At 32.7% G+C, this 72,089-nt stretch overlaps 3 protein-coding genes across 3 annotated transcripts; all 3 read left to right on the forward strand.

The window, feature by feature from the left end:
* Positions 1 to 24,820: 24,820 nt before the first annotated feature.
* On the forward strand, positions 24,821 to 26,086 carry LOC134705773 (uncharacterized protein K02A2.6-like). The gene is made up of 2 exons (XM_063564490.1): positions 24,821 to 25,512; positions 25,717 to 26,086. The coding sequence occupies exons 1-2, from the start codon at positions 24,821 to 24,823 to the stop codon at positions 26,084 to 26,086; spliced, it is 1,062 nt and encodes a 353-aa protein (XP_063420560.1).
* Positions 26,087 to 26,139: 53 nt separating this feature from the next.
* Positions 26,140 to 27,846, forward strand: LOC134705774 (uncharacterized protein K02A2.6-like). The gene has a single exon (XM_063564491.1). It carries the CDS (start codon positions 26,140 to 26,142, stop codon positions 27,844 to 27,846), a length of 1,707 nt encoding a protein of 568 aa, XP_063420561.1.
* A 902-nt stretch (positions 27,847 to 28,748) lies between these two features.
* On the forward strand, positions 28,749 to 54,282 carry LOC134705775 (uncharacterized). The gene is made up of 8 exons (XM_063564492.1): positions 28,749 to 28,880; positions 30,887 to 31,029; positions 32,616 to 32,749; positions 37,321 to 37,392; positions 40,003 to 40,050; positions 44,292 to 44,606; positions 52,619 to 53,032; positions 53,858 to 54,282. Exons 1-8 carry the CDS (start codon positions 28,749 to 28,751, stop codon positions 54,199 to 54,201), a joined length of 1,602 nt encoding a protein of 533 aa, XP_063420562.1. The 3' UTR covers positions 54,202 to 54,282.
* The last annotated feature ends 17,807 nt before the right edge of the window (positions 54,283 to 72,089 follow it).

Below are 72,089 nucleotides of genomic sequence, written 5' to 3' on the forward strand. Positions count from 1 at the left end.
AAAAAAAAAAACCAACATAATATGCATTTTAGACAACAATTTCTGTAAAGAACTTTATTAATAATTGTTAAAATTTTCATGTTTTTTGTCCATGGATCTATGATTTATGAACAGCGGTATACTACTGTTGCCTTTATTTAAGACAAGATGATTGTAAATACGTTAGCCGTTCTTTTAATTAAACAAAGCAGAAACACATATTACCTTTTTTCAATGTGTTTTCAATGTTGTCAATGCAGTAATGCTATTGCAAGCTCAAAGAGACTTAGATTGCATACTTGGAATGTTTCCGTTTCACTTTTGACAAAAGTAAAATCACAAAAATACTGAAGTCCGAGGAAAATTCAAAATGGAAAATCCCGAATCAATTGGCAAAATCGAATGACAAAACACATCATATTACTGACTTGGCACAGGAATTTTCAAATCATCACATCGTTTTTAGTTTCACCTTACTTTAATTGCTAATACAATTTATGTGAAATAATTTAACAGGGTTCAACTTCATACTTCATTTAGGTTTCAACTTTTTTGGAATCAATCGTCACTGAGGCATTTAGTGTAGACGAAACGCGCGTCTATCGTAAATACAAAATTTAATCCTGGTTTCTATGATGAGTTTATTCAGCTAAGTATTTGAAAGATGCAACAATAAGACTTCATTTTGAGGGTATTAATGTAATTACGATATCTAATACAAAGGAAAAAAACAAGCAAACATATGGTTCCTCAGTATTTTCTCCTTGGTTAGTTTTGTGGTGAAAAATTTTGTGTTTCCTAATGATTTGTCATAAACTTATTCCTCTATTAAGTAGTTTATGTAATATGATTAACACAGACAAAAAACAATGTATCGCGGTTTTTTTTGAGGGAACAATAATATATTTTTCGTGGAGGTACAAATGCAGTCTGAAAGTTTATACTTAGAGTCGTGAAAATTGAGATCCTGCAACTAATCTTGTTCAACATAATTATTTTTAAGTTTTGAATATCTCTGTTTCAGGTAAATACCCCGTCTTATTTTTATTATTAAACTTTTTGCACACACTTTTTTAGGAGCACATATTCTAACATATGTAAATCAAATTAAGATCAACTCAAAGTTATTTTTAAAAAAAAGTGGTGTTTTAATTGATTTTGTAATCGTTAAAGTCAGTATCGAATCAATGCAATTTTTAATCGAATCTAAGTGCTCATATCTACAACACTTTAAAATTACGATTCTTATAGTGATATTGGCTGTTGACAAAAACCTATAGCTTATAGTTAACATTAGAGTTAATAAGTTTTATTCAACTACCAGGAGATGTACGCATGGAAATATTTTATACATTTTGGGTAAACATCGTCTTTATAACAGTTTCTATACTACGTTGGACCATACTTTATCCGATTTACTATTCATTATCATTTTTCAAAAACTTGATAATTAGCAATCATTAATATTTCAATGAAATGAAAACTGAGGAGTTATGTAAACTGATCAATTAAAATAGAAGGTTCGTCAATATATGAAAACGGAAATGTAATATAGTAGTTAATAACTAAGCAACCTTTCAAAAAGAAACATGTCAAAATACAACGAAACCGATATTTAGATATAAGTATATGGCATTACTTGTATGACAGAAACAATGTTTTGTGCCATTCGAACATTATTTTTTTCAACTGGATTCTATGTTTTATTTGGTTTCACAGAAGGTAAGTTTCTTTTAATAATTTTTTTTTTTATCTTATAATTTTGCCTACATCTGCTATTACCCCAAAAAATCCTTTTCTTTACAAAACCTTGAACTAACCAATGATCCAAACTTTAGTATATATAAAGCTACACATATCGATCTATTAGGTCAGCTTCGTCAAAATATAGGTTCACTCTGTGGTAAAAGTATCTTTGAAGACACAAATGTCAAACCTTCATGGAATTTTATGAAACTTTGACAGAAGCTTCTTTTTGATAAAAAGACAGTATCCAAAGTAGATGTTTATAAAAATATAAATCCCCGCACCCACTTTTCCGTTCACAAATGGTTTTTTTTTTGCAGTTAATATTGAAAACAGTCTATGGATAAAAGATTGTCAACACTTTGGTCAAACCTTCATGGTATTTAATGAATTATAAAAGGAGATATTTACAGAAGTCCATGTGTCCTCTGACATCTGATATTGTATAATAAAATCAGAAACCAATCGGTAAAGACCTTAAATGCAATACCGGTATGCAGGTTACTAGAAAAGGATGTTACTGAATGCGGAAAATTTTTGTTTTCTCATATTTTTAGAATAATTGTTTTACATATTTTATTTTGTTTGATTTTATTTTTTCACCTTTAATTTGTCATATCAGGCAAAATAATTTAGATAATGTTACTTTTATACTGGATTGTGTTATCCCTGAACTTTTGAAATTCATCGTCCATTCAAAATGCGTGCGCTCATATTTCATAATTTTATGTGTTTTTGATTCAACGTGCACTCAACGTACTTTCAATCTTTATCGAATATTGTGCGGCCGAAATTAATTCATACTTAATCCTGTAAAGCACGCTCAAAGTTTATGCAGTCGTATTCTTGTAAAATACGCTAAACGTTTATTTATTCTTAATCGTGAAAAGTGCGCGCAACGTTTATTCCTTATTAATTTTGTAATGTGCACTCAACATATTTTGATTCTAAATCAGTATCTATCCAGTCTTTATTTGCAAGATATCTTTACAGAAAATATTAAATTTATTTTGGACAAGATCATATGTATAAAATACAAATTGAGTCATTTCTCCAATCTGGAACTATTTTCGATTATTCTTTGTCTATTTGGCGAGTTCATATTCTACTTGGATATTTGCATTCTTTAGGATGTATAAATGCCATTACAGATATCTTATTTATCTCAGTTCCTGGTGATCACATCAATAATATACAAAATACAAGGTTGTAAGGTAAATGTGAATTGCAAATTAAAAAGTTGGATGCCAAATTTGATTTTACAGACTTAGTCATTTTGATGTTATATTTCACATGGCCATGAAAGAGGGAGGTTTGGCATGCCACAAAACCAGGTTCAACCCACCATTTTTCCTTTACAAATGTCCTGTACCAAGTCAGGAATATGACCATTGCTATATTATTGTTCGTTTCTGTGTGTGTTTCATTTTAACGTTGCGTCGTTTGTTTTCTCTTATTTTTTAGTGTAAATTCACTTTGCGATAAGACGTGTCACGGTACTTGTCTATCCCAAATTCATGTATTTGGTTTTGATGTTATATTTGTTATTCTCGTGGGATTTTGTCTGATGCTTGGTCCGTTTCTGTGTGTGTTACATTTTAGTGTTGTGTTGTTGTTCTCCTCTTATATTTAATGCGTTTCCCTCGGATTTAGTTTGTTACCCCGATTTTGTTTTTTGTCCATGGACATGAGTTTTGAACAGAGGTATACTTCTATAGTCTTTATTTAGGCAAATTAAACACTGATATGTAATTTTTCTTCAACAATATTTGTATTCTCTTTTCTTTTTTTTTCATTTAAACTAAGCTAAATACATCTATGACAAATTAAAATCAGATGTATTTTAAGGTATTCTGTCAATAAACAAATATAAGAAGAGGCAACTGTACCAAGAATTATTTTGTTATATTCTTATTGTGTTTACGGGCTGAAATACTGTTATTTATTTTCTGACATATAAAAAAAAGTTTGAATTGAGTGTTTAATCGTACTTATTCTTTATTTCATTTAAAATATTTTTTAACATTTTCCCGAATTAATTTGCAATTTTCATCGTGATCATTATTGCAGACTCATCACACCGTTTTAACGTTTGTCTTAGGGGTATTTTTTTCTGAAGAAAATAATGTTGACTGTTGTATATTTCACATTTTTACCTATTATGTTTGTTTTTTATGTCATGCATCGTTGAAAATATAATGGAATTTGCTGCGATTGTCATAGTGAGAGGTTTAGCTAGCTTTAAAAGCAGGTTCAATCCACCGTTTCCTACATAAGAAAATGTATGTACCAAGTGTGGAATATGACAGTTGTTATCCATTCGTTTGAGCTTTTGATTTTGCCATTTGATAAAGGACTTTCCGTTTTGAATTTTCCTCGGAGCTCAGTATTTTGTTATTTTACTTTTTACTTTAGATCTTTTTTGACCCTGGAGGAAAAATATGGCGTAATTGTTTTCATCATGAGGGTTCCTGAGGATATTTGAGAACATTTTTACTTCATGATTTCATTATGAGGATAAATTTAGAAATGTGAAGTGCATTCGGAATGCTGTACAGTTCATTTTCTGAAATAATGAAATGAAATTCGACTTTGACATCCACGGTTGTTTAAAGTAAAAGTCGAAAAGATGCACGCACATGGATATGTACATCCTTGTTCATTTGTATATCGCAATGCATGTTCTCTCCCTAATATTGCATATAATAGTTGCCACTTAGCATTTAACAACCATCTATTAGTCCAATTATCTTATCATAATGTATAACAACACGAAACAAACTGCCAACTACAGATTTACACTTAAGTTAGAAAGCCGAAATTATTCCAATACATAAACCACTCATTCATATTTCTTTTATAAATTTCATGCACCCAAAAAAAATTTGGATTTTCTTTCACCAGGAACGCTTAAAAGTTTAAAATATGTGAAAGCCAAAAATGTATAGAAAAAGGAGTGAAGATCTTTATGATCAATAAAGTATCTGCTCATTCGCCACATTCTATATAAAAAAGAAGATGATTGCCAATGAGACAACTATCCACAAAAGACCAACATGACACAAACATTAACAATTATTGATCACCGTACGGTCTTCAACAATGCCCATACCGTATATAGTCAGCTATAAAAGGCCCCGATAAGACAATGTAAAACAATTCAAACGAGAAAACTAATGGCCTCATTTATGTAAAAAGATGAACGAAAAACAAATATGTAACACATAAACAAACGACAACCACTGATTTACAGGCTCCTGACTTGGGACAGGCATATACATAAATAATGTGGCGGGGTTAAACATGTTAGCGGGATCCCAACCCTCCCCTAACCTGGGTCAGTGGTATAACAGTACAACATAAGAACGAACTATAAAAATCAGTTGAAAAAGGCTTCACTCATCAGATAGACAAAAAATACAAGTGGACATGTTCTTGTCAAAAGTCAAGAAACATATAGTTCTGTTGTTGTTGATACTTCCAGTCTGTTATATATGCTTTTTAAGCAAATTGCTAAGTTATATATAAGGCCGTTAGTTTTTAAAATTGGAGTGTTTCATATTTTTCATGTCGAGATCTTTTAATCGACTTTTTGTATTTGTTTTTTCATAACCGAAGGTCGTACGGTTCACTATAATTTTATGTATAGTTGTCTCATTGGCAAACATACCAGATCTCTTTATTATTACACAAGAGCTAAATCCATATATGATCAGCTTTGCCTGAAGGAGGTTTTTTAATATTTTTTTAATTTTATAAACTGACAATTGAAGAAATGTTTGTTATAAATCACGGTTGCCGAAATCCTGACTTCTGAGCTGATGATACCCTCGGGGACTGAAAGTCCACCAGCAGTGATTTTGACCCAGTGCTATAACAACTAAAAACAGCACATTATAACGGTAATTTGTAAATAAATGCCGTACTTTCTTTATTTAAAAAAAAAATATTGTTATGAGTTCAATTTCCACTTCATTTTTCAAAAGAAGATATATTCTAGTAAATAAGCATCAATATATTTCAGCTATGAAGATTTGTAATCTCTAAAATTACTCATATTTCCCTTGGGCACTACTCGCGGGAAATAAAGTTAATACTATAGTACAATAAAAACCATTATTTGAAAATCGGTATTAAAAAGTGTCTGCAACTATTAAAATCAATTTAAAAAGTGTATATATATATATATATGTGCCACAAACATTCGGTGTCAATATTTCTTTAATACACCATATCCGGATTTCGACAATAAATGTCTCTTCAGTGATGTTAGGGATCGAAACGGTATTTGGAAGGCCATATAAAAAGCACCCTCATTTTTAGAGAAAGTACCCTCATTTTTAGATTAACTCTTGAATTTTAAGAGTCAATATATAGGATGAACGGATCATATAAACCGGAGGGAAAATATGATACATGCCCAAACAAAAATGTATGTGGCACAACATCCTGTCCACAAGTTAACAATTTTTTTTTTTCTGTGACGTATTAAATTTATTATAAGATCCATTTTGTTACAACCTGTGATCAATTTTATTTGGCAATCGCCAATGGCAGTCAGCAGGGTTAAAGAACATCAGTTGTTCGACCTGTTAGTCAAATGCGTTTTGTTTAAATATACTTTTTCACTCTTTTGGTCTTTTGGAAAATGTTGTTTGTGCTGTTTTTAGACCCTTCTACAACGAAATTTGTTTGACATGCACACGTATAAAAATTGCGGTTTTTATCCAACGCAGTCATAGGTTTGAACGTAGTTTTCAATTTAGACTCGTTTATATTTTTTGTTTGGGCATGTATCATATTTTCCCTCCGGTTTATATGATCCGTTCATCCTATATATTGACTCTTAAAATTCAAGAGTTAATCTAAAAATGAGGGTACTTTCTCTAAAAATGAGGGTGCTTTTTATATGGCCTTCCAAATACCGTTTCGATCCCTAACATCACTGAAGAGACATTTATTGTCGAAATCCGGATATGGTGTATTAAAGAAATATTGACACCGAATGTTTGTGGCACAACATCCTGTCCACAAGTTAACATTTTTTTTTTTTCTGTGACGTATTAAATTTATAATAAGATCCATTTTGTTACAACCTGTGATCAATTTTATTTGGCAATCGCCAATGGCAGTCAGCAGGGTTAAAGAACATCAGTTGTTCGACCTGTTAGTCAAATGCGTTTTGTTTAAATATACTTTTTCACTCTTTTGGTCTTTTGGAAAATGTTGTTTGTGCTGTTTTTAGACCCTTCTACAACGAAATTTGTTTGACATGCACACGTATAAAAATTGCGGTTTTTATCCAACGCAGTCATAGGTTTGAACGTAGTTTTCAATTTAGACTCGTTTATATTTTTTGTTTGGGCATGTATCATATTTTCCCTCCGGTTTATATGATCCGTTCATCCTATATATTGACTCTTAAAATTCAAGAGTTAATCTAAAAATGAGGGTACTTTCTCTAAAAATGAGGGTGCTTTTTATATGGCCTTCCAAATACCGTTTCGATCCCTAACATCACTGAAGAGACATTTATTGTCGAAATCCGGATATGGTGTATTAAAGAAATATTGACACCGAATGTTTGTGGCACAACATCCTGTCCACAAGTTAACAATTTTTTTTTTCTGTGACGTATTAAATTTATAATAAGATCCATTTTGTTACAACCTGTGATCAATTTTATTTGGCAATCGCCAATGGCAGTCAGCAGGGTTAAAGAACATCAGTTGTTCGACCTGTTAGTCAAATGCGTTTTGTTTAAATATACTTTTTCACTCTTTTGGTCTTTTGGAAAATGTTGTTTGTGCTGTTTTTAGACCCTTCTACAACGAAATTTGTTTGACATGCACACGTATAAAAATTGCGGTTTTTATCCAACGCAGTCATAGGTTTGAACGTAGTTTTCAATTTAGACTCGTTTATATTTTTTGTTTGGGCATGTATCATATTTTCCCTCCGGTTTATATGATCCGTTCATCCTATATATTGACTCTTAAAATTCAAGAGTTAATCTAAAAATGAGGGTACTTTCTCTAAAAATGAGGGTGCTTTTTATATGGCCTTCCAAATACCGTTTCGATCCCTAACATCACTGAAGAGACATTTATTGTCGAAATCCGGATATGGTGTATTAAAGAAATATTGACACCGAATGTTTGTGGCACAACATCCTGTCCACAAATTAACAATTTTTTTTTTTCTGTGACGTATTAAATTTATAATAAGATCCATTTTGTTACAACCTGTGATCAATTTTATTTGGCAATCGCCAATGGCAGTCAGCAGGGTTAAAGAACATCAGTTGTTCGACCTGTTAGTCAAATGCGTTTTGTTTAAATATACTTTTTCACTCTTTTGGTCTTTTGGAAAATGTTGTTTGTGCTGTTTTTAGACCCTTCTACAACGAAATTTGTTTGACATGCACACGTATAAAAATTGCGGTTTTTATCCAACGCAGTCATAGGTTTGAACGTAGTTTTCAATTTAGACTCGTTTATATTTTTTGTTTGGGCATGTATCATATTTTCCCTCCGGTTTATATGATCCGTTCATCCTATATATTGACTCTTTAAATTCAAGAGTTAATCTAAAAATGAGGGTACTTTCTCTAAAAATGAGGGTGCTTTTTATATGGCCTTCCAAATACCGTTTCGATCCCTAACATCACTGAAGAGACATTTATTGTCGAAATCCGGATATGGTGTATTAAAGAAATATTGACACCGAATGTTTGTGGCACAACATCCTGTCCACAAGTTAACAATTTTTTTTTTTTTCTGTGACGTATTAAATTTATAATAAGATCCATTTTGTTACAACCTGTGATCAATTTTATTTGGCAATCGCCAATGGCAGTCAGCAGGGTTAAAGAACATCAGTTGTTCGATCTGTTAGTCAAATGCGTTTTGTTTAAATATACTTTTTCACTCTTTTGGTCTTTTGGAAAATGTTGTTTGTGCTGTTTTTTAGACCCTTCTACAACGAAATTTGTTTGACATGCACACGTATAAAAATTGCGGTTTTTATCCAACGCAGTCATAGGTTTGAACGTAGTTTTCAATTTAGACTCGTTTATATATATATATATATATATATATAAACAACTCGTCTAAACATCAACCCAACAATGTTAGATCTGTAAATTTGCTTTTGCAAATTTTTGGTTCTTCCCTCGCCGGGATTCGAACCCATGCTACTGTGATATCGTGACACCAAATCGCCTACACTGCAGTCGTCCCGCTAGACCACATGACCACCTGGGCTCTCAAAAAAAGAGCTTTCGGTGGCCATATGTTACCTTTCCACGTCAGTTTTAATCTAGAGGCGTGCTACAGTACATGATATATAAGGCATGAAGATATTATTGTTACAGATCAGCTAAATTATCTGTAGTAAAGGATCCTACAAATTAATGTAAGATACAGTCACAGAAAATAATTATATTCATAAGTACGTCTGAGTCAGTGACAACCCTACAACAGATGTATCCATCGGATCGCCATCAATGATGGTGATACATGGCTGTGTACATAATGTATATACAACTCGTCTAAACATCAACCCAACGCTGTTAGATCTGTAAATTTGCTTTTGCAAACTTTTGGTTCTTCCCTCGCCGGGATTCGAACCCATGCTACTGTGATATCGTGACACCAAATCGCCTGCACTGCAGCCGTCCCGCTAGACCACACGACCACCTGGGCTCTCAAAAAAAGAGCTTACGGTGGCCATATGTTACCTTTCCACGTCAGTTTTAATCTAGCGGCGTACTACAGTACATGGTATATAAGGCATGAAGATGTTTTTGTTATATATATATACGTCTTAACAACTGACAACTTTACGACTGATCCTTCAATTTGATCAGCAGTGAAGAGTGATACGCGACTGAAACCACATGTTATATTCAAAATTACTCGAGCTCTAAATATCAGCATAACAATGTTATATCTGCAAAGTTACAAAAGCAAATGTTTGTTCTTTCCTCGCCGGTATTCGAACTCCTGCTATTGAGATGTCGAGACAACATTGCTTGTACGGAGTACAGCGCTCTAGACCACTCGGACACCTAGACTGAACCAAAAAAATCGACTTTCGGGGTCCTAATGTTATCTTTAAACGTCAGTATAATCTAGGGTTGTTGGCATTTCTGGCAGATTTCAGCAAGCTAGGAATCAAAAGAGGTAGAATAATTAAATTTTTTAAAGTTTTCTTTTGTCATTTTCTTGCTAAAAAGATTAATGGCTTCACAACAACAAATCTATTTGTTACACATTTATTTGTTAACATGAATAATTTCCTGTGTGATGTAGAGATTATTTACACTTTAATCTGAAATCTTTTATAAAAGAGCGCTATGTTTTGTGCAGGTTTGTGCTTGTGTAACCCAAGTCAAGAGAACGACCAGTTCATTTAATGTGCAGCGCTGCGACAGGGGGTAATAAACATGATCGGATACACTTGCTTGGTTTAGCATGGTGATGAGATCTGATATTTGATTTCACAAGTAAGAATTTAAATAAATATTGTGCAACACAAACATCAGTTGTGAAAATAATTGAAATTAAATAAAAAGTCATTTTGCCTTTACCCCGAAATTATCATATTGTCGTCCTATTATCGTTAATTTTGCTTGATTTAAAGTCGCAGTTGAATTTGCTGCTAACAGATTATGTTTGATTTGAAAAAAAAATTTCACACGTTTTTTTAAATTCTAAGTTAAATTATATAGATATATCTTATGATTCGAACACATTTAACTGTTTAATGATAAGAAATCTATTTACGATATGGAATGTTAAGTAAAATTACCGACCAATCAACATTGAAACAGAGGTACTTAAATTGTGTATACATGTTCCCTTATACCCTTTTATTATCAAATTTCAATTTTAATTGCAAGTGTTTAAAAAAAAAATTGGCTTTTTGAATCGTGTGTTTAGCGCTTATCGTTCTATATAATTATCGTTGTTATGGTGTAATAATTTGTTTTTTCATAAGTGTCGAGATTTCTTCTAAATTAAAACTATGTAAAACAAATAATCCTGTGCATAGGTGTTTAAACAAAAAATCATATAAATGAATTAGCTGACAAATTATCTTAACTTTTAAATATATATAGAAAATAGAATTCCAACTACAAACAATAAGACTTAACACAATATCGAATCAGACTTTAAAAAGAAACATCATAACTAAATACATGCATGCTGAATGTATAAATAACGAGTTAGTTTAGGCACACACATACATCGTACAGATCAACCAATCCAATGGTATCTATAAAGTTAACAAAGTGACATTTTTAATCTTTCCTCCTCACAACTATAAATGAGTTCGGTAAAGTGTGAACATAGCAATTATCATCATGTCTTACAAAAAGGTAATTGGCAGGGAGAGCTAAAATGAAAGCGTATTAAACGTATTGAACGATATCAGTTGTGTTTTTTTTTATCTTTCCAGATAAGGTAAAAAAAAAAAGTCAATGGTGGCGCATACATACATATGTTATTTACCTAAGAAAAAAGACTATGTTATACTATATATATAGAAATAAAGTTTAATAAAATAACAAAAAGGGGTTTATAACTAGTAAATGAGGTTGTGGGGAATACCATCCGTTTCGACAATGTTATTATACCTTACAATGCTGTAACTATCAAACTATACACTGTATGTAAAAAAAAAAGTGAAAGTTTTTCTATCTTCTTAAAGTATGTGATGACACAGTAGTGTACCCCTTAAACAATAAATATTAAAGAAACCTATTGACAGCAAAGATGTATTTTGCAAGAAGTTCGTTCGTCCTCAATGTACCCACACATTTTTATTGAACTGATGTCAACTTATGATTACTTTCAAATCTGCAAAAAAACAACAGCCTTTTAATATACATTTTTAAATTCAATTATCCAATACTGAAAAAATAGTGTTTGACAACTAATAATACAATGATTTCTAAAGTAGTATTCACTGAAGACGTGTATAAGAATAATTCTACTTAATTAAAGTTCTTGGTATTGAAATTGGGAAAAAAATAACTTTCCTGTCAAGACAATACTGAACTGATTTTCATTATGGAAAAAATACGTTAGAACTAGAGAAAAAATGTTCCTGTCACTTGTCAGTAGAGTGTTATTTGTATGTTTGATGTATAGTTCGTTGCTCTAATCTAACTTATATGCACTTGTTATTTAAACAATTTCACAGTTGATAGCTCATCTGTGTATTGCAAATGACAGCTTATGCATGTTGTGTAGAAGGAGACATTCTCTTTTTCTGATTTTATTAACTTAGCTTTAACCCAACTAAAAATAAAAAGGACGATTAATACAGATAGTTCAAATGAACTAGGCGTATCAGTAGTTAGGTTCATTTTCATTATAGATAGATCAAATAAACACAGAGAGCCGTGGTGGTGTAGTGGTTAGTGCATCAGACTACTTACACAAAGGTTCCTGGTTCGATTCCCGTTTCGGGAGGAAAATTTCAGAGACTGAATTTTCGGCTCTCCCTTGACACCATTTGCGAGTATGGTCTCGACGAAACGGTGATAGTTCGTCGGAAGGGGACGATAAATGGCTGACCCGTGTTAGGAGAGAGCCATCGCACTTGCACGTTAAAGACACCCTTGTAGATTTCGAAAAAGAGAAGGCTAATGCCGCTACAAGGCAGCACTCGAACCCGCAAAGTGTAAAGGGATTAACATAAGTTACAAAACTTCTTTCCCAATCCACTATACATAAAAATGTTTAAACTAAATAAACCAGGCGTTTCAGTAGTTAGGTTCATTTTCATAGTACTCATCAGCGGAAATTGAATAAAAGCCGTTGATTACCAATTATTAAATAAATTACATACATGTAGTTGAAAGCCACAAGACATTCCTAGCTTGGTTTCCTCCAAGTTTATTTAAAACCTGCAAAATAGATGTGAAATGAGAAAATGAAAATAGCTTTACAAAATACAAAGTTCACAAAGTCAAAGATTCAAGCATTTAATAGCTTTGCCGAAAGAGGAAGTTTACCTTATTCCCATCAATGTGCAATTTAAAAGCATGACAAAATAGCTGATTACAATCGACATTTCTCTTCCAAACTTACCAAAATTCTATTCGAAATCGGCAGAAAAAGAAAATGATAACAAATAAACATATTGTGTACCGATTACGCTTTCATTAAAAGTATTATACACCTAGTACGATACTGGACAGACTTGCAGAGTTGATTAAATACTGTATCACAACGTGTCCTATTGTTGTAACTAGTTATCTATGTCTATGTCATAATGAACATAGAATGAAATATCAAAATGGTCATATACAAATACAATAACATTGGGTTGACCTATCCTGCAATTTCACTTTACTCTCATTGAAAGTCTTTACTAGTAGCTGCTTTTTATTCAAAATTGTGAAATTTTCATTTGCTGTGTGGTATGTAAAATCAAAAACATCAAGCAACCTTGTGTAGGTTAAGACGAACAAGTAATAAGAGTGCTATCCTATTTCGGAAAACTTGAGATCACACAGTCTTTAGTTGTTTATGTTGTGTTTCGTGGTTTTGTGTACTGTTGTTCCAATTCTGTTTTGGTGATTGCGTTGTCCATTTATTTCGACCTACGAGTTTGAATGTCCGATTAATATTTCGCTTCGTTTTTGCCAAACATAACTTTCAATTGGGAGATAAATACCCCGTATGCAGGTGCTGCTGTAATGTTGCTACTCAGAAATGGAAAGTTCACAATTGGAAAGCTGAAATCATCTCTTTTGTCGTTTCAGCGATCAAGCTGATTATATGTCACGATAAATTTTGTTTTCAACCGACTCTCATTGTCAATTTCTAGATGTAATCCAGATGAATAAATGGTGATGCCAAAAACTTCAAGATAACTAGAAGCAGTAATTTTTCTATGTTTCAACAAATGTCTACTTCTTGTAAAACCTGGATAAAAATGCACAACAGACTTCAAAAGACAATTAAACACACGTTATCTGTCACATTGCGTTTTCTGGTGAATTTGATTTTTTACCCGAATAAAACGATAGATGATTAAGATGTAGTGGATTGCAAAACTCGTGATAGAATAATCATTAATATATACAAATTAAGTGCCTTTGTTATATATGTAGTCATATACACATACTTTTTAATTGTTTTTTTTAATTCAAAGCAAGGTCACCCCGTGGGAAATGCAAATATCAATCTATATCTGTAATTATGTTTTGTAAACAATAATTTATTATGAATAATACAGATAACAATATAAATTCACGTTCACAAATTGGATTCAAATTAATTATTTAATAAAAGAGGGACGGAAGATACCAAAGGGATAGTCAAACTCATAAATATAAAACTAACTGACAACGCCATGGCTAAAAATGAAAAAGACAAACAGAAAAACAATAGTACACATGACACAACATAGAAAACTAAAGAATAAACAACACGAACCCCTCCAAAAACTAGGGGTGATCTCAGGTGCTCCGGAAGGGTAAGCAGATCCTGCTCCACATGTGGCACCCGTCGTGTTGCTTATGTGATAAAAGTAGACAGAAAATATGAAAAACAATTAAAACTGCAATGCTTCAATGAAAGAGGGACGAAAGATACCAGAGGGACAGTCAAGCTCATAAATCGAAAATAAACTGACAACGCCATGGCTAAAACATTAATATTTCGTTGTGAGTTGGACCCCTGCTGATGGCAGATCTGCCCAAAATATAAGAAAAGGCACAACCTTTAAATAAAAACCCATTAATGTATACGAATACTTTATCGTTTGATAACTCTCAATATTTTCAATTTATTTAGCCTTCTTACTGTTTTGGATCAAGCGCTACTGATGATTCCGGTTTAGTCAGAACGCGCGTATAGCTTTGTTTGTGTTTGTTTTTTGCCATTGGGATATCTTTTTGCATATTCAGCCCCCTCGTTTATCGTATTCCTATTCTAGTCAGTTTAGATTTAATGAACAGCAAATTACATATACCAAAAGTGATGTAATACATGCACATTACGAAATCGTTTTCCTGACATCAGAAACTATTGAGTGATGATGAAATATATATCCAAGGTAGAAAGGCTTGGCTTTAATTGTAAGAAAATCGATATATAATTCTGACAGTCATAGTATTAAAATACATCCTTGAAGTTTTATTCTTCCAGCGCAGTTGACTAATCTTTGAAGCAATACAAACATGCAGATCTCCTGTATTCGTTTAAAGCAATGGCATAACACAACGTATAAATAATCACTGAATACCTGTAGGCGGCTTTGAAATATATTTTATTTATTGATTTCAATCAAGAAAATAGTATGAAATCTGTTATTTTATAAATTTTGAATTTGCAGGCTTATTCATAATTTGTATATTTGTTCGTATTCATTAGCATACTGAACAAGTTAGTTCTGAGTAAATCTGTGAAATCCTTTAAGATGATCAGTCAACGTATGTGTCATCGGCAAAACAAATTTTAATACAAATCTTTTTTTAATTTTTTTTATTAGTTATTCTTTATAATAAGCATTTACATAAATTGTTGTGAAGGTTATTTTGTTGGAATTTCCATTCAGTAACCCAATTTATTTAAAGTGATATGGTGAACTTACTTAGAACGGACAATGTTTTCTAAAAGAAGTTGAATAGACTTTATGCTACATACAAATGTTAAAGATTACTCGTAAAGAATTTCATTTTATCATGCCGAAAGGCTCTATTAAAAAGTTCTGAATAAAGAACAAAAGAGTTACAGAAATGCTTAAAAAAGATGGATAGAAAGCGAAGTGACAGTCGAAAAAATAAGCACCTTGAAACGATTGAATGTAAACAAGACTCTGAAAACCGATGCATGTTAACGAGAAGCTTGAAATGGATGAATGTAGACCAGACTCTCAAAACCGATGTATATAAACTTGTCTTGAAACCGATGAATTTAAACCAGAACTGCAAAACCAATGAATTCAAACCTGAATTTCAAAACCGACCAATGCAAACTAGATTTAAAAAACTGGTGTATAGATACCGGATTCTCAGATCACTTTTATGTAAACCCGATTATCAGGATCGATTTATGACAACATGCATATAAAAACTGATGACTTCAAACCAGAATCACAACCAATAATGTGAAAAAAAATCTTAAAATAAACATATTGATTTATGTAAATCAGAATCGCAGAACCTGAAAGCAATATATGAAAAACATAATCCTAAAACCGTTGCATGAAAACAAGAATCTCAAAACAGAATCTTAAAAACTAATAATTGTGAACCCGAATATCAAAACTTATGAATGTAAACTAGAATCTTTAAACTAATGATTGTAAACAAGGATATAAAAATCAATGAGTGTAAACAAGAATCTTTAAACCGATGATTGTAAAAGAGGATATCAAAATCAATGAGTGTTAACTAGAATCTTTAAACCGATGATTGTAAACAAGGATATCAAAATCAATGAGTGTTAACTAGAATCTTTAAACCGATGGTTGAAAACAAGGATATCAAAATCAATGAGTGTTAATTAGAATTTTTAATCCGATGATTGTAAACAAGGATATCAAAATCAATGAGTGTTAACTAGAATCTTTAAACCGATGATTGAAAACAAGGATATCAAAATCAATGAGTGTTAATTAGAATCTTTAAACCGATGATTGTAAACGAGGATATCAAAATCAATAAGTGTTAACTAGAATCTTTAAACCGATGATTGAAAACAAGCATATCAAATCAATGAATATAAACTTAAATATTTAAACCGATGATTGTTACCCTGAATCTTGAATCCTGATTTTAAAAACTAATGATTGTTTACTGGAATATAAAACTGATATGTATATAGAAACTTTATTTTCAAAATAGGATATCAAAATCAATGAATGTAAACCAGAATCTTACATAAAGGCAACAGTAGTATACCGCTGTTCGAAATTCATAAATCGATAGAAAAAAACAAATACGGGTTAGAAACTAAATCTGAGGGAAACGCATTAATTATAAGAGAAAAACAACAACACAACATTAAAATGTAAAACACACAGAAACGAACTAAGGATAAGACAAAATCCGACGAAAATAACAAATACAACATCAAAACTAAATACATGAATTTGTGATAGAAGTACCGTGACACGTCTTATAGCAATGCGATTTCACACTCAAATATAAGAGAAACAAGCGACACAACAGAAATACACCTTTAAAATGTAACACACACAGAAACGAACTATAATATCACAATGGCCATATTCCTGACTTTCAACAGGACATTTTTTTTAAAGAAAACAAATAGTGGGTTGAACCTGGTTGTGTGGCATGCCAAACCTCCCACTTTTATGGCAATGTTAAATGTAACACTAAAATGACAACATTACATGACAAGACTACAATACACAGAGAAGCACACGAATAATAGCTAACAAAAGGTACCAGGTTTAAAATTTGATACGCCAGACGAGCGTTTCGTCCACACAAGACTAACCAGTGACGCTCAGATTAAAAAAGTTTGAAAGCCAAATCAAGTACAAAGTTGAAGAGCACTGAGAACCAAAAGTTATAAAAAGTTGTGCCCAATACGGCTAGGATTTCTGCCTGGGATAAGAACATCCTCATTAATTAGAATAATTCATACTTTTGCAAACAGTAAATTTTATAAAATGACTATATAATAGATATATATGATAAAACCAAAGTGGTGACCAGATACAGAATATCAAGGCAATAGTAGTATACCGCTGTTCGAAACTCATAAATCGATGCATGAATTTATAATCTCATTAACTTGTGTGTTTAAATTAGAATCTTAAAACCGATGCATGCAAACTGTAATTTCAAATGGATGAATTTTAGCCAGAAACTTAAATCGATGAATGTAAATCAAAATCATGAAAAAAATTCATATAAAACTAGAATATGAAAACTTATGAATTAATACCAAAATTTTATAACTAATGAATGTTGCCCAGAAAAAGAATTTAACAAACGATGAACGCAAACAGCAAACATTAACACAATGAATGTAAACCAAAAGCTCAAAACTTATATATGTGAACCAGTTCTTAACACCGATGTATATAAACAGCTGAATGTAAACCAGACTTCTGAAACCGATGTATGTAAATTATATTCTGAAACCCGATGTAATTAAACTAGAATCTTGAAACGGATGTATGTAAACCAAACTCTTAAACCCGATGCATATAAAACAGATTCTTGAAACGGATGAATGTAAATCAGGGGACGGTTTCACGAAGCTATCCTAAGACCTGTCATAAGATATATCTTAGGACATGTCTTATGATCCTCTTATGGCTATCCTAGGACATATCTCAGACCTCGTCTCGCAGCTATCATAAGATGATCTTAGCAAAGATATCCTAGACCTGTCGCAAGTTCTTTAAATTTTCAAGTATTAACATGGATTAATAGAAAAATTCATATAAATGTAGTATGTCTTTTGCACAAATTAATAAGCGTATTGATTATTAGATTATTTGCAAAATTATTATGAAAAAAATACAATTTATATAATTTCTATATTTATAAACACTGATTAACATTTGAACTTTAAATACAAAATTGAAAAAGAGGAATACAATTTGTCACTGTATCGGTTATAATAAGGTCAAAGGATAAAATCGTGTATACCAATACATTGAATGTTCATTGTTTGCAAATCGTGAAAATCCGTCAACCAATAAAGATTTAATTGTGAGCAGGAAAGGAGAATATATAATTCGATAATAATAAGTTAATTTGCTAAATTATTATAAACAATGCGTGAAATTTATATAAATAAGCTTATGACTATCCTAAGACCATCATAAGACACCTCTCGTTATAATAATGCAACCCATATAAAGCGTTACGTCATTACTATACCGTATAGCAGGTTATTTTCGCGGATAGAACAAAATCACCAAAATAAATTCCGCCAATTTAAAAGTGTTTATGCAAAGGTATTGATTCAAGTTTTCAATCCGCCAAAGTAATAACCGCCCAATATTTCGTATACCTTTTTCAATGCGAAAATAACCCGCTATACCGCTCTTTGTGTTTTCCGTATATAAATATATAGAAAATTATGGGCAGTTTGAAAAACTTTAAATTGGAAATATATATCTATAATACTAAAATTACGAGGTTCAATTTGTCAGCCGTCATCACGTGAAAATGACGAATCAAAGAATTCAACTTTATATACAACTTATATAGTACAAAGGTGTAGATTAAACATTACACCACTCCAGGCCCTTTTGTTTTCCACGTAATTAATATTGCCAATAATTAAGAAGTTCCGGGTCGATTCCGATACCGATACCAATAGTATAATCACCTGTTACTTATTACCTTATCTGTACGTTCCGCATCTGACAGGGGCACCTACAAACAGTGTATGCAGGATTAATATGCTATATACACGGGTCATAATCACAGGGTTGACACTACTAAATTGTCAAATTGTTACCTATTGTAGTATTTTAATCAGTAAAACTTTCTAAGATAACAATACGAATACTAAAAATCTGGACTAAAAATAAGGCGTATAGGTACAGTTTTCAATTTGTTAGCGGGCAAACAGCGAATCAAAGAATTCAACTTATCTTATAACTAATATTAGCCGTATTTAGCCGTATTTGGCACAACTTTTTGGAATTTTTGGTCCTCAATGCTCTTCAACTTTGTATTTATTTGGCTTTTTAACTATTTTGATATGAGCGTCACTGATGAGTCTTATGTAGACGAAACGCGCGTCTGGCGTATAAAATTGTAATCCTGGTACTTTTGATAACTATAGGACAATGCTGTTGATTAAAAAATACTCCATTCCAGGACCTTTTGTTTTCCAAATAATTAGTATTTATCATGACCAATAATTGATAAGTTCCAGTTCGACGGGTTCAAACAGAAAGATTTGAAAGCAGAGAAAACTGTGTATCTTATAAACGGCATGATTTTATCAGATGACAATACTAATACTAAAGTAAGGCTTGCACATAGTTATATACTTTAATTCAGTCACGGACCTGCGATGTCACGGGTGTGTTCTAGTATATTTATATTTGTATGAGTTAATGTTTTGCTTTAATTCAGAAATATATTTCCTTTAGTCTGTCAACAGGTACTATGCATTGATTTTATACTCAAATTAGAAACACATCATGTTTCTTCAGCAGACAAATATAAATACAAGAACGAGGTTATGAGGCAGTTGCCCAAAAATTCGGATGACAAAAAAATATTGAAAAATAAACTTTGATATATAAAGCAATATTACAATAGGATGATGTAGCATAGCCATATATGTTATAACAAATGAGTTTGAATCAACTGAAGAAACCCCGAAGAGCAATAATGTAGATTGAAAATATTCAAATCGTTCTTAATATTTTGCTACGACACCCGTTGAATTTAAATGAAAGTAAATATGTCTTTTTTATTTTTTTTTGGTTTCTAAATATGAAAACTTCTAATAAAATAAAAAAACATTCGACAACTGTATGTATTTGTTTTCTTAAACAAATATGGACTTTATTTTTTTATCTGATATAGAAGTAGTATTATTAGCAAATTCTTGTTTAATTTGTGAAATTGCTCACGTAATATATTATCAGTTATCTATAATAATCGTCTTGAGGGGATATTTATTTACCTATTGTCGTTGGGAATTGTCAGACATTGTTGCACTTTTTCTTTAAACATATTGATCAACGACCGACATATATTTACTTGAGAAATTTTCTATGTAAGTACATGTATATATCGGTCATGACCTGCATAGCAAGTAGACCTAATGACCATAGAGAATTATCTGCAATGAAAAACTTATAAACGAAGAGCGAATGATAAAGAACAACGATTTTTATCAGTATTTGAAGAATATATAACTTTAGACAATGACTACGACTTCTTGTGGCAATATGCTAAATTTACTGTTTGAACTTTAACATTGAAATGACTTTTGACTACTCCCCCGACTAGTGGAAATTTCAAATTGTGTGGACACTGTGTTTAAGATAACTTTCACTATCAACTGACTCTGTGCACCGAAATACAAACAGGCTCTTGCTATATGATCAATAAAATGAATTGATTAGTGACAATTTATATTTAGACGGTTATCAGAATCAGACAAATGCGTTTCATATTTGTGTTTGGGAATAAAGAATATCTTTGAGACATATTAACACCCGAGCATTGTCGACGTCCTTAACAAAGGATGCTTCTTTCTGAAATTATGTACACTGTAAATTTATGTCCATTCATGAAATTTAGGGACACTTCAAATTGTTTAGAATTGTTCAAATTGAATTAGAAAATGCCTGTACCAAGTCAGGAATATGACAGTTGTTATCCATTCGTTTGAAGTGTTTGGACTTTTGATTTTGCCTTTTGATTTTGCCTTTTCCTTTTTGAATTTTCCTCGGAGTTCAGTATTTTTGTGTTTTTACTTTTTTTGTATATTTTTAAAACATTATAATTGAACACAACCAATGCATGTCAATCTCCTATCGGTGGAAATAGATTAAGACAAAGTTCAGGGAAATGGCCGGTTTTATGTGTTTGTTATATTTTAATGTTGTGGCTTCATTCTCCTCTTTTATATTTGATGCGTTTCCATCAGTTTTGGTTTGTTACCCGAATTTTTTTTCTATCGATTTATGAGCTTTGAACATCGGTATACTACTTTGCCTTTATTTATCTTATAGTTCGATTCTATCTTTTTTTGTATTGTCTTTTGTTTTCTTGCACATTGTACAATTACTCAGTGTTTCTGTTGTTTCGTTGTTTTCCTCTTATAGTTGATGTGCTTCCCTAGATTTTAGTTTGTAACAAACTCGCGTTTGTTTTCTCTTGATCGATTTATAACTTTCGAACAACGGTATCATACTGTTGCCTTTATTTGACAATCTTTTATATTATAATATCGTTTTAAGTACAAAGTTAAAACCAGACGTAGTTCTATAATTGTTATAGAACTGCCCATTAGTTAAATATATTTATTGGCCCGCTATCGATGATGAATTTGTCAAAAGGTAAAATCACTCAACTCCGAGGGAAATTCAAAACGGAAAGTCCCATAACAAATGAATAAATAAGAATATTGCAACCTTTATAATCTGTTAACATTGATGACTTTTATTATTGTTTGCGTCGTTTGGTTGTTGTATCATTGACGTATGATCCACATTTCCGCATATTCATGTTGTATATGTACTACTTTGGTTAATGATGAAACACAACGATACAAAAAATTGAAACCTCCCTGGTTTGTAGATATATAAATTGTGTCAGTTCATATAATCTTTTTGTTCGTGCATTATCACAGGAGGTATTGTCGTCAAATCAAGGAGCGTGTATTACAGTGATTCATGATTTTGATATTTTACTCTCCCAACCGATTGTTTAAATTATGTACAAATAATCATACAACAATAAAATAGGTGTTAAAATCACGTTTTACGTCAAACTCGCAATATTTAAAATAAGCTTGTTTAAAATAAACCCAAGTTTTTTTTTAATTAAAACCATAAAACGGTTCGGAACAATACATAGTTACATGCGCAACTAGTTTACAATTCCTCATATAAATTACAATATCATCAATAAAGACTTGTTTTATACATTCTATGAATATGAACAGAAGGAGACGTGCTGGTTAAGTTTACCGCACTACAACATTACGAAAAAAAAAACAAAAGGACCATAAGAAGATTATAAAAAGTTAGCAACAATACATATGTAATCTATACAACATGTTAATCTTTTATTCTCCAGAGAAATTAAACAGAAAAATTCATTGATCATTATTTTTAAACTGAAAAATATTTGTATTGGTTTTTATAGCTTGGACAAAAAGAAAAACCACGACTTCTGTTCTTTTACCGTCTCTACACGGAATAAAGATGTTATGCTAACTTCACAAGACTTTATTTCATAGCAATGGAGTCTTCCAAAAGTCCTTCAATATAATATATCACATTATATCACAGCATAGTCTGGCTACTTACTAGTAATTTTAGATTCTACCGATATAATAGCTTATTTATAAACAGATTACAAAATATTGAGTACCTGAAAATATTTAAAACTACCAATTTTGACAGCTGATGGCATATTTTGAGTATTGATTCCATAAATGCATAAAAGAAAATCGTTCACCTAACCCAAAATACTGCAGAAAGTAAAGTTAATTCGTTTTGGTAGGCGCAGTAATTCGATAATGTTTTACTAAATTTTACGTTCAATCTATTTTTTGACGTCGACAACTCAAAACAACAATTTATCAAGTATTTATAATCTGTAAAGTCGTAATTTCGAACACAATTCCGTATGCATAATCTTTTAAATATTAGGTCGATAACAAGATATAAAGATACATGTAATTGGACTCATTTACTACAAAAAGTTTTATTGGAGTTTGAAGAACCGTTGGTAAAGAAGGTAAAACGCTTTGGTTGGAAAAGCAAACCTTCATTTCGAGTAATCCATATCAAAATCAAACGGTCTAGTTTTGCAATTTGATCTTTTCACCTAACTAAAGTTCTAATTTCACAGTTCTCTCATTAAGCATATATTTTGATTGTGGAAAAAGTCCTGAATCAGATTTGCTAAATAGAGGCAACAGAAGTATAAAATAAAATCACAAAAATACTGAACTCCGAGGAAAATTCAATAAGGAAAGTCCCTAATCAAATATAAATCAAAAGGTGATACAGACTTGAAAAAATAACATAAATTAGACATAAAAAATTATTGTATTTAGTACTAAATATACGATAAACCGATGCAAACGTTTTTTCCGTCGTTAAAAGACAACACTGAGACGCTTGTCGTTCCATCCTGTGTGTTATAAAGTTCACCACACTTTATTACCGTATCATCTGTTAAAGTAATTATAATTGACAGATCAGCAACTCTCACATGTCTGCACGTTCTTAAATAAACATGCAATTAAATAGATCAATTGAAGTTCTTATACACATGTTGTCATTCTGTAGTCTGACCATCAAACGATGTACTTGTTAATAAATTAGTTATAGAAACTGGATTGTATTATTACATAGCAAAGATATTACACATTTTGGCGACGAGGAAAAAACTGAATATTAAAATAAATGTGAATTTCTACAAGTGAGAATGCCGACATACGGGAAATTAGACTCTTTTGATGAATCCGAAGATTGGACACAATATGTAGAACGTATGGAACATTATTTTAATGCTAATGAGATAGACGAAAAAGACCAGAAAAGGGATATTTTTTTAAGTGTTTGTGGAAAGAATACCTACAAATTGATAAGGGATTTATAAGCACCAGCCAAACCAGGAACGAAATCATTGGCCGATTTAACAAAACTAGTGAAAGACCACCGAGATCCTGTACCATCAGAAATAATTCAGAGATTTAAATTTAACAGTAGAACAAGACACAGCGATGAGTCAGTGAGGACATTTATTGCAGTACTAAGAAGTCTGACAGAACACTAATTATGGTGACACGTTAAACGCGATGCTACGTGACAGGTTAGTCGTCGGGATAAAGAGTGACCGCATACAGAGGAGGCTGTTAGCAGTGCCGAATTTAACATTTGATAAGGCATTGGAAATTGCTATCGCTATGGAGACTGCGAGACTGCAGAGAAGAATGCACAGGACATCCAAGCGAGTGGGACAAACGGAACATTTCAGAAACAAATCAATAAAGTTTTAAAATCATATACAAGAAACAACTCTGGAAATTCGAATCAAGGAGATTGTTACCGGTGTGGAGGAAATCACTTAGCCGCTGAATGCAGGTTTAAGGATGCAAAATGCCACAGTTGTAAAAAGAAAGGACATATCGCAAAGAAATGCCGTAACAAATCTGACAATGGGAATTTAAGTGAAAATCACAGAGAGTTTAAATCACGTTTTAAACCACGTGCTCATTTCATGGAACAGGATGAAAGTAGTGAAAGTGAAAATGAAGTTTACTCATTTTTTCATTTTGGAAATAAATATAATGAGGCATATCAAGTGCAAATCAATGTAAATGAATGTGAAATAGCCATGTAAATAGATACCGGAGCGTCCGTATCTATCATGAGCGAGGATACTTACAAGGAATACAAGTCGAAATTCAGAATCGAACCGACAAGTGCTAAACTCCGAACATACATGGGAGATCAGATTCCTGTAATAGGACGTACAATCGTCAATGTCAACTACAAGAAGGAAAGTGCAAAATTACCATTACTGATAGTGAAGCGTAAAGGTCCGAATTTACTAGGCCGAGACTGGTTGAACAAACTCCAACTGGATTGGAATGATATTTTCTCTGTCGTTGGAAGTGATAATCAATCGAGGGATTTAAATGTGATCTTAGAAGCAAATAAGGAGGTTTTCAAAGATGAACTTGGAACTGTAAAAGGCATGAAAGCAAAAATTGATGTCGATGAGAGTGCCGTTCCGAAATATTTCAAGGCTCGCCCTTTGTCGTATGCGTTGAAGGATAAAGTGGAGATGGAACTTGAACGTCTTGAGAAGGAGGGTCAGATTCAGCAAGTGGAATTTTCCGACTGGGCCGCTCCGATAGTACCTGTAGTTAAGGAGAACGGATCTATTAGAATTTGTGGTGACTACAAGGTAACCGTTAATGCCGTTTCAAAGTTAGACAACTATCCGATACCTAAAACTGAGGATTTGTACGCAACGCTTGGAGGAGGACAAGAATATACAAAATTGGATTTAAATCAAGCATATCAACAAATTGAACTTGATGAGGACAGTAAAAGGTATGTGACTATAAACACGCATAAGGGTTAATTCAGATACAATAGACTTCCTTATGGTGTGGCGTCCAGCCCATGTATTTTTCAAAGAACACTTGAAAATGTAGTTCAAGGTATAGCCAATATTTTGGTTCGAGTAGATGATATATTGATAACGGGTAAAACAAGAGAGGAACATCTAAATACTATTTCTGAGGTTTTGTCTAGATTTAAGAGAATCGGAATTCGGTTAAAGAAACAGAAGTGTGTGTTCATGGCCGAAGAAGTTGTTTATTTGGGATTTAAAATAAACAAACACGGAATCTACCCTCGAATCTACCCAGTGGAGAGTAAAGTTGAGGCGATCGATAAAGCACCAAGTCCGACAAACGTGACAGAATTGAAAGCTTATCTTGGAATGCTGAACTATTACAATAGATTCTTAGCGAATTTGTCTCACTTGTTAAAGCCGCTACATGTACTTCTACAGAAAGACACAAAATGGAGTTTGGAAAAAGAACAGGAAAAAGCATTCAAAGAGTCCAAACAGCTGTTGAAATCCTCATCAGCACTTGTACATTTCCGAAAAAGAAATTAATCTTAGCATGTGATGCATCTCCGTATGGATTAGGCGCCGTACTTTCGCATAAAATGGACGACGGCAGTGACAAACCAATAGCTTATACATCTCGAACACTCACATCAGCAGAGAAGAATTATTCCGTTCTTGAAAAGGAGATTCTGACCATAATATTTGGTATCAAGAAATTTTATCAATATTTGTATGGACACCCCGTTACAATCATAACCGATCACAAGCCGCTCATAGGTTTATTTCGAGAAGATAAACCTATACCTACAATGGCCGCATCTCGAATTCAAAGGTGGGCACTGACGTTAGCTGCATATGAGTTCACGATTGTATACAAAGAAGGGAGTTTGAATGGTAATGCTGATGGACTAAGTAGACTACCGCTGAAAACAAACATTGAAAAGACACCAACGCCAGGTGATACTATATTATTAATGGAACATTTAGCCACTACGCCAGTTGATGCTAAACAAATTGAAAAGTGGAAACGCAAGGACACAATACTATCTATGGTGCTTAGATACATTTTGAATGGATGGCCGTCAAAATGTCCAAATGAAGAAATAAGACCGTATTATAGTAGGAAAAATGAACTCAGTAGTCAGGACGGATGCATATTGTGGGGAGGAAGAGTAATTATACCACAACCAGGACGTGAAGCCATGTTAAATGAATTACACCAAGGACATCCAGGGATTACTAGAATGCAAAATCTAGCAAGAAGCTACATATGGTGGCCGGGAATTGACAATGACTTGGAATTAACTGTAGTTAATTGTTATAGTTGTCAGGAAAACCGCAAGTTACCAGCAGAAGCACCGTTACATCTTTGGGAATATCCGAGCCATCCGTGGTCAAGAATACACATAGACTTTGCAGGACCATTCATGAACAAATCATTTCTAATTATGGTTGATGCGTATTCAAAATGGATTGACATGCACGTAATGAATTCTACAACATCCGAAGCTACGATTGCAAAACTTGAACAAAAGTTTGCAACACATGGATTATGTGATCTCATTATTAGTGATAATGGAGCCGCATTTACTAGCAAGGAATTCGCCGATTATGTGAAATCAAATGGAATTGAACATCGTACTTCCGCGCCGTGGCATCCAGCTAGTAATGGTTGTGCTGAACGAGCAGTTCAGAGTTTCAAAGAAGGTATGAAGAAAATCAAAGAAGGAACTGTCCAGGAAAAGTTGAACCGTTTTCTTTTCAACTACCGTCTAACGCCACAAACAACGACAAGATTGGCACCATCAGAATTGCTTATGAAAAGGAAACTCAAGTCGCGTCTAGATTTAGTTTTTCCAAATATCGAGATGCGAGTTCAGGAGATACAACAAAAACAAAAACATTATCACGATAAGAAATCTGTGAACAGACAAATAAATGTAGGACAGGGAGTATTTGCCCGAAATTTCGCAATAGGTTCAAAGATTAAATGGATTCCAGGAGAAGTTATAAAACAATCAGGACCACTTTCATTTCATATTAAATTGCAAGATGGACGTGTCATTCGGAGACTTATTGACCACATCAGAGTACGAAACTTCGAATGCACAAACAATGAAAATAAAGAAAAATATGACAATGACAGTGATTTGTTTGAACCAGAAATAACTATACCGATAAGTACTCATGAGACCGAACAACCGCAAGTAGAGAAACCGTCAAACATCACTGAACAAATGGAACCACGCTATCCGAAGAGAATAAGAAAAGAACCAACGCATTTAAAGGATTTTGTGTTAAAATAAATGGTTGATTTATAAAGAGGCATAATAATCCTCACAACCGTTTACAAGTGCAGTAAGTACTTCGCAGTGCATGTGTGAACATATCAACTAGTATAAGAAATAACAACAAGACCAGTGCGAACATTTTTATTTTTATTTTCATAGAAGAACATTATAGTTTCAGTGCAGACAAACTTTAACGAATGAATCTTTGTGATCTGACATTTTTATTTGTTTACAAACTGATATGGACTTATCAATCAGTAGCCGTGAAAAGACATTAATTTTCTGTAATTGAGTTAATTTGTTTTTAATTTGTTTTTATCTAAGGCCGGAGAAGTGTTATAAAGTTCACCACACTTTATTACCGTATCATCTGTTACAGTAATTATAATTGACAGATCAGCAACTCTCACATGTCTGCACGTTCTTAAATAAACATGCAATTAAATAGATCAATTGAAGTTCTTATACACATGTTGTCATTCTGTAGTCTGACCATCAAACGATGTACTTGTTAATAAATTAGTTATAGAAACTGGATTGTATTATTAGCAAAGATATTACACTGTGCATATGCAATTGGCAATCATATCACATCAGCTTTATATTGTCGTTGTTTTCTTCCGATTAAATTGTTTCAAATTATGTCTTATTTGGATTTATCAAAGTAACTATATGGTGTTGGATTCGGTTATTGTTTAAGGTGGTCTATCTCGAGATAGAATTGAAGCAGAAGATTTTTCATTTTAGCATACTATTAAATACACTTCTGCTTTTATATATACAAAAAACCACGTCAGCATGTTAACCATTGAGTTCCCTAACGAGTTCCAATAGTTGTAAATACTCTCGTCATATGGTCTTTTAGATATATTTGTGTTTTAACATTTTCAGGTGACACGGTACACACAGTTGTAAAGATGTTGAAGGCATGTGGATACGAAGTATTTGATGTATGGAATCTAAAGCATGTATACTGTGGATCCGCAGGCAACACTGACATCTATCGGCATGGTTATATAGATAATATTGACCTTACTTGTGTCTCTTATGTAAGTAGAATTATATGTTTCTATATCTTTCTCGTGGGATTTGGTCTGATGCTCGGTCCATTTCTGTGTGTGTTACATTTTAGTGTTATGTCGTTGTTCTCCTATTATATTTAATGCGTTTCCCTCGGTTTTAGTTTGTTACCCCGATTTTCTTTTTTGTCCATGGAATTATGAGTTTTGATCAGCAGTATACTACTGTTGCCTTTATCTATATCGGCATAACTAAATAGATAGTATTGACCTTACGTGTGTCTCTTATATGATTTTTCTTAACAAATTCAAGTTGATGTTGAATATTTGTTTATATCTAAATTAAGTGGGTTTTTTTTTAAACATATTCAAAAATGACGCATAACGCAATCGAAATTTAGATTACATAATCTGTTAATTAACATCAGCTTAAACCACAGTTCTGTTGTTCAGAAAAAGAACATATCGTTTTGTTGACACACAGTTCAATCGATATATTTTATGTTACCACTTGAATGAGCAATCTTTAAGAATTTCAATTTTAATTACATAAGTACTGGTATTGGAAAGATTTGATTTGTTAATTGCTAACTCCAGATCAAAAGGATCGAACATGATGCAATTTGCAGCTTACTCAACGTTCATACACAACTGCCTAAGTCCCTAGTATAAATATTTGCCACGTCAACGAATACCGGAAGAATTTTTTTGAGGTGCATAGATAATACATTTAAAAAAAACGAATTAAGAAAGTTCTTGCCTGTAAGAGAAATGTATAGGTACGCTATTGCAACCTGTAAACTCAAAAGTACGACGCGTTTTCTTGAAAGTTCGAATTCGTTCGTTTAACAGTATCGAATATCAGGTTTGACAAATTGACAAATTAATCCAGTGTGAAACAAATGAAACATACAGTTATTGTTTTGGTATCATCTAATGCTTTGTCATTAAGAGAATGGGATGTGGATGTTTTCTTTATTTAATATTGTTTTAGAGATGATTTTAAAATTGTTGTCTAGTTTCAATTTAGAATTAGAACACACAACTGCCTGTTGTTGAAAAACATATGTATACATGTGCAAAATGTGACACCTTAATTGAAATAAAAATTCAAACTCCGATATAAAAAAACCACAAATGCCCCTTCTTTTGAAGTTGAATGGTTGCTATCTAAAGAATAAATCGGGGTTGAACATGTTTGTTATAGCTCAAACCTCCCATAACCTTGGACAAGGGTGTAACATCACAACAAAAATACAACCTACAAAAATTATTTAAAAAGACTTAAATCATTATATGGATACAAAACAGAAAGACATCAAACATTACACAGACCAGACGTGGCAGAGTATATATACATCCCTCATCCTTAACATTAAAAAGTCACTAGTATGACAATAGTTAACTCTAAGATCTGAGATAACTATATGTCACTTACAGCTTTTTCAAAGCCAACGCCAACTAATTAAAAACAATCATGTACCTATGACTAAAATATAAATCAATACACATCCACAATCAGGAAAGTGCATAAGTTTATAACAATAATATTTAGAATGAGATAATTTATTGATAACGAAATCATTATTTATTTATATAAAAAAAAAATCAAATATTTAATGACAGTGTTGAATAGGTTACCTTTAAGAATGTTTTTTTTTTCAAAGATTGATAAGTTTAACTGGATCGTATTTAAATCTTCGGGCTCAGTTAACAACATAAACATCAAATTTCAAGGTTGATATTTTCGGAATCCGTTCGAAACAAGTATTCTACAGGTACAGTCAAACTTACAACCAAAGAATGCAGTACCGGTGTTAAGTAATTTGTTATATCCAGATCCCGAACTTAAGGGTGTTGTCTTATTGATGTATATCCATGCTTAACAATTCGAAATATTTTGTGTTAACTTTTTTATTTGAACCAATTACATATTAAACAAGTTAAGTGTAAAGTCTATTTTGTCTGTTTTAGTTTTCAGCTTAACTTGATTAAATCTATATCAAATCTGTTATATGACACATTGAACATTTCAGCTGGAAATGAGATTTGAGACAAACAAACTAACCCTGAGGTATGACAATCCTTTCACTCATAGGATAGAAAGCATTCTAAGCCGTAAACCGGACAGCAGTTCTCCTGATAGGTCTCCATTACCTACGGATATCTTTATGACAAAGTAAGAATTATAACTTTTAGTATGTAAGGTGTCTATTACTAGTAATAGCATAGTTTTAAAACAGGAATAGTATTAGTTAAAAAATAGATATTTCACTTCATGATGTCTTAAAGAAAATTAATACAGTTTACCATTGTATGTGATTTGGGTTTTCGATCGACTTGATCTTTTTAAAAAAATCACAAACAAAACTAAGTTATGTTCCCGTGGTCGTGTTTGGAACGCGGTCGTGTGTAATTGTTTTTAATAAGATGTGGTATGATTTACAATGAAACAACACTCCACAAGAGACCAAATGACAACTAATGAACTTTCCACAATGCAACAACAGGATTGTAACGTTAAATATCGTTTTAAGTTTCTATCCTCTATAAACTTATCTAGATTTTTCCCGATTTGAAACTATTAACGTTTCATATAATATGAATACAGTCATTATATATACATATACTAATTCTTATGTTGTACTGTTATACCACTGTCCAAGGTTAGGGGGAGGGTTTGGATCCCACTAACATGTTTAACCCCGCCACTTTATTTATGTATGTGCCTGTCAAAAGTCAGGAGCCTGTAATTCAGTGGTTGTCGTTTGTTTGTGTGTTTCATATTTGTTTTTCGTTCATGTTTGTTTACATAAATGAGGCTGTTAGTTTTCTCGTTTGAATTGTTTAACATTGTCTTATCGAGGCCTCTTATAGCTGACTATGCGGTACGGGCTTTGTTCATTGTTGAAGGCCGTACGGTGACATATAGTTGTTAATGTTTGTGTCATTTTGGTCTTTTGTGGATAGTTGTCTCATTGGCAATCATACAACATCTTCTTCTTTATAATTGAGAGGAGAATAAAAAAAAATTAAACTACTTAGCTGTCCGTTTAATGAAACTTTTCTGCTTACAATAATGTATAGAATACATTCATAATATACATACACATAACTTTCTAATCATACAGAGTCATAAAGTAAATTCATTCTATACATGTACAGGAAGCTTTCTGATATAGGAATGCCCTGAGATGACAATATGTGAAACAATTAAAACGTAAAAGCACCGGCATGCATGGCAAGCGATAAACTAAGAACAAATATGATATTCAGCAACAAACGACAACCACTATATTACAGGCTAATGACTGGGGACGGGCATGTAACGAATGTGACAGTTTAACACATGTTTGTGAGCCCTCAATCGTTCCTTCAGATTGGAAAATGATGTGCTAGTACAACAAAATAAAAAAATGTAAAAATCCGAGGTAAATTTATCAACTCATCAGAAAGGCAAGAAGAATAAATTCAAAATGTCATGTAGACAATATACACAAGTACTCCTCTTATATCTAGAGTACCCGCAAACAATGACTAATAAATAAATCATGTTCACACAGACTAACTACTTGTTATATGTTATGAACTCTGCTTGGTTCGTATACGTTTGGAACGATATGCCCTTAATTTTGTGTTAAAGGGCTGTTAATGCTTTTGTATTCAAATATGTATTCGAATATGGTATCAAATTGCCCCTTGTCTAAATAGATAATTGACGAATTAAACCGAATATGTTATATTTTTTCATCAACTTTGTTTTAGCACAAATAACAAATATGAGTTTCTATGGTTAGATAGCTCTAATAGTACTCTATATGCTGGTATATACCATAGCACTGAGGCCGGTAAAGCGCCGCAGTATGTGTACAATGTGGCTACAAGTTCACCATACACTGGTAAGTCTGTAAAAATCCACACACGCACACACATACATGCACTCGCACTATAATGCAGAGAAGGATTAACATACTAGATTAATTTATATTATATTGGATAGTAATAAAGCACCAAATAGCATGTTAACATAAAAAATAACAGCATGTCAACATTAAATAAAAAAAAAATAAGCCAATAGGAATAATCATTGTGTGTCCGGTCAAAATCTTTCTTATTGTGGACAGCGCGTTTCTGGCGTATTGAATTTTAAACCTGATACCTTTTGTTAGCTATTATTCATGTGTTTCTTTGTCTAATATGTTCTCCTAATTATGAGTATCGTATTTTTGTAATATAATGTTGTCATTTTAATGTTATATATGTAGGACTCTAAAGTGCGATGGTACTCTAAAGTGCGATGGTCACGCTAAAGTGCGATGATCTACGCTAAATACGATGCTTGGTTTTGTTTTGCTAAAGTACGATGGTATATCACGCTAAAGTGCGATGGACCAATATGATTAGGTTCGAAACATTAAAATAAATGGATTATAAAAAAAATACAAAAGCTAATATGCTAAGGTATAACATATGTGGTAGGCTTTATGATTTATTGGTAAGCTTAAGTAAAAGAGGGACGAAAGATACCAAAGGGACGGTCAAACTCATAAATCTAAAACAAACTGACAACGCCATGGCTAAAAAAGAAAAAAGACAAAAAGACAAATCAATAGTACACATGACACAACATAGAAAACTAAAGAATAAACAACACGAACTCCACCAAAAACTAGGGGTATTCTCAGGTGCTCCGGAAAGGTAAGCAGATCCTGCTCCACATGAGGCACCCGTCGGGTTGCGTATGTGATTACAAATCCGGTAAATAGTCTAATGCGGTAGGTCACATCCATGAAAGGGAAGGGGATTGTAGTTAAGACGTAAGGAACATATCCGATATCATTTTCGAAACGGTTATTCCATACTGGTCAACCAACTCGAGATGGCGTCTGTATAATTTACGAAGGAATGATTTCAACTTTTCCATTTGGAACTCTTGGTTTAATAGCTTCCTTGTGAGCAGCAACCCTCTGTCAAGAAAATCGTGATAGGAAATGCAAGCACGGGAATATCGTATCAATTGGGAGATATATACCCCGAATGCAAGTGCTGCTGGAATGTTGCTATTTAGAAATGGAAAGTTCACAATTGGAAAGCTGAAATCATCTTTTGTCGTAAAATTTTGTTTTCAATCGACCCTCATTGTCAATTTCTAGATGTAAGTCCAGATATGAAGCCGACTTAACTGTATCTGTAGTATCCTTTATCTCTAGTTCATTGGGATAGGTGCGTTCCACATAGACACCAAATTTTGAATTATTTAGTGAAAGAACATCATCTATATAGCGGAAAGTAGAGTTAAAGGATATTGCTAACTTCTTATCTTTCTTCCTAAGAAGTTTCTGCATGAAGTCAGCCTCATAGTAATAAAGAAATAAGTCGGCTAGTAGAGGGACACAGTTTTTTCCATTGGAATGCCGACAGTCTGTTGAAAAACACGTCCTCCGAACGTAACAAATATGTTGTCAATCAAGCAACCAAGCATCTTGAAAATATCAGTTTCAGAGAATTTTTTGTTTGAATCAGAGTTTCTAAATTTGGAAAACCAACCACATTGTCGGAATAAGTAACATTTATTTGAACAAGGCATTTAGCTTTAATCATGATTTAGCTTTAATCTTTAATGCGAGAAAAGGGTATCATTCGTCGATCTTTCTCTTTTCCTTAAAAATACATGTTATATTTTCCTGCACTGTACAAACTATGTTTCAGCCGACAATTTATAATTTACACTGAAAAACATGAACCTTTTTTTTTAACAACGTTACTTTCCAATAAAATTGAGAAAAATTTAACGGGGACTTCAATGTTAACTGCAACGTAAACAATGATTTCAGTGCATCCGTTTGCTACCAATAGAAGCAGTATAATATGATAGCTATGCGTATACTATTTTGGATCTATAAAGTAAAATGGTCAACTGCAGGATACAAGTCCTTCTTCCAGCATCCAAAATAAATCAACACAGTTGGCTAACTTGCTTCAGCAAATGAAACACAGTTAGGTCAGAAATTCAGTCCTGAACATTTGATTTAGAAGTTGTCAATCAAATATTCTTAACTTATCTTCTGGCATATTCATTTTTGGTTTATATAAACAACTGTTAACGTCATAATCCAAGTACTACAATTTTTACGTTTATACTTTCGCGGACCATCGGACTTTAGCGAATGGAAGCATCGCACTTTAGCGTATACCATCGCACTTTAGCGTCACCATCGTACTTTAGCGTCCCCATCGCACTTTATAGTCCTACATATTTAACTTTGCTATTAAAGTGCGAGGTTTGGCATGCCACGAAACAAGGTTCAACCCTCCATTTTTTTTCTTTAAAAATGTCCTGTACCAAGTCAGGAATATGGCCATTGTTATATTATAGTTTGATTTTGCGTTTGTTACATTTTAACGTTGTATTTCCGTTATGTCGTTTGTTTTCTCTTGTGTTTGAGTGTGGATTTCAATCAATGACCGACCTCTATTTAAGGTAGCTCAATACAAAGATAGTTTTACTCCCAATCAGACAACTGTAAACTGATGTCATTCATTTCATCCTTCTTTAGATTTTATAAATGAGGTACCAAAAGAAAGAAGAAGGATTAATCTTTCAAATTGTGATTATTTCAGTATGACATAATTATTACATAATTAGTTGTTATGTAATTATATGCTATATTGTGATGTCCACACTTGAATGAGTTTGGCTTCTTTGTTATTCATAGAATCCCAAAACATTTTATTTAGTCTTGCATAACACAGCTTGACCTCCAAAACAGTTTCTCAGATTTCAAAAAACATCAATAGAACAAATTTTATACCCAATTGAATTTAGTGATCTCTTATGCATTGGTGTTGCTAACTTCATTAAAGGTTAATGAAAGAATAAATTACAATAGGAAAAATCTGAGACATGGTTGTGGAGTTCAAACTGATTTGTACAAGAATCTTTAAAATATTTTGGGATGCTATGAATATTAAAGAAGCTAAATTCATTCAAGTGTGGACATCACAATATAACAGCTAATTACATAACAATTAATTATGTAATAAGTATGTCATAATGTAATTATTACAATTTGAAAGATTTATACTTCTTCTCTCTTTTGGTACATCATTTATAAAATTTAAAGTTGGATTAAAGGCATTACATCAGTTTAAAATTGTCTGATTTGGGATGTATTTGCAACCTTAAAACGTTACCGTGACATTTCCAGTAACAACATCACCATTGAAGTATCCTTAATTGAAAATTAACAAAGATCCATTTAACATAAAAAGATTTGAAAAAAACCCCAACTTTTCCGTGCATACCGAATAACTTTATGTGTTTGCATCGTTTCCAAGACATATGGTGGAAGCAAAAGATTCCAGTCTTGAAGTGTTAATATCGCGACAATATTTGAAGAGTGTTAATAAACTATCAAAAATAATCTTTACTTATTCATGTCACACCCATACTTTGGTACAATTATTAAAACTACTGTTAAAATAAAATTTGAAGCGATAGTCATACAAGTGAGAGGTTTAGCTAGCTAGCTATAAAAAAGCAGGTTCAATCCACCCTTTTCTACATAGGAAAATGCCTGTACCAAGTAAGGAATATGACTGTAGTTATCCATGCGTTTGATGTGTTTTATCTTTTGATTTGATTTCCTATCGAAGGTCGGTGGTTTCCTCCGGGCATTCAGGCTTCCTCCACAAATAAAAACTGGCCGCCACGGAATAGCCTAAATGCGGTGCTTAACGTAAATTGTTATTTTCGCGACGTCAAACTATGACTTTTCGGGAAAAGATTCAGTTTTCGACTGATTTTAATCATTCAAACTAATTTTCTTGAAAACGAGTTTATGGACCCCTCTTTTTTTTAAATACAATTTGGTTTGATTACGTATGAAGATTATGTGCGCCAATTTTTATGAAAAGTTTAATAGGGCAATTTTTTAGAATTTGATAAATATACAGCAAAAAAATGATGTTTTTTCTACATTCATGAACATTTGATAAATACGAGTTATTTCTAAATAAAAAATGTATACATTATTAGGATGCTTAAAAAAAATCAAAAGTTACAAATCATTGAAAAAAAAACAATTTGTGTGTATCTTTTAAAAACAAAAAAAAAACAGATGTCTTTCTTTCGAAAGGAAAAATACGCCCATAAATCCGAATTTTGAGCAAATATACAAAATTTCGACCTCATTTTACTCAAAAAGTATCTAATGAAGGTATATTTTTTATTGCATATTTGATTTAATTAGATTAAAAAAGTCAATATAAAAGTGTTGAACAAAAAGTAAATACGGGATAAAAACTGTATTGTATGCCCTTAAAAGTGACGTTAATTCACCTCAAATCAAATAACATATTTTGATTAGGCCATTTTACTAGGGACTTTCCATTTTGAATTATCTTCGAAGTTCAGTATTTTCGTAATATAAATTTTTAAAATTGTTTTACGTTTCTCCTTCTTCTTAAGATGATGTCGACCCTACAAGTTTTAATGATATAAACGCAGCAAACGATGTTGAGATAGTATTGTCAATTAAAGGTAAGTTCAATTACCAATTTCAGTTAAAATTCTGTAAATGAATAAATATCTTATACCATTATAAAATATATGATTATATGACATCTTTACCAATGTCTGTATGAATGAACAATACCAAATTGTGGGTTTTTTACAAAGTTGATAGCACATAACTTTGAAATATATACGACAGCATAAAAACAATGCGTATTCACAACGAACTAATTAACATTAAGTATGATTGTGGTTATACAAATTCAAGTTTTAAGTTTTTATATAGTAATGCAATACACATCTATAGATACAAAGACGTGTACGTACATATCGCTTATACATTTGGTGTCTAAGTAGACAGAATAGCTTGTGTATGTGCATCACGATAAAAGAAAATTATGTTCAAAGAAATGCCTGTTATGACAATAATTTCTGCAATATGTAACGTGACCGCACTTACAAGAGAAAAATGCTTAAATAATTTTAAATGATTATTAAGCTGAACTGGCCTTAAAGGCCAAGTGAGCTTTTCTCATTACTTGGCGTCCGGCGTAGTCCGTCGTCGTCGTTAATTTAAAAAAAAATCTTCATCTCTGAAACTACTTAACCAAAGTTAAATAAATGTGACGGACATATACTTTTAAGACACTCTAGCTTTCCAACCTTGTTCCTGTTTACTGGTAATACATTTTATACATGCTGGATAAGTTCTATGTGCAACAGTATAAATACTTCTTTATTTTTCTACTTTTCTTGATTCTTATCTCAAACACTAATCCATTGAATTTTTCTACCACTGTATCATACATGCATAATAAACGAAGTTAGCGTGGTACCTTTGGAAACTATCATTTTCAGAAATTGACACATTTGACTTTGAAAACAACGCGTATATTAGTTTTGTCATGTCTTTTATTGCTTTCTATATGGGTATTGATTTTGTCCCTTGTTGAACACTGTAAGATGTCCTGTTATTGTTCATATCTGTGTCCTACTTGGTAATGCCTTTGCATCTAGTTAGTTTTATTTTCTTTCAACACCATGTATTCTAATTTATATCAGTGATTTGATTATTGATGTTTCTATTATTGAAATCATATTCGTTCCTCACGCAGAATGAATGAAACTTACACTATCTGATATCTATTCCCCCGACTATGAACATATCCTTTCCATGAAATTAAGTACTTATGTCATCTTAATCGAAATGGCGTTTAAATATAATGTCTACGAATTCGTGTTAAATTGTGACTTAAAACCTTCCTCAATAGACCATTTTCCTGAACACCAATGAATCATCAATGGTACTGTAAAATTCAAAATAACATAAAATTGTTTATACAAATTCGATTGACGAATACACATTATGATTAAAAATGTAAATATATCTCAAACTTGTTGATGAAACAGGTTTAAATGCCACAAATTGTTCTGCATTTCACGATATGCCTTTCTATTTCGATCACTAACAATCGCAATCCCACTCAATAGTTACACCATATACCATACACCACTACAACACTCACTATTCCCCATTGTACCATATAAAAAGAAGAAATGGTATCATAGAAATAGACCAAAAGACACAGAAATTAACCACTATCGCTTACCTAACGGCCGTCAACAATTAGAAGATCCAATACCATATGGTCAGCTATAAGAGGCCCCAAAATGGCAAATATAAAACAATTCAACCGAGAAATATATGGACCTGTCCATTGTTATCGCCTACGTCATGTTCATGTTTTACTGGGAAGTTAACAAGGCTATAAATATAAATGAAAAAAAATTCAAGAAACACTACATATACAACATCTGAACGATATAGTTTCAAAATATTATTAAGAAGTCAGGAAACACATTTCCCAATAGACACGTATACATTGTCCTTCAGACTGTGGCTTAAAAAAATAGACCGACATTTACTATATGGTAAAAATAAATGCTACTTTGTCCTCCATAAATCTATTCAAGTTAATTCCAGAAGCATCATTTATTATATTGAGTCAATGCTTCTGCTTTTGTTTGATGCAAGAAATGATGTTGTAGAACTTGTCTTTTCTAATTAGAATTTCCTTGTAGGAGTTATCCTCAGGTTTTTTGTTTGGTAAGTTGTGTTCAAACGCTTGTTTTTCGATTTATATTACATAGACTGTCTGTTGTTTGTCCTTCGAATGATATCTATTGAAATGTGATGATCCCTCGGAAGCTTTTTACACTCTCGATCAGTAGTTGGTTTGATTGTATTGAATAAATCAACTTAATATTTTAAAAACTAATTAGTTCTAAAACAATAAAATGATTAACAAAAAGTGAGGTTTATTGCATTAGCATAGTTGGTCTATAGGCTGCTGTTCTGTGCCTATTCGATTATCAAATATGAAGCTTTAAGTTATTTATTTATGGATGTTGTAAAGGTTTCTCATTGAAAGATACTTCAAAAACAACACTTTTTATTCATCAAATCTAGAATTTTATAAAGAAAACATTTTATATTTTTTAAGAATTATATGCAATCCTATTGTATTTGATCAACCCCATATTCTTGCATAAGCATTGAAAGCGATCGTGGTTTTTTTTTTGTTTTTTTTTTGTTTGTTTTATCTCAAATGTAATTATATAGCATTGTTTCTTCAGACCATTGTAACTTTGCTTCAAGTACAAGTAAACAAAACACCTGTCCAGGTAAGAATATAATTACATGTATATCGTTAAAATTATAGATGTTTGTCTATGTTAAAAACTATTATAGCAAAAGATGATTAAAGCAAACACCGTATTTAACACTCTTTACCATTATAAAAAAAGAAATGCAATGTAGGTTATCATATGCAACAGTCCTGTGTCTTTTGCAGCAGATCGCGCGTTTAAACTATGAATAGTCAAGTCTTAAAAATATTTTTTGGCTTTTTTGCCAAATATTCGATGGGAATGAGTATTAATCGGGACCAATTGGAATAATGTGCATAAGAAGTATAAAATTTCTTTCATCGAATTGCTCCAAACTTTGTGGCCAAACACGCTAAAAAAATCATGGTCATGCAGCGTGTCGGTCTTGTTCAGAACATGAATCATTTTCAAATATTTTCATATTGTCCTCCTGAGTTTTGAAAATAAAAATGTTTTGCTCCAAACTGACTATCATATTGAAACATTGTGTTTGTATGGTACTAGTATTCATTTTTTGTCAGCATTCTATAACTATGCCAGTGTGCAACCTTTTTTAAAACAATTTTTACTTTTCTCGACTAGCAATTAAATAATTCACAGTCTCACACAAAAACAATAGATAGAAGACTGAAACGTATATTTCTTCTTCTTTTGAATTCCACTCTAATTTTTGGACTGTAAATATTGGGTCGCACAGAATACTGACGTACAGTTGGAGAAGGGGTGGATGACATACAGAGCCAACAGCTTGACAAATTTTTAACTATCTTTTTCTAAACAATGATCCCTGATTAATTGAGAAACGGGGCGTTGTCCGCGATAAGTTAAGGACAGCTAAATCATTAATCTATTCAGATGTAAATATCTTATATGGCTAAATTCAGGTGGTCATTCTATATTCAGTATTGATGTTCATTGATTATTTTAACAATTAATGATATAATATACTAATAAATGTTAGGTAACCCAGTTTTCTTTCACTAGCTTTTATATATTACATGTCGTATGACGCGAAATAGTGAAGTTAGATTAAAAATTGATTATATGTAAACTGAACATTTTCATGGAATAGCTAGCTAGGGAAAACGTTAATATCGTCGTTCTAAAACGTCTTTCCTGCTGTTTGCTTTTATTAATTTACATGCAATAAACTAAACTATGTTTTGTGTATTAAAATTGTATGTCTTATTAGTATTATTTAAACTGACTTTATTCAATAATGAAGGCATTTTCCGTATAAACATGCTTTTAAAGTTCCATATATTCAAATATTCCTTATGGTAAATTACACCTCGAATTCAATCATGTAATACACAAAATTTGTTCAGTATTTTTTTTTAATTACAGCTTGATTTAAACACAAAATCTGTTTTTAAAGTATTACAAAACGGTCAAATGGAGACAACATCAAATTACTGCTCAAATCATTACTATTGTATATTTATACATGATCTTGAGTGCATGCACCAATGTTTTTTTAGAATATAACAAAACATAACTTATCCTTCTACTCGGTTTTACAGTAGTTTTAACCCATTTACATAATACGGTATGTCCCCTTGCACCAGGTTTTTCTAACATTACCCTCTTATTGAACGAATATTACACTTCTGCAAAAAAAATGGTTTATAATAAATCTATCAATTTTGGATTTTTTCAAAGTGGTATGGCCAAAATCCAATAAGTATTTATCACACGCAGGACATATCAAAAATCTCATCCAATTTTACTAAACTTGTCAACACAGCCTTGTTTATACTTTAAGGTTTAGGTACCCTTCTGTAGCCATTTTTGTACGAATTTTTCAAACTTCAATTGTATCAAAACTACAGATATAATGATTAATAGAGATAGGCCATTTTGTACATATTCCAAGGGGAAACTTGATGCAAAGCATAATTTTTAACTGTTCCGTTGCATTTAATAGAAAAAGAGGACTTTGTGGCAAATAAATCAAGATTTTTATAGAAAATCCACAGCCTTTATTCTTGTACTCTCATATTTGACAATTTGATGACTGATAGATATAGGATTAGTGCATGCAGTGCTATCATTAATTTCCTTAAAACAAGTTTATAAATGTAGTGATTGGATAAAACAGATATAAATATGTCCAAAATCAAGTACACCTTTTAAGGTGCGCTCGAGTTTAGTGACCCAGCACGAGGTATTATGGATTTTACAGGTTACTTAGAACTTTTTTTTTTAAATAAACACTAGCACATCATAGAAAATCAAGTGAGTAATTTATGTTTCAAATTTTATAACAAAAATCTCTGTATTAAAGGCTGTGGATTTTCTATAAAAATCTTGATTTATTCGCCACAAAGTCCTCTTTTTCTATCAATTGCAATGACACAGTTAACATTAATGCTTTGCATCAAGTTTCCCCTTGGAATATGTGCTAAATGGCCTAACTCTATTATTCATTATATCTTTAGTTTTGATACAATTGAGGTTTGAAAAATTCGTACAAAAATGGCTACAGAAGGGTACATAAACCTTAAGGTCATGTCAATATCGAATTTTAAGTATTTACATAAATAATTAAGCATATTCCCTACAATAACCAACTGTTTATTGGCAGCAAAGCTGTATAAATTATTGATGAACGTTTATGCAAAAACTGCAATGACTAAACTAAATATATGAATTTCAAACATATTTGCCTCCAACAACAAATATGTTTTTCTCTGAATAACATTTTAATTAATGGATGTTTAAGAAATGGTTAAATCAAATCTTTTATTTATAGCATATATGTTGTGTACAAGTTGTAATGTTGTACAGTTTTTTTTGTACAAATAATCAGCGTTTTATGAACTGCTTAACACAATTGACGATGCAGGCATACAGTACGCTGGTTTCTGTCATATTTTCACAACTTCATCATACAGTCTATTACTGAGCATTGATACAAAAACATTATAAGACCACAACATGATTTTTCATTGGTATGAATATGACATAAGGAGAAAAATAAAATTATAATTTAAACGATTCAGGTATCCTCATTTCCAGTTTGAGATACTAACACTAAATGTTAGGTTGAAGTATATAAATTTGAAATTAAAACATTAAACTATAAAAAAGAAGATGTGGTATGACTGCCAATGAGACAACTATCCACAAAAGACCAAAAGGACACAAACATTAACATTTATAGGTCACCGTACGGCTTTCAACAATGAGCAAAGCCCATACCGTATATAGTCAGCTATAAAAGGCCCCGATAAGACAATGTAAAACAATTCCAACGAGAAAACTAACAGCCTTACTTATGTAAAAAAAAAAATGAACGAAAAACAAATACCAATATTTAACACATAAACAAACGACAACCACTGAATACAGGCTCCTGACTTGGGACAGGCAGATACATAAATAATGTGGCGGGGTTAAACATGTTAGCGGGATCCCAACCCTCCCCTAACCTGGGACAGTGGTATAACACTACAACATAAGAACGAACTATAAAAATCAGTTGAAAAAGGCTTAACTCATCAGATAGTATATTTTAAAAGATAAAACTACTGCATTCATTCAAGATAGCGTTTTTCATTTAGCGGAATCAAATAGCATTCCAAAAATCAACTACTGTCCTACCTTTTATTGTGTTTGTACTGTATAATCCTGACCTTCACATAATCCAAGATTATTTTGTATTGTGGAATCCGACATTAGTATTACCGGAAGTGTTGTCGTGGGGTTCCACGTGCTGTATATTTTCTCGAGTCTTTCGGAGCTTTGCATCATCTTTATTAAAAAACGCGGAAATTGTATCATCAATGAAAACGAAATTACCGGAGAGTAACAAATGTTATGTAAATCAGGGATCCTCATAGAAACCAAGATGGCGGTTTTACAATGTGATTAATCTTGAAAACTGTGAAGGTCAGGATTATACAGTGCAAACACAATAAAATGTAGGACAGTAGTGGATATTTGGACTGGATTTTTCTGCCGCTAATTGAAAAAAAACATCATCTCGAGTGAACGCGACTGATATTTAACAAAATTTTTACAAAAATAATTTTGCCAATTTTACGTGTCGGCGATTATAGTAATTTTTCGGATTTCCATTTTTGAAAATGCCTGTACGAAGTCAAGAATATGACAGTTGGTGTCCATTCGTTTGATGTAATTTATTCATTTTGATTAAGAACTTTCCAAATTTAATTGTACTCAGAGTTGAGTATTTTGTGATTTTACTTTTTAGGGATATTTGTCAAACTTCTTAATTGTTATTTAAATAGATCATGGAACTCCCACTGTTCACAATACAGATACATATATTGAAGTTCCAGCCGGTGAAAGTGTAACCATTGACTGTTCATACACCGCGTATGGTCTGGCAACGAATGTTGAATGGACATTCAAAGACAAGTCTGGTGTTTCATATGCAATAACAGCTGGAATAAACGTGTCTAAATACAGTGGGTCTACTGTACACATTCCTTCGTTGACCGTCAAACATTTTGGTATCTACGACGAGGGTATATACAAATGTGCAGCAATTAATAGTTTTGGTACAGATACCGGAGTAAACATTCAACTTGTGATGATTCAAGGTAAGATACAATCAAGCCCTTTTAAAAATTATTCTTTTTTCAAAATTGTTAATATTCTATGGGTCCTCAATGCTCTTCAACTTTGTACGTGATTGGCTGTATAAATATTTTGATCTGAGCGTCACTAATGAGTCTAATGTAGACGAAACGCGCGTCTGGCGTATTGAATCATAAACCTGGTACATTTGATAACTATTCTTTATAGTGTTATTGTCTGGGAAGATATGAAAAGAATGGATGCTAACTGACCCTTTCAAGTAGTTTGTTGATATAGAATTAAAGTAGCATTTAATGAGAAATTATCCAGTAAACATCTAACATTTCAAAGTATTGATATTGGGTATCAGAATTTGCAATTTTTATTATCAATGTAACTGTTTAACAAAAGAAAGAAAGAAACTACACTCTTTAAGTTGCCAGTAGCAGAATATTGAAATAACGTTTGAAGCGGTTAATTTGATTGAAATATATAAAATTAAAAAATGTGCCACTAATTTCATGTTCTTGCTAATAGTATACAAAAAACGCTGGTAAGTGCAATGCACCAAATTGGTCTTCGCGAAGGAGCGATTTAGATTTACTAACTTTACCAATATAATAGAAACATAACAGGAGAGACTACGAATGTATGAATGAAGATGTCGATTTTTTCGCTCCTAAGATAAGTCATCTTATTTGATAATGAAATGGATAATTTTGGAAATTAGAACTTTCAAGTGTTTGATTGGTATATTGGGACCTTTCGCCCGTTATTAATATGGTAAAGACGCTGGTTATTTTGTTGATTTATTTTTTTTTTGAAATTCAGTATCAACAATAAGTAGAATCCCGAGAGACATTGTTATTTATTTGTTTATCACCTGTACCCTGGGGTGTTTTGTATTCCAAGTGAACAGTAATTAGAACTACGATTTATATATTGAGGCTCTATACGAGTGGGTTAAAATATGGAGTCAAGCCAAACGGACACATCTACAGTATTAACCGAAAGTAGGGATGTTCTTGACGAAGATCCTAGCCAGAACATAACATTACAAAACGTCTATCAACTGCTAATAAACATGAATGGCAGACTTACTTCCATTGAAACGGGAATGACACAAGTCACCAAAATGAACACAACATTAACAACATTAGCTAAAAAATTTAGCGAGTTAAAAACAAAAGTTAACGAAGCTGAATCAAACGTTCAAAAAATAAATGTAAGATGCGAAAAAAGTGAGTCCGAAATATCACAAATTAGAACACAACATGGAAATCTAGATAAACAATTAAAGAATTTACATGTTAACAATAAAGAAGTGAATAATAATTTACAGAGTATAAGTGATTTTATGGACGACTTTAAAGTAAAACATGACAACAATGTAAAAGATGTAAAACAAATAAGATCTTCTGTTAGTAGAGTAGCTAACGACTTAGACGACCGAACAACGGAATTGAGGTCAGAAATTAAATCAGCTTTAAGTGATGCGCGAGAGGAACACGAAGAACTTCGCAACAAAGTAATCGATTTGCAATGCAGATCGATGAAAAACAACTTGGTATTCACAGGAATACAAGAGGCGGAGCACGAAAATACAGAACAGGTAGTGAAAGACTTTATACGCAAAGAATTGCATATTTCAGATTTGATAGAACTGGTAAATGTTCATCGCCTCGGCAGTGGAGCTCGCGTAGGAAAAAGAGGCCGCCCGCGACCAATCGTAGCCAGATTTATCTTCTATAAAGATCTTGCAAGGGTACTATCTAACACCTACCGGCTGAAAGATAAATCGTTCGGAGTCAACCAACAATTCCCGGACGAAATTGAGCAGACTAGAAAGAGTTTTTATCCGCTCATGAAGAAAAACGAGCTGAAGGTTGCCAGGTCAAGTTAGTGAGGAACATCTTGTATGTCGATGGTGAAATATATAATGAAGAACGCAATGTTGAAGACGATAAAGCTACGAACACACAGACTCAAACAAAAATGTCGCATACTCCAGATAAAAACCCTGTACAAAAACGCAAACTTACAACGACGCCAAAACACTATTAGCTACCCCATAGAGAGTCAGTTGTTACCGATGCTTTTCTGAAAGACATTTAAATGTTAAACCTTAACTGTTGCGGTGTAGTGAGAAAATCGCAGTATCCTGAATTTATCAAATTGATAAGTGACCATGATATTATATGTTTGACTGAAACAAAAACTGATAATTTTGATAATATTAACATACCAGAATATACTTTTAAATTTAAAATAATCGAAAGTCACACTCTAGAGTAAGATCAGGTGGCATAGCTTTTGGGTATAAAAATGAAATGTCTAAATATATTCATATCATTGAAACTAAGAGTAGCCTAGTGCTATGGGCTAAGATATCTGCAGATTTCCAACAGACTGATGAAGACTTGGTGATTGGGAACGTGTGCATCCCTCCTGAAAATTCGCTGTACAAAATAACCGATGCATTAAACGAACTAGAGCAAGAGTTGTTGAAACTTTCTGTTAACTATAAATACATTATGCTTGTCGGAGATTTTAATAGCAGAACTGCTTCTGATATTGATTTTTCAAATATTGTAAAAAGCAAACATGATATAGTTAGTGATTCAGATTTATGCTATGATTACTCAAATGCTTTATGAGAGTTAAATATGTTAAGTATTAGAAAAAGTAAAGATATATCGAAAAACACTTATTATGGAAACGCTTTACTTGATATTTGTAAAAATAACAATTTGTTCATTTTGAATGGTAGAGTAGATGGTGATAAAGAGGGAATATTTACATGTAGAAGTTCTAGTGTTGTTGACTATTTTATTTGCTCATTTGAATTATTAAATCATGTTGTAAATAAATGAGAGTCAACATCTTCCTAGGTTTATAGCTTTAATAATAAGGATGACTGATACCTGAAATGAATACACAGTATATTAGTAAATGATTAGTTATCTCCTCCCCGGGGGACAAGTTTTTTGTATACGAAGAAAAAAAAAAAAAAACTTAAACCAAGTCAAGTCTATTAGAAAATAGATCTTCAGGAATGTTCTGTTAAAGTCATCCGGAAGCGAACAAGATTAAACGTATGGTGTCCTTTCACAATTTTAAACATATGGTGTCCTTTCACAATTTTAAGTGTATGGTCTCTAGATTCACTTATAAATGTCTTTGCATATCTCATTAATCAGTTCCTGATTCATCAATGTTATGTTCTGTTGTGTTGCGGCGGCTCGGTCTTCGTGGTGTTAATAGTTCCTTTTCTCCAGCTTTATTATGTGGCTGAAGACGGGATAGAGCACGTGGTACTCTAGACATTGAAGGTACATCTGGTTCAGGGGTCTGGTGGAATGACTGGTCCAAATCTATTTGTGAAGGCTGTTGAATTGTCTGAGTCTGTGTACCCTGTTTTTGAGTGGGGACTATAATTGGTGTCTCATTCAATGCAGCTGGTTGACTTAAGATTCTTGTTGGTGATAAAGACACTGGAATCTTGGGTACTTGTGGCTGTGTTGTCTTGGGTGTAGATGGAGAGCTCAAGATCACTTCTGGATGTTGAACTGCAGTAGGTGCCATCAAAGTACCATGTGTTTGGTTGGTTTGAAAAGGAGTGAACTTTCGAAGGTGTTGGCGGTTGCGGATAGTTACTCGGCCTGTGCCATCATTGCATGTAGATACGTTTTCGTCTCTTTACTCAGATGTACATTGTCCATTGACACTTTTGTTGAAATTTAAAATTGAGCAAAATGCTGTAACTGAAGCTAAAACAATGATGTAACAAGTGGTAGTGAAAATATTAAGTTAAAAAAAAGGGATAATGAAAAAAAACAAGATTTCATTGAGGACATTAATGGAAATAAGATTACAGAATTAGAAAATGAATTAATGTTTTTGCATTCAAGTGTTATATCGCAAAATTCTGTAAATAAATTGTCCGAACATATAAATGATATACTTTTGGAATCAGCAGAAAAGGTACTAGGTACCATTACTTATAACACGAAGGTTAAAAAGAACACAAAGGAAAACAAACCATGGTTTGACAAAAAATGCTGGGAGCAAAGAAAGTGCTCACGAATTGCAAAACGACGATATAAAAAACAACAAAACAACAGATAATCATGTTCAAATGAAAGATGCAGAGAGAAAGTATAAATAGCAGATGGATTGTTCTATACAAGAATATAGAAAGATTTTTAGAAAAAAGATGCAAAATTTAAAAAACAGTAACTCTAAGGAGTTCTGGAAAATTTTAAATGAAAAAAGAGAAAAACGTAGTCCAAAAATGTCCATCGATGTTCTCTTTGATTTCTTTAAAGACTTGAATTCGTCGGATTCAGTCGACGATATCCCTGTTTCGCAAGTACCAAACCAGTTCAATTAAACTCTAAATAGTATCATAACAGAAAATGAAATATTTAATTGTATTAAATATTTAAAAAATGGAAAGGCTTGTGGAGATGACAAAATTATTAACGAATATATTAAAAGCACATGTCATATTTGTATGCCTATATATGTTCAATTTTTTAATATTGTTTTTGATTCCGGTAAAATTCCAGAAGCATGGTTAGTTGGTAACATTATTCCTTTTTATAAAAATAAAGGTGATACAAAAAAAACAGAAAATTATAGACCTATCACAATTCTTAGCTGCATGGGAAAGCTTTTTACATCAAATCTGAATTCAAGACTATCCACTTTTTTGGAAAATTACTTATTGTTAAATGAAAATCAATCAGGATTTAGAAAAGGTTATTCAACCATAGATAGTATTTTTGTCCTACATATTCTTTTTGAACTATTGAAGATGCGAAAGAAAAAACTTTTTTGTGCTTTTATAGACTTTGCAAAAGCCTTTGACACAGTTTGGCGATCTGCTTTATGGCAAAAACTTCTGGATAATTTTATCAGTGGAAAAATGTATGATACCATCATGATTGTAAACATGTATAGTAACATTAAATCAAGAATTTTTGATGGTAGTGTATTTTCAGTGTATTTTCCGTGTAATGTCGGTGTACGTCAAGGCAAAAGCCTCTCACCTTTATTATTTTCACCGTATATTAATGATCTTGAGCATTTTTTAAAAGAACAAGATGTAGAAGGGCTAAAAACAGTATCCGATGATATAGAAATTCAGCTAGACTACTATTTTAAATTGTTTCTGATTATGTATGCAGATGACACAGCTCTTTTGGCAGAGTCAAAAAATGACTTACAAAAGCAGCTTCACTCTTTGTTTAACTATTGTGAACTTTGGAAATTGAAGGATAATGTAAATTAAAGCAAAATTGTAGTTTTTTCAAAAGGTAGACCATTATCAAATATAGATTTAAATATAATAATACTTTTTTAGAAATTGTAAATGAGTTTACGTACCTTGGTGTTATTTTTTCTAGAACAGGAAGTTTTTCTAAGGCAAAAAAGACAAAAACAGAAAAAGCCACACACGCTATGTACGATGTTATCCGCAAAGGTCGAAAACATAATTTATCTTTAGAATGCCAACTCGATCTTTTCGATAAAATTGTTAAGCCTATTTTATTGTATGGAAGTGAAGTTTGGGGAGTCGGCAACATTTCTGTTATTGAAAGGGTCCACCTTAAATTCTGTAAAATTTTGTTAAATGTAAAGAAGTCAACGCCAGATTTCATGATTTATGGAGAACTTGGAAGATATTCTTTGGAAATTGATATCAAATTGCGTATTTTAAATTACTGGTCGAAACTTATGTGTGGATAGCAAGAAAAACTTCCTGTTATTTTGTATAAATATGCATATAAAAAGTATGGGATGAGTATTCCATGGCTTAATAATATAAAATCTATTCTAGATAGTTGTGGACTGTCATATGTTTGGAATACACAGTACTTTGTTAGTAATACATGGTTATATCATAAGGTGAAAGTTTGTGTTGTAGACCAATTGAAACAAAATTGGCACTCTATCTTACTAGAATCGCCAAAAGCTATTAATTATCGTCTATTCAAAGATAATGCTGAAAGAGAAAATTATTTTAAGATCCTAGATGATAAAAATATTTTTACTTTTTGTAGATTTAGGATTCTCAGTCATAAACTTCCTATTGAAACTGGAAGGTGGAAAAATATACCTAGAGAAAATCGAACTTGTAAACTTTGTAATTCAGAAGATATTGGGGATGAATTCCACTATATTTTTAATTGTTCGAAATTAAATGATGATAGAGAAAAAAAAATTGAAACCATATTATCTACATAGACCAAACATATTGAAATTTCATGATTTGATGAATACTAGAAACATCAGTATGTTGAATCATTTGTGCAAATTTATTAAACTGATTAATAAACAGCTGGACTCTTAGGGGAAACATTGTTAAATATTTTTTATATAATATTGTATAAATGCATAATGTTTTTTTTATATTACATATAGCTGGACATATTTTTCCAGTTGTAGATCATACATTTGTATTAATTCTGACTTTATGTTATATTAATAATGTTTATAATATCTCTGTACCATGGATTTTGGTTTATGAGAATAAAGATATATAACACGAACAAAAGACGTCTCAAATTTGCCAAAGATGAATAAATACACTAACAAAGTTAGAAAAACGTGAACATACATTTCTGCAAAGGATTGGATTTTTGTAACTGTTTTTCATGATATGTTTATTTGTTGTACTGTTGCACCAGTGTCCCAGGTTAGAGGGTGGTTTGGATCCCACAAACATGTAAATCCCATGTCAGAAGACTGTTATCACGTGGTTGTTGTTTGTTGCTACTAATCAGGTTTGGTTTCCGGTTTTTTTTTTGTGCAATTATCATACTGTCCCTTTTCCCACTGAAACAGTTGAATTTTTAAGTTCAGACTTTTACAAGTTAGAAAGCTGTATTGGTTTTACTTATTTCCGAAAGCCGTACGATGATATATAATTACTATTGTTTTGATTGCCGGTAGGTAGTATACTAGTAGTTACAAGAACGCAAATATTTGTTCACATTTTACATGTAACACTCTTACCCTAAGAAGGTGATCAGAATATAATATTGTGTGTATTTTCAATCGAATATTCATTCAATTAGGTTTAAATATCTAGAAACTTAAAGCCATGTCCAATTCAGTGTAAAACAAATATACGATGGATTTACGAAAGATACATATACAATTTGCCTTCCCTATATGGTCCCATAGTCAAACTTTATTTTCAATTGCATTCTGGTCAACCTTTGCCGCATGATATTTTACCTTTCTTTTGTTGTAATACACGTTGGTCATTTCAGGAACTGCTACTATTTGTTTCTTGATTGTTTGTTATACTAGAAACAAGATATGTAACATCACTGGTACTCTTAAAAAATGTCTATACATATAATTGAACTCTTGCAACCATATAAGGAATGACATTCATATCTTTCAAATTTTTGAATTTGAGCGGTCCTGATGACGATAAATTCAGAAAAGTGCATCAGATGCGCAAGTTAATTAGTTGTATGCGTTTGGTCGATATCATTATTATATTCTTATCCTGTAGATTATTATTTTAAATCAGATTTTTTTTTTAAAACATTTTACCGTTTCATACAGAAACTACGAAATCCAGTCGTAATGCGGTGACAAGGGTGACTGGGGTATAGAAATATGGTCGCTTGGTCTTCTCCCGACCGGCAGTAAAACGCTTGCCGAAGTGGGGCGTCTGTTTCGCTGTGCGGGATGTATCAAGTTCGCAGTCACGTCTGGTCAGAAGGGGGACGTTAAATAAAGAGAGTGCACGTTAAGAACCCTTGCAACAACTCTTTTGAGGAGTCCGTAGGTGGCCTGTTGTAAGGCAAAATTTCTGTCTCTATCCAAGATACCCCATTTTCCAGTGGCAGTCCAAATTTCTCTAACCATCATCCCAGATGGCCTCTATCATATCAACCTTGCTATTGTATTTATTGTGAACTTGTTCTCGTCTTGAATATGCATGAAATATTTGCAACTGGACGTTTAGCAACCAACAATCAATCAATAAATCTTACTCTTTCTTTTAAAGCCTCAACAGTTATTCTAACAGACATGACGAGTGAAGATCTGGCATTCACAACTGTACCATCATCAACATTAGATAGAACTTCAATGAAGATATTTATTTCAAATGATAAAACAACCACGAAAAGAACAACCGATATGATGCCAACAAGCGAAAAAATTACCACGGAAACGACCAATGGAGGCATCGCAACTAATGTTTTATCTATTACCACGGAAACGACCGATAAAGGATTCACAACTAATGTTTTATCTGATAGTATTACTACGGAAACAACAGATATAGACATCACGACTAATGTTTTCTCTACTTCCATGGCAATGACTAGTGGAGACATCACAAGTATGCAAGGCACAACTCAATCCCTATTACCAGACAACCATGCCTCGTCAATATTACCACCAGAAGCACCCACAGGTAAGTGAGGGAAGCAATGGTCAATCTGGCTTTTAATTTTTTTTTTTTTTTTTATATTTATTATTTACCCGACCGTATAAATAAAAAATATGTGAAAAGTATGCATCTGACCTGCGATAGAATTTGAATATCTGATTAATTAAAATATAAACGGAACAGTTTTACTTCCTTAAAGCAAGTTCAGATATACTGCATTTAGCATATTGCTCACGTGTTTCCAATGTTCGTAACATTGATTTGCGGTATATCTTAACAATATATGACAGCTTGGAATTGATGAGGTCGATATACGTAACAGCACTGTCTATATAGGAATAATGGATACCGATGACAAAGACTTTTGCTGACCATGTGATAAAGGCTTTACTCATTGTTGAAGGCTGTATGGGGACATATAGTTGATAATGACATGTTGGTCTCTTGTGGGGAGTTGTCTCATAAACAATTATACCACATCTTCTTTTTTTTCTATTTTGCCTCATGGTTCTGTTTCGAAATCGCATAACTTTTATTGTACGGGCTTTGGACTTTGTTAAATTGTTGAAAATCACAGTTATACGAACTTTTTTCTAAACGCTTTCAGATATTGGGATGATTTTTGGTATGTAATCTATTTATGATGAGTTATAGATCAAGTTTTAGTTCTGTTCCACTCCGCTAATTTTTGCCGAAATTACGTGCTTTGGACTATGTTAATTTTTTGAAAATCACAGTTATACAGACTTTTTTTCGTAATTTTAAAAATCGTTTTTAAGCTTATGTTCTCTGATGCATGTGTAAATTGTGACTTCTTTGTGTGTTATACTTTATTCGAATGTTTTGTAGGGGTGCCACAATGTGCATGCAGTTGTGAATATAGGGCACGACTAGACTATTGGAGAAATCAAACTGTTACCAACTATACAATGGATGAGCTTCGTCTTATTCTATCACCTAAACTAAAGGAACTTGAAGATTTACTTAAGGTTGATAAACAAAATATTTCGTCTTATCTCAACAGATTTTTAAGTGCTCCTGATGACAGGGTATCCTCGCAATCTATAGGGGCTGGTATGATTTTGCTGTTAGTGTCATTTCTGTGCTGTTTAGTATTGTTGGATCTAACTTCTATCAAAAGGCATTTAAACACATGTAGAAGAATTAACAAAAAAACATGGTATAGAAAATAAAAGATCATCATAATGCAATTGTGGACAGAAAACATTTGCCTTCTTGGATTATATGATGTGTTTCTTCATACAAAACAAGTGCTCGTCCTTACATTATTGTCGTTATTTATATTTTCGTTCAATTAAAAGATTAAATTCCATATTATATAATTTTGTGTTATAGTGATAAAGATAAATAAGTTGCCTGTTGAACCCCTACTTTTGACATTTTCGCCTACCACTAGCATGTCTAGTTTTTTTCACACATCGTTGTCAATATAAACAAATAATTGTATACGACTGTCATGCAAGTGAGAGGTTTAGCTAGCTATAAAAACCAGGTTTTATCCACCATTTTTAACATTAGATAATACCTGTATCAAGTCGTGAATTTGACAAATGTTGCCCATTCGTTTGATGTGTTTGGGCGTTTACTTTTTCCATTTGATTAAGGACTTACCGTTTTGAATTTTTCTCGGAGTTTATTATCTTATGGTTTACTTTTGACATGCCCGGATGAAGTTTGAGGTTTTAAAGACTAACAAACCTGACAGTGTTTGATTTTTTCGCATGTGTCTATCAGAAATGATGAAACGTTTGCTTTTAACTGCGAACAGAAAGAGTACATTCAAAGTAAATTTAACATATATTATCGGCTAAAAAACATGTTCTCGTAGCCTTGAATTTTGAAGATACTCTAATACCATCATTTTACGTTGACCCGTGAATAAACTAACTAAGTTCTATTCCATCTAGTGACAATAAGAGCCTAAGTTCGCATGACATGTGATGCGTGAATATCAGGTGACACTAGAAGGACTATCAGTCCAGAGGGTAGCACAGCGTAGAAGTCATTACGTAGGTATTGACATGATTTTCAACAAATCTTTCTTAAATCAAAATAAAATTGAGAATGGAAATGGGGAATGTGCCAAAGAGTCAACAACCCGACCATAGAAAAAACAACAACAGAAGGTCACCAATAGGTATGTAGTGAGAAATTCCCGCACCCGGAGGCGTCCTTCAGCTGGCCCCTAAACTAATATATACTAGTTCAGAGATAATGAACGCCATAATAATTTCCAAATTGTACACAAGAAACTAAAATTAAAAGAATACAAGACTTACAAAGACCAGATGCTCCTGACTTAGGACAGGCGCAAAAATGCGGCGGAGTTAAACATGTTTATGAGATCTCAAGGCTCCCCTATACCTCTAGCTAATGTAGAAATTGTCCGTTTCCAACTTTCACCCCTCTTGAGCAAACTTAACCTGAGATGAATTGGGCTATTTTTTTTCTTTTTATATAGTACAGCTTCATATACATATATGGCTTTCAATTTTTTTCGGCTTTGAACTTTCCCGATGAAGGTACATGTAAATACAAAAGAGTAGTTTGGACGCACAAAAATCATAGTATTGTTATAGTATTGTTGTTTTCATTTTTTACCCTGTAAAATCTGACAGGTGTACTCTATATTGAATTCATGCAACTACCTCTGTGGCTGTTTACGTTGATTTTAAAATCAAATTATGTTTATTAAAGAGATTTGAGACAAACTCCTTCAGCCATTGTTAATTAACATACTACATTAAGGGAAAAAAATGTTTAGACAACTATTTAATATTGGAATATCGAGAAAAACACCGCCTGCACTTTGTCCATCGCTCTAGACCACCCAGCCACCTAGACTGAACTTACAATTAAGTTTCGGTGACCTAGTGTTACCTTTCCTTGTCAGTAGAATCTAGAGTTGTTACATAGTACCTGATATATAAAGTATGAAGAAATAACTGATTGCAGATAAGCTAAATATATATCGTAAAAGATCGGAAGATACAGTCACAGAAACTTTTATTTTGATAAGTTCGTCTTAACAAATGACATCTCTACAACAGATCCATCCAATGGATGACCAATGTAGGTGCTACACGGCTAATTTATATATATATATATATATGATATTTTTACTAGTGTGTATATAAATATATATATAAACAAGTCTAAATTGTAAACTACGTTCAAACCTATCATTGCGTTGGATGAAAACCGCATTTTTATACGTGTACATGTAAAAAAAAATCGTTGTAGAAGGGTCTCAATACAGCACAAACAATATTTTCCAAAATACCAAAAAAGTGAAAAAGTATATTTTAACAAAACGCATTTAACTAACAGGTCGAACAACTAATGATCTTTTACCCTGCTGACTGCCATTGGCGATTGCCAAATAAAGTTTTGGTACACCAGATCCGTATTCGACAATAAATGTTTCTTAAGTGATGTTAGGAATCGCAACGGTATTTGGAAGGCCATATAATTTATCTCAATTTAGGATAGACTCTTGAATTTAAAATTCAAAGTAGGATATATATAATTTACAGGTCTAACATTGTAAGGTTAATGTTAAGACGAGTTATATATATATAACTCGTCTTAACATCAACCTAACAATGTAAGATCTATAAATTTGCTTTTGCAAATTTTGTGTTCTTCCCTCGCCGGGATTCGATATATATATATATATCAGCCGTGTAGCACCTTAATTGGTCATCCATTATTCATATATATATATATATACAACTCGTCTAAACATCAACCCAACAATGTTAGATCTTTCGCAAATTTTTGGTTCTTCCCTCGCCGGGATTCGAACCCATGCTACTGTGATATCGTGACACCAAATCGCCTGCACTGCAGCCGTCCCGCTAGACCACACGACCACCTGGGCTCTCAAACAAAGAGCTTTCGGTGGCCATATGTTACCTTTCCACGTCAGTTTTAATCTAGCGGCGTACTACAGTACATGATATATAAGGCATGAAGATGTTATTGTTACAGATCAGCTAAATTATCTATAGTTAAGGATCCTACAAATTAATGTAAGATACAGTCACAGAAAATAATTATATTCATAAGTACGCATGAGTCAGTGACAACCCTACAACAGATGTATCCATCGGATCGCCATCAATGATGGTGATACATGGCTGTGTACATAATGTATATACAACTCGTCTAAACATCAACCCAACAATGTTAGATCTGTAAATTTGCTTTCGCAAATTTTTGGTTCTTCCCTCGCCGGGATTCTAACCCATGCTACTGTGATATCGTGACACCAAATCGCCTGCACTGCAGCCGTCCCGCTAGACCACACGACCACCTGGGCTCTCAAAAAAAGAGCTCTCGGTGACCGTATGTTACCTTTCCACGTCAGTTTTAATCTAGCGGCGTACTACAGTACATGATATATAAGGCATGAAGATGTTATTGTTACAGATCAGCTAAATTATCTATAGTAAAGGATCCTACAAATTAATGTAAGATACAGTCACAGAAAATAATTATATTCATAAGTACGCCTGAGTCAGTGACAACCCTACAACAGATGTATCCATCGGATCGCCATCAATGATGGTGATACATGGCTGTGTACATAATGTATATATACAACTCGTCTAAACATCAACCCAACAATGTTAGATCTGTAAATTTGCTTTCGCAAATTTTTGGTTCTTCCCTCGCCGGGATTCGAACCCATGCTACTGTGATATCGTGACTCTAAATCGCCTGCACTGCAGCCGTCCCGCTAGACCACACGACCACCTGGGCTCTCAAAAAAAGAGCTCTCGGTGGGCATGTGTTACCTTTCCACGTCAGTTTTAATCTAGCGGCGTACTACAGTACATGATATATAAGGCATGAAGATGTTATTGTTACAGATCAGCTAAATTATCTATAGTAAAGGATCCTACAAATATATATATAAACAATTAACCACAGATCCAACGCTTACATGGCTTAATACTATTCGAAGGATCAACACCATCCTTCAAGAGATGTTCGACAATAAGCATATAGACAATGACACCTTTGATTATCTCCGACCTCTTGAGAACGAAGCAAATGCCGGACGATTCTAGATGTTGCCTAAAATACATAAAACGGGCAATCCAGGTCGACCAATTGTATCAGCGAATAGTCATCTAACTGAAAAGATATCAGAATTTGTAGACCATCATCTAAGACCTCATGTGAAAGAACTACCCTCATTTATTCAAGACCCAACTGATTATCTAAAGAAAACGGAAAGCCTCAATCCTTTACCAAGCAATACTATACTTGCATCCATTGACGTGTCTTCTTTATATACCAACATTCCATAAGACGAAGGAATAGCAGCGTGTGAAGAGGCATGGAACACTCGTGGTGAAAAAGTTCTCTTACTGAGTGCCTTGTTACTCTTATATGAAACTAGTACTGGAGAATAACAACTTCTCTTTCAATGAAAAACGCTATCTCCAGATAGACGGTATTAGTATGGGCACAAAAATGGCCCCGTCATATGCCAACATATTTATGGGCCAACTTGAAAAACGCCTCTTGGCTAGTGCTCCATATCAGCCCATATCATGGTTCCGATTCATTGACGATATTGATTTCAAATGGACAGATTCACAAGAACATCTTAATGAATTTCTAGAACACTGTAACTCTTTCCACCATTCAATAAAATTTACATATGAATCCTCTATGGAGAAAATTAACTTCCTCGATACTACGAGTTACATCAAGAACGGAACCATTATAACGGACCTTCATACCAAACAAACGGACAAACATCAATTACTTTCTCCTAAAAGTTGCCATCCTAAACACTGATCCCGTGGTATCCCATTCAGCCAGGCATTACGAATCAAGAGAATATGCTCTTATGAAAATACGAAAGGTGCTAGACTTGGACAACTTCGTAAACATCTAGTTGTTCGAGGATACAATAACAACATCATTGATAGCGCTTTCGAAAGAGCAAACAAAACTAGTCGCCAAGAACTTCTTGAGTACAAAGATAAGAATAAAGCAGCTAACAGAACACCCCCTTTACTCACTTACCATCCTGATTTTAAAAATGTGTCATCCATTGTTCAGAAGCATTGGAAAATTATAGAAAATGATTTAAATCTAATAAAAGGTATTTTCATCACCACCAGTCATGGCCTTCGGAAGACCTAAAAACATCCGTGACAAATTAGTGACTTCTGTATTTGCAAAGCAGCCTACTCCATCGCCCGGTTGCTACAAACAATGTGGTCGAAGGAATTGTTTGTGTTGTAAAGCTGACAATACAAGCAGTTCTTTCATCAGCTCCGTTACTAAACAAAATTATACCATTACTCAAATTCCAACTGTAAAACGGAGAACTCAATTTATATATTAACATGTGACACTTGTGGCATTCAGTATGTGGGAGAAACAATGGACAAATTTAATATTCGGCTTAATAACCATCGTTCATCGTACAAAACCAACAAAAACTGTCCTCTCACAAGACATCTTCGTTCAACGAAACATCCTTTTGATAATGTCACTTTCCAAATTAGAGAAGTCAACACCGAGTGGGACACCACGGCGAGAAAGAGAAGAGAAAACTTTTGGATCCACCATCTCCACACTTTAGAACCTGATGGTCTTAACGAAAAAGACGAGACAAGATACAGGAAAGATAAAGAATAATTTAAAAACAAAGCATCGTCCTTTTTATCCCGTAATATCGGCCAATAGACGTTGTTAATTTCAACTACCAATTATGTATTTTTAAGGCAGCTAAATCCAAGAGCAACATATACATGGAGCTGCAATTTTGTTTTAATTTTAAGGCAGCTCAATCCAAATTCAACATAGACATTGAGCTGCAAAATTTTCTTATTTTAAACATTTTCTTATTTTCAAGGCAGCTAAGTTCAACATATACATTGAGCTGCAAAATTTTCTTATCATCTACATCCGATTTCACCTGGATAGATGCACGCTTGATAAAGCTAGTTGGTCTAGCGAAATATTGCGTTTATTTTCATCATTTTGTAAATATTTTAAACATTCTTATATTTACATACTAAATAGTGTGTTAAAATTACATTGTTAGGCAATCTATATATATATATATTTAGACTCGTTTATTTTTTTTGTTTGGGCATGTATCATATTTTCCCTCCGGTTTATATGATCCGTTCATCCTATATTGACTATTAAATTCAAGAGTCAATCTTAAATTGAGAATATTATATGGCCTTCCAAATACCGTTTCGATCCCTAACATCACTGAAGAGACATTTATTGTCGAAATCTAGATCTGGTGTACTAAAGAAATATTGACACCGAATGTTTGTGGCACAACATCGTGGCCACAAGTTAACAATTTTTTTTTTCTGTGACATATTAAATTTATATTAAGATCCATTTTGTTACATCTTGTGATCAATTTTATTTGGCAATCGCCAATGGCAGTCAGCAGGGTTAAAGAACATCAGTTGTTCGACCTGTTAGTCAAATGCGTTTTGTTTAAATATACTTTTTCACTTTTTTGGTTTTTTAGAAAATGTTGTTTGTGCTGTTTTTAGACCCTTCTACAACGAAATTTGTTTGATATTCACACGTATAAAAATTGCGGTTTTTATCCAACGCAATCATAGGTTTGAACGTAGTTTTCAATTCAGACTCGTATATATATGTTAGCGGCAATAAGTGAAATTAGGCATTAAGCTTAAATCCTAGGCAATAAGCTAACGCCTAGGCATTAAGTCTAATGCCTAAATGATATTAGGCATTAGTCTTAAATCCTAGGATTTAAGCTTGAATCCTGAAAAATGTGTCCAGGCATTAAGCTTAATGCCTAAAGTATTAATGCGAGTAAATAAAAGACATTTATTCAATTAAAAATAAAAATTATACATTTGTTACATAATAAAACAAGTGTGGACACAGATGAGTGTGGATAGTGTGTTTGGATGTTTGACAGTCTCTTATGACAATAAAGTTCTATGTTTTTCCTATATGGTGTTAATAACTGTGTTGCACGGTGACAACCGATCTGAGCATTAGGAGTGTTATTTATTTGATATTTTTTTATGTTCAATACAGACATGGGGAGACAGTAATTACATTAGTTACCAAATGATTATGATAGAACATGTTCTACATCTTTGGTTTTGGATACATTTTGTAGCTGGGAATTGTTAATTTCTGTGTCGATTTGGTCTCTTGTGGAGAATTGTCTCATTGACAATCATACCTCATCTTTTTTTATATGTATTTGCTTACTATTGGTATGGTTCTATTTACATTACTTTGTGGTGGATCGTCAGTATCATTAGTAAAAAAAAAATTTAAAATGTCGAATTTCTTCCTCAGATTAGAATACATTTATTGGTTTTAAGTAATGACAATGGCTTAAGTCTGACATGATTATTGGGGCTAAATAAGATCGGAAGTAAACCTCTGTGCTGATTTATATCAATTCTTTATATCTCCTCCAAAGCTGGTCGAAGCAAAGACAAATTTTGACCAAAATAAAAATGATTTCACCAAAATAACCTTTGTGAGCATGCTTCAAAGACTCATAACTGCTCCAAAAGTAATCTGATCGAATTTGAAGCATGTCAAGCAGATATCATCCATGTCAAGCAGATATCATCAACATCTACTTAATAAGTCTTAAAATATGTCTAAATACCTAAAAAGCTATTTAGTACTCAAAAGGTATTGCAAAATTATTCCTTTTCATTTTTTGTTTTGTTATATGGATACAAATATAAGTGATACATGTACCAATACAGTATTTGTTGTGGTATGCAAGTGTAGTAATTAGCATTTACTGTAACAATGTTAATTCACACAAATTAAGAAAAAACAAATGAATGGAACAGATACTCCGCAGGGTGCTGCTTTATAGGACTGCAGAGGTGGAAACCTGAACGGTTGGGGCTAGTATGGACACAACATTCAAGCTAGATACAGCTCTGAATTTGGATTGTGGTTAAATAGTTGACACAACATAGGTTTCTGACACAGATTGAATGTGGTCTATAAAGAACTTCAACTTAAAAATTTTAAATTGGACATTTACCTATTTTGGTCCAATATCCAAAATCTAAATACATGGTTAAATTCAGAATATCATAGAACCCGAAGAATTCAATTTTTGATCGGACCAACTTGAAAACTGGGCCCATAATCAAAAATCTAAGTACATGTTAAGACTCACCATATCAAAGAACCCCAAAAATTCAATTTTTGTTAAAATCAAGCTGATTTTAAATTTGGACCCTTTGGACCTTAATGTAGATCAATTTAAAAACAGGACCAAAAATTAAGAATCTTAACACAGTTGATTTGGCATATCAAAGAAGCACAATAATTAATTTTTTTGATGAAAGCAAACAAAGTTTAATTTTGGCCCCTTATTCCTTGGGACCAAAACTCCAAAAAATAATCCAAACCTTCCTTTTGTGGTCATAAACCTTTATAGATTTCTATTAACTTATGCTAAAGGTATTGTTAAAAAAAACCAAGAAAAATGCTTATTTGGGACCTGTTTTTGGTTCCCAAATCCTACCCTGTTGGGACTAAAACTACCAAAATATCTATTCCAACCCTCCTTGTGTGGCCATAGACCTTATGTTAAAATATCATAGATTTCTGTTTACTAATACTTGAGTTATAGAGCAAAAACCAAGAACAATGCTAAATTTGTGCCCTTTTTCCTAAACTGTTGAGACCAAAATACCCAAAATCAATCCCAGCCTTCCTTTCATGGTCATAAACCTTGTGTCTAAATTTCATATATTTCTATTGACTTTTACTTAGAGTGCTAAAACCAAATGTCTTTGGACGAAGACGATGACGCCAACGTGATACAAATGTACAACCAAAAAGTTCTCAATTTTTGTGGTGGTATAAAAATGATCTCAAATCGAGATGAGTTTGCAACAATAATTATTCAACTACTCATTTTAATAAAACATTAAGTATTAAAATATAAATGTCATACAGTCATGGTGATGATGCCCCCGCTAGCATACAACGTTAAAAAGGTACATAAAGTGAAGCTGCCAAAAATTGAACTTAAACTGAGTTTAGAGGTAATAAGCATTATATACACATTTCACTAAATTTAGTTGAGACAAACTTGAGAAATTTTTCCATTTGTGAAAGGGCATAACCCTAGAATGATAATCAAAGTGCTTGTATTCACTGAATGGCTATTAAAGACTGCTTAAATTTATCAGTTGGTAGTAAAGTGAATTTTGCATTGTATAGTGTATATACATGTATAGCATTATTTTAAGTTGATTCAACTACTATTATGGACAGAGAAATCTAAACTCCAATTTTTAAAGAAGATTTCATAAAGCATTGGTTTTAGGTAATTCAACAACCATTCTGGACAAAGAAATAACTCAAATTTATTGTCTGGAATCTACAAAAATGTTTGTTTTTGGCCCTCAATTCCTCGACTGTTTGACCCATAACCCACAAAATAGACCTCAACCGTCTACTTATGGTATTCAATATTATGGTACAATTTCAGAACAATTGAAATACTTATACACAACTTTTTGTACGGACACTAGATTAATGCTTGTTTTGGTCACCTTTGGAACCCTTATTCTTTAACCTTAGGGACTATATATATAACCCCCCAAAACAATCCCAGGCTTCCTTTTATGATTATAAATATTACTCATTACTGTGGATGCATTATTATTCTTTGGATACCAATTTTCGTGGCTTTTGTGGCTAGAGTCTTACCACGAAATTAAATGTTCAACGATTAACAAATTTTCTATAGGCTTGTATGCAGACTTCGGCAAAACCACGAAATTAAATATCCACGAAAATGCAAACTTTCTTTAATCCACGAAAATTGGAACCCACGAAAATAAATGAATCCACAGTATGTTATAATTTTAAGGCTTCCTTTTTACTTATACTGAAGTTATTATCTGGAAACCATCCGTCTTGGGAAGACGACGACAGGATACATACATGTATTTCAACTGCAAAAATTTCTGTGGTTGTTTAAAAATTTCAAACATGTACGATGAAATATTGTTTTAGAAATTGATAAGCCTAGATATGCCTTATAATTTTTCCCTGCATAGTTGAAGGACCATTATTTACACTCAGAACCGAGTCATCAGTAGGCAGCTAGTACAGATGTATTAAAACAACCTAGCATCATATTGCTAGTAGTGGTAGTAGCATTCTCGGGTAAATTTGTTCTTTTTTTTTATAATATATTTGGTTCAAATCAATATAGAATGCTTTTATCTCCCTAATACTTACATTGTAAATAGAGGTGATACTACTTTGACAAATCCTTGTACATGAGAGTTTTCTGTCAAATCTTTATTTCACAAAGAATGATTTGCATAACAATGAACTGAGCTCAAAGCAAAGTATTCAATAATACACTTAGACAAAGAGCTGAATTCAGTGATATACTTTGTACTACAGGTCCTTCATTAACATCCATCGACCAAAACCACATCTCAAAAACATTCCATACTACATGGTTGGATTCAGAAGCCCTGAAAAAGACATGATTTTTTTTATCATATTTTAAGTATATACACACAAGTTTAAACTTTCTTGTGGTACAATCATTCCGTATCTAGCAACTATCAATTTGCTTCATGCACATATTGATATGTGTTGAGTTTACCTCTGTTGGAAATAAGAACACACAAACCTCCACCTAATTTTAGTCAACGGACAAAACATTCAAAACTATAAAATATTATCTAAGACTTGTCAGTGTCTATTTACCATTGCCACCGAATCAGTGATATAATTATGTACATGCAAGACTAAAATTATAAAGTACACTAGAACAGACACGTGGTATCGCAGGTCCATGACTGAGTTAACGTATATAACTATGTGCAAGCCTTATTTTAGTATTAGTATTTTTATCTGATAGAGTTATGCCGATTAAACGATACACAGTTTTCTCTGCTTTCAAATCTTTCTGATTGAAACCGTCGAACTGGAACTTATCAATTATTGGTAATATTAATTATTTGAAAAACAAAAGTTCCTGGAATGGAGTATTTTTTTAATCAACAGCATTGTCATATACATACATGTATTAGTTGTAAATAAAATTGAATTCTTTGATTCGCTGTTTTACGTCATGCCGGCTAACAAATTGAAAACTGTACCTATACGCCTTATTTTTAGTCCAGATTTTAGTATTTGTATTGTTACAATGTATCTTAAAAAGTCTAAACTGATTAAAATTTGACAATTTAGTAGTTTCAACCCTGTGGATACGACCCGTGTATATAGCATATTAGTCCTGAATACACCGTTTGGCGGTGCACCTGTCAGACGCGGAACGTACAAATAAGGTAATCAGTAACAGGTGAATATACTTTTAATTTTTGGTATCGGTATCGGACTCGATCCGGAACTTCTTAATTATTGGCAATATTAAGCCCTGAAAAAGACATGATTTTTTTTATCATATTTTAAGTTATACACACAAGTTTAAACTTTCTTGTGGTACAATCATTCCGTATCTAGCAACTATCAATTTGCTTCATGCACATATTGATATGTGTTGAGTTTACCTCTGTTGGAAATAAGAACACACAAACCTCCACCTAATTTTAGTCAACGGACAAAACATTCAAAACTATAAAATATTATCTAAGACTTGTCAGTGTCTATTTACCATTGCCACCGAATCAGTGATATAATTATGTACATGCAAGACTAAAATTATAAAGTACACTAGAACAGACACGTGGTATCGCAGGTCCATGACTGAGTTAACGTATATAACTATGTGCAAGCCTTATTTTAGTATTAGTATTTTTATCTGATAGAGTTATGCCGATTAAACGATACACAGTTTTCTCTGCTTTCAAATCTTTCTGATTGAAACCGTCGAACTGGAACTTATCAATTATTGGTAATATTAATTATTTGAAAAACAAAAGTTCCTGGAATGGAGTATTTTTTTAATCAACAGCATTGTCATATACATACATGTATTAGTTGTAAATAAAATTGAATTCTTTGATTCGCTGTTTTACGTCATGCCGGCTAACAAATTGAAAACTGTACCTATACGCCTTATTTTTAGTCCAGATTTTAGTATTTGTATTGTTACAATGTATCTTAAAAAGTCTAAACTGATTAAAATTTGACAATTTAGTAGTTTCAACCCTGTGGATACGACCCGTGTATATAGCATATTAGTCCTGAATACACCGTTTGGCGGTGCACCTGTCAGACGCGGAACGTACAAATAAGGTAATCAGTAACAGGTGAATATACTTTTAATTTTTGGTATCGGTATCGGACTCGATCCGGAACTTCTTAACTATTGGCAATATTAATTACGTGGAAAACAAAAGGGCCTGGAGTGGTGTAATTTTTAATCTACACCTTTGTACTATATTAGTTATATATAAAGTCGAATTCTTTGATTCGTCGTTTTTACGCGATGACGGCTGACAAATTGGACCTCGTAATTTTAGTATTATAGATATATAAGACTAAAACTGACATTCAGTCTTTACGATATCTTCATTCCCAAAGTCATTTTCAAATCTGACTTCATGGTAAAATAAGATTCCATATCTACAACCAATGAAAAGGAAATATCCCTCTAATAGACTAGCATTTAAATCACAGTTTTCGAAAATGGAAGCTAGGTCACCGTGGAACCTAGAACAAAAAAAAGGGAAACAATATATCTTAAATATTTCAAATGCATGTACATGAAATAATATTAATCTCTAAAATTCACCATATTGTTCCCTTTTTATCTTCTGTTCGATACTGTATATCCAGTGGCGAATCCAGAAATTTTCTAAAGTGGGAGCCCACTGACTGACCTAAAAGGGGGCTCGCTCCAGTTACGATTCAGTGATTCCCTATATAAGCAACCAAATTTTTTCTCAAAAAGCAGGGCCCCCCCCTAAATCCACCTCTGATATCAACCTCTAGATATCTTTCAATTACATTCAGTTTAGTGTGGGTTGATGTTTGATTGTTGTACATGTTACAATTACATTCAGTTTAGTGTGGGTTGATGTTTGATTGTTGTACATGTTACAATTACATTCAGTTTAGTGTGGGTTGATGTTTGATTGTTGTACATGTTACAATTACATTCAGTTTAGTGTGGGTTGATGTTTGATTGTTGTACATGTTACAATTACATTCAGTTTAGTGTGGGTTGATGTTTGATTGTTGTACATGTTTCAAATTATGAGCAAAGCCCATACCGCAGTCAGCTATAAAAGGCCTTGATAAGACAATGTAAAACAATTCAAACGAGAAAACTAACATGTCTGTTTAAGGTTACATCATCAAAATATGTAGGGTAGGTAGGTCGGTATTTTCTTTTTATTATTTTGTCCATTTTATTTTTTGTGCCATGATTTTGAATTGTGTGGTACGAGTTGTCCATGGGGCGAGAGTTCCCCTATTTATAATGATTAGATTATTTCTTACGACGGCAATAAAATGGCTTAGGGTGGGTGCTCAAAATAGGATCGGTCAGGTACCCATAATCAAACATATAATATATTTTTTTGGCCTTACCGAGAGCACCATTGAAATATATACAAATCACGGATCGGATACGCATCAACTATGTAAGACCTAATTTCAACACCCCTAAACAGTGAATATTTTTATCGCAAACAGTAGAATTTTATTACATAATGTGAAATGTGTGGGATTGTGCAGCACGTGTCATCATGACATGTGTCCCTTCGCGGACTTCAGTTTTGATTATAGACTAGAGAAGAGACTAAATGCGTACAAACCTGATGTCAAATGAAGATATACGGAATTTAAATAACGTTGATCCTTTAAATGTATGAAAAACAAAAGCATATGACAATTGTTCACATAAAATAGATAGTAAATTTTTCCAAATGAACGTCCATTAAAATTATTAACGTCTCTGATGAATATTTCCCGCGCAAATGTCATGGAATAGACCAAAACGAATTTTAGGTGTGTGTTGTCATTAAAAAATTCGGGTCAATGAACACAGTTAGATTAAATATATAAATATGTTAACTATATTTATATTAGTTTTTCAGAAAAGTGACTTTACCAGATTTTTTTTTGTGGCAAACAACGGTAAATAGCCTATATCATCTTGACATGACATATGAAAACCCCTTAAGCATAATGGTGTGTGTATGGAATAGTCCATGGAATTGTCCAAACCGATACAGGTGAAATACGTAGAATAATATTGATGTGTCTATTGTGGACACAGCAATAAAATCAGATTTAAGATCCTTGTGAGCCCGTAGTAAAGTGAAAAAAACTGTAAAAAGCCTTATTAAATAAAATTTGCTCGATTAACCTTGAAGTGAAGACTAATAAAAATTTGCGTGTATAGTGAACCCCCTAAATAAAATAATACTGTGTTCTAGACCACTTCCCCTTTCGGTGATCTACAGAAATGATTTTTTACTATATAGTATGTTAATTACGAGAACTGAAGTTTAAAATGTCATCTACTGGAAATAAAATCACAGATAAAGTATGTTTTTATGTTTAAACTCATTAAATATTACTTATAAAACATGAACACTTGATACAAATTTGTGTTAAAATCATTTTTTATCACAAGTTGTAGAACTGTGGCACGGACTATTGCACTGTCTCCCGTTTTTCTTGCATTTGCACCGGTTACTTATACATTTAGTTTTACAAGAACATTTGAAAAATACTTGAACTCCGGATAATGACTGATGGGTTACTGCTTCACGTACACTTTAAGTTGTTTCACAATTAATTTCCTCTTCCAGAATTAAATTTTGTTGTCCAAATCTTGTAGCCACAACAGCATTGCCCTTATCATTGACCTGAAAAAAATAAACAGATAAAATTATTTTGTAGGCAGTTTGATTATTTTCATTAAAATATCGATTAAGAATTATTTCTGAGAGTAGAATTAATTAGGTATTTGCATTTTGCGAATTATGAAATAACATGCCTGCATGTTGCATATGGTGATTTTCAACTGTCTTTTCATCAGGTGCAGATCCTGGATTTTTCAAAAAGTGGGAGAGGGGCCTGGTCCCATAACCCCCTTCCTACAATAATATAAACATAATTACTTTTACTGGTTTTCTTTCTGTTTAGTATTTAATAAACGTGATATATATTAAATGATGCAGTCAAACTTTTGATTAGATATCTTACCTCGATGACTCGGCTGAGTAAATTTCTACTGTCACCCTTCCCTCTATCAAACATAGGTATTGGTACAACAACTGTTTGCCCAACTTCTGTCATCCGTAGTTCCATTTTGCTCCTGGCTATCATAGTGTTTGCCTGCTTCAGTTGACTGTCCATGGCTCCACAACGATGTTGAACTCTGTTGGTATCAATTTTACAATTTGGACACACCACCTTTGAACCGTATCCCTCTTCACTTACAGTAGTACCACATATAACATGAATGTGTTTGTCACCTTTAGTACACATATGAGCTCCAGATGTATCCTTTTCACATACATAGCACTTTAAGACATCCTGAAAAATAGTTTCCATAAATAATAAGGTAAAAAACAATCATTTGGTGTGGTCATACATCAGTTTTTAAAATTTAATTACAGTTTTGTGGTAATAAAGTTTTTGTTCAAAATGATCATTTGGCTTAACACTCAATTTAAAAATATGAAGATGTGGTATGCTTGTCAATAGGACAACTGTCCGCCAGAGACAGAATAGTATATAAGATAAGACCTATAGGTAACCATATGGCCTTCAACAAAAACTCATAGTAAACCGACTCTTTTTTTTCTTAAGCTCCGAATATCATTCCTGTGGTTTATCTGTTATGTATTACATGGAAGTACTTAAGTTCAAGTTCCCGCCAGGATTAAGAGTCGTTTTTTTTTTTTGTTTTTTTTTATAATATTTCTGAGTACTATTTTCAACTTACCTTTTGCGTTTCATCTGTGATTGGAGTAGAAGGTTGCACATTTGGTTCTGCAATAGATTCTGGTATATCAGAGGCATCGACAACGTTTTCTGTTTTATTTTCAGTTACATGTTGATCATTTACAGACTCTCTAAGGTCATCAATATTTCTTTCGGAATTTTGGCTTCTGATGTTAATCCAATTGTTGCACATTTACCAAATAAGGCTTCATAGGGGGACCGTCCAATGCCTTTGTTTAGAGCTGAATTCTTTTGAATCTGGACGAACTTGATACCAATTGCCCACTTTGTTGATTCATTGTCCCTCAGCCATGCAGTTAGCATGTCATGGATATCTCCATTTGATCGCTCAATGCTACCCTGTGATTGGGGATGTCTCGGTTTCCCATGAACGATAACAAGTTCTGGCCACATTAGTTTTAACTCGGATATGACCAAAGCTGTGAATTCCCGACCATTGTCACTTTGCAGTATATGGCCGCACCAAAAATTGTAAAAATATCTTTTGTCAATTTCTTTTCTGATGATTTTAAAAGTTTAATCTTTGCCAAAAGATCATGGTACTTTACTCTAGGGTATATGCTTCTTGTTTTCCATGATTCGAATTTAGACCTCAAAGATTCAAGAAATTTTTCCTCAATAGACATGGTGTCACTTAATGCGAATAATCCAGATAAAGAAGTGAAAAAGACAAGATGGCCTGAGGGCATTTAACAAATATTTTAACAAAGAAAATTTACTTATCCAATAAAATGGTATGAGCAAAAAATCATATCTTAATTTTGTCTACTTTTGACCAGTTCAAACCAGCTTGACCATGCAGTGAAGTGTAAACATTTTCAAATAATTATTATAAGGATTATATAAAATTTTCCCTTTTTTATGGGATACAATCACTTTTTTAAATCTTTTTTATTTTTTGTACTTCCACAAAAAAGTATGAGTTAATTCTGTTTTAAATAAGAAAAGTACTAAAGTTGGAAAATTTGTCAGATAAATGTATATTAATATTAGGAATAAAGTTAAGAAAATACTTTATTTCAAGAAAAATCACTAAAAACACATAAATTCTAAAATTTCACTTATTGCCTAAAATCATGTTCGGCAATAGGATGAATAATCATCACCAAATTTCAGGTAATAAGCTTAATGTCTGGAAATTTCAGGCAATAACTTAATGCCTAGGCATTAGCTTATTGCCTAGGATTTAAGCTTAATGCCTAATTTCACTTATTGCCGCTAACATATATATATAGAACTCGTCTAAACATCAACCAAACAATGTTAGATCTGTAAATTTGCTTTTGCAAATTTTTGGTTCTTCCCTCACCGGGATTCGAACCCATGCTACTGTGATATCATGACACCAAATCGCCTGCACTGCAGCCGTCCCGCTAGACCACACGACCACCTGTGCTCTCAAAAAAAGAGGTTTCGCTGGCCGTATGTTACCTTTCCACGTCAGTTTTAATCTAGCGGCGTACTATACTAGTGTATATAAACAGATATTCTATTTACGTGGCAAATATTGTAATAAAAAAGCTACCAAACTCTTTTAATTAATCAGAAGGAGGTTGTCGTGTGCTTAGGAAATTTTTCAATATAAATCTTGCAACGATTCTTTGTCGTAGCAAATACTTGTTTATTTTTCCCGGAATTTGTTTTTTTTTTTAATTCCTAATTCATTATTGTTACTAAGCAGCTGCCTTTGCGGACTGCTATGACGGACGAAAAACATAATTGTGCATATTTAATGTGAATAACCCTTACTGTTTTTTCCACGTTAACACATATTCGCGGATATAGGGATTTATGTCGTAAAATATATGGTATGACGGTATGATAGTTTGCTCCATGCAACAATAAAACGTTTTGGTGGGTTTTGTGTATGCTTTAGTAGGCATTTTTATTCAGCTGACACATAAGAAAGACAAAAGTTCAGAGCAAAACATGCGATTTTACGGTTGAATATTAAATCAAAAATTACGTGATTCAAGCATGAAATTGAAAAGTACGAATATATTAGACTATACATCACAGATAAACTATAATTTATGATAATGTCAGGAAAAAAGTATAACAATAAAACCTAACTCCTATGCAAATTCGCCAAAAAAATATGAAAAGCTGGTAT

Source organism: Mytilus trossulus, chromosome 2 (genome assembly GCF_036588685.1).
Source record: "Mytilus trossulus isolate FHL-02 chromosome 2, PNRI_Mtr1.1.1.hap1, whole genome shotgun sequence".
Classification (NCBI taxonomy): domain Eukaryota; kingdom Metazoa; phylum Mollusca; class Bivalvia; order Mytilida; family Mytilidae; genus Mytilus; species Mytilus trossulus.

Excerpts from the sequence above, each read along its gene's own strand:
- LOC134705773 (XM_063564490.1), top strand. The coding sequence starts at position 24,821 with ATGAGCGAGGATACTTACAAGGAATACAAGTCGAAATTCAGAATCGAA. Across the intron at positions 25,513-25,716 it reads CTTGATGAGGACAGTAAAAG|ATTTAAGAGAATCGGAATTC; the intron begins GTATGTGACTAT and ends GGTTTTGTCTAG.
- LOC134705774 (XM_063564491.1), top strand. The coding sequence starts at position 26,140 with ATGGACGACGGCAGTGACAAACCAATAGCTTATACATCTCGAACACTC.
- LOC134705775 (XM_063564492.1), top strand. The coding sequence starts at position 28,749 with ATGTTGAAGGCATGTGGATACGAAGTATTTGATGTATGGAATCTAAAG. Across the intron at positions 28,881-30,886 it reads ACCTTACTTGTGTCTCTTAT|CTGGAAATGAGATTTGAGAC; the intron begins GTAAGTAGAATT and ends TGAACATTTCAG. Across the intron at positions 44,607-52,618 it reads TCAACTTGTGATGATTCAAG|CCTCAACAGTTATTCTAACA; the intron begins GTAAGATACAAT and ends TTTCTTTTAAAG.